Source organism: Silene latifolia, chromosome 4, assembly GCF_048544455.1.
Source record: "Silene latifolia isolate original U9 population chromosome 4, ASM4854445v1, whole genome shotgun sequence".
Classification (NCBI taxonomy): Eukaryota; Viridiplantae; Streptophyta; class Magnoliopsida; order Caryophyllales; family Caryophyllaceae; genus Silene; species Silene latifolia.
The window spans coordinates 78,418,603-78,490,691 of record NC_133529.1 but is presented as its reverse complement, the minus strand read 5'-3'; the positions used below and the strand labels follow the sequence as shown (position 1 = coordinate 78,490,691).

General features: G+C 37.6%; 3 protein-coding genes and 1 long non-coding RNA gene across 4 annotated transcripts; 2 read left to right on the top strand and 2 right to left on the bottom strand.

Moving 5' to 3' along the window:
* Positions 1-35,993: 35,993 nt before the first annotated feature.
* LOC141652311 (uncharacterized) lies at positions 35,994-36,883 on the top strand. The gene is made up of 3 exons (XR_012547126.1): positions 35,994-36,034; positions 36,128-36,196; positions 36,802-36,883. It is a non-coding gene; the product is annotated as an uncharacterized LOC141652311 (long non-coding RNA).
* Positions 36,884-39,184: 2,301 nt separating this feature from the next.
* LOC141652309 (abscisic acid receptor PYL4-like) lies at positions 39,185-40,211 on the top strand. Its single transcript, XM_074459818.1, has one exon. The coding sequence runs from the start codon at positions 39,342-39,344 to the stop codon at positions 40,011-40,013; it is 672 nt and encodes a 223-aa protein (XP_074315919.1). The 5' UTR covers positions 39,185-39,341; the 3' UTR covers positions 40,014-40,211.
* Positions 40,212-69,851: 29,640 nt separating this feature from the next.
* On the bottom strand, positions 69,852-70,699 carry LOC141651679 (uncharacterized). Its single transcript, XM_074459379.1, has 2 exons — positions 70,571-70,699; positions 69,852-70,298 (listed from the first exon to the last, which is right to left on the bottom strand). The coding sequence occupies exons 1-2, from the start codon at positions 70,697-70,699 to the stop codon at positions 69,852-69,854; spliced, it is 576 nt and encodes a 191-aa protein (XP_074315480.1).
* A 9-nt stretch (positions 70,700-70,708) lies between these two features.
* On the bottom strand, positions 70,709-71,467 carry LOC141651678 (uncharacterized). The gene has a single exon (XM_074459378.1). It carries the CDS (start codon positions 71,465-71,467, stop codon positions 70,709-70,711), a length of 759 nt encoding a protein of 252 aa, XP_074315479.1.
* Positions 71,468-72,089: the final 622 nt, after the last annotated feature.

Genomic DNA, 72,089 nt, shown 5'->3' with positions numbered 1-72,089 from the left:
TTGAAAATCAAAGGCCGAGATAGCTCCATTTTTTATGAGCTGTTTAACGCGTTTCTCATTAATGTGTCCCATACGGCAGTGCCATAGATACGTTTGATCTTTGTCACCAACCTTTAACTTTTTATTCATTACGTGTAATATTTCGGTGGTCTGATCTAAAACATAAATTCCGTTCATGGAGACTGCCTTGCCATAAATCATATCGTGTAATGAGAAAATGCAAGTATTATTCTCTATTACAAATGAAAATCCAAGTTTGTCTAGTGCAGAAACTGAAATAATGTTTTTGGAAAGACTGGGTACATAATAGCAGTTATATAAAAATAACTCAAATCCGCTAGGAAGCTGGATCACGTATGTTCCCCTCGAGACGGCAGCCACTCGTGCTCCATTCCCGACACGCAGTCCACCTCACCCTTTACGAGGGGTTCGATGTTTCGGAGCCCCCGCACATGATTACACAGATGAGAACCACAACCAGGATCAAGTACCCAAGTTCCGTAACTTGCGTGGTTAATCTCAATCATATGAATAAAAGTAGAAGAGAATGAAGACATACCAACGGGTTTAACGCGACCGCCTTTAAGTCCTCATGATAAACAGGACATGTACGCCTCCAATGCCCAGTCTTGTGGCAATGATGGCATTCCATGTTTTCATTCTTGCTCTTTGTCGCGCCCGATGAGGTGCTCGACTCACCAGGCCCACTCTTACCCGAACCCGACTTCTTAAACTTCGGTTTGCCTCTTTGCTAGGCCCCGGCCGAACTTTGCCCTTACCCTTGCCCTTGTTTGACACAATGAGAACATCCTGTTTCATGCTCCCACTGGACTTCATGTCCTTCTCGGTCTGTACGAGAAGGGAGTGCAGTTCATGGGGGCTTTTCTTCAAATCATTCATATAGTAATTCGCTCTAAAGAGCGCAAAACCATCGTGGAGTGAATGAAGCATGCGGTCAATCACGATGTTCTCGCTGATTTTACAATCAAGCGTCTCCGTCTCTCGACATTCTCAATCATGCTTTGAGAATGTGTGGGCTAACCGGTTGGCCCATTTCGAGTCTCGCATCAAAGAAGCGAGTGGTATGCTCATAGGTCACGATTCTCGGTGCTTTCGAGAATTCCTTAGTGAGCGTGGTGAAAATCTTGTTTGCACCTTGGGCTATGAAGCGTTTCTGCAAATTGGGTTCCATTGCAAAAATGAGTACGTTCTTTATCGCACCCGCTTCCATGGCGAATTCGCTATACTTGGCGAGGTCGTTAATTCCAGCCGTGGGACCTGGGTGTGGCGGCATGGGCTCAGTCAGATATTTGAGCTTTCCGTCAGCAGTGGCAGCATTCCGTAATGCTGCCTCCCAGTCCGAGAAGTTTGATCCATCATTCTTCGATCGAGTAGACGATTCATCCGATTCATGAAGATCCGGCCGGACTCACGGTCCAATGTGACACTTGGCATTGGGTCATCGAGGATGCCACCATAATGTTATAAGCAGTTTAAAAAAAAACGTGATCTACGCTGAAAAAGAAAGGAAAACAAAAACGAAATAAGCAACTCATCGAGGTGATTTAAGTATATTTAAAATTTATTTTAACGTGTAGACTCATTGCACTTGCATAATTGATCTCCCTCAAGAATAATACAAGTGATCCCAAGACTCAATTTCTGTAAATTGATAAGCCAACTGTTTAGCTAATTCTTCCGTAAGAACTCTTGGTCGATAGATTTCCGTAAATCCTATCTATAGTCCACCATGATCACAGGATCGTACGAGTGACCATAGTGTTGAGAAAAATAGGTCAATCAGTTCCAACTTACCCGACGTAGAAGGGGTCATATTATGCCTACCGACGAAGAAGGGACTCATTGGAGTTTGACCTATAAAGACTATTCTCAATTTTTGGTTTATACGAGGAAGATCCCATCAACTAAGTTTAAATTCATTTTAAGTGAACGAATAACTAGCAACTGCGTGAATGAATTAATTTAGATGATGGCTTAAATCGTGTGACATATGATTGTCATAGAGAACTAACGCGTGACCTCTATATGAGTCAGTTTTCATGCAATTATTAGGTGGTTTGGTTTTAGGCGGAATATGATGCAATCTATCGTTACGATAAAATAAATAAATGAATGCAATACGTAAATAAAAATTCCTCGTGTGGCCTATCCTAGTAAAAAGAACATAATACAACTTTGGAATCCACCGTTGGACCCGAGAAGCTTGTCTTGATGTTCCATCTTTGTCCATGCAGCGGGAGTGAGCATCCGGTTCTCCGTCTTTGGTCTTCTCAAAAAATTACAATTTAAAATTTACAAATATAAACCTATTTACATTCTAACTAAAAACTGTAATTACAAGTGAAAAATCCAAAACGGAGATACGAGATCTCAAAATACAACCAAGACCGTGTTCCATCATTACGGTAACACGTTCTACTAAGGCCACACTAAGTTACAACCGTCTGTAAAATAAATAAATACGTAATAAAAGCATTCAAAAACATTCAAAATTAACGATAAATAAAATGCATCAACTAAAACAAATTTATTCGTGACATAATTCCGTAATTATGTTAAATTTAATCCAAACCACCTTTTAACAATTAAAATTATGTGACAAAACCGCTTCATCAACTTAATTTTAATTCATGATAATCCATTATTTTAAATCGTTTTAAAATAACTAAATGGTACGTGAGTGAACCGTGTCACTATCAAGCGAGTGTACAACATCCGTATGATGTACAATTTATGGCCAAAAGAGAATTTAAAACAAAAGAAGGTTAAAATTCAAAGCTGCCAAAACAAAATCCCTCGATCCAGGGACAAAAGTGCTCGATCGAGGAACAAAAGGGCTCGATCGACTGAACTGCTAGTCGATCGAGAGATATGCCAAACAGAAAGAACTCGATCGACAAAACTGGTGGTCGATCGAGGACTTTTATCAAGAAGACGCTCGATCGAGTACGAGGACTCCTCGATCGAACAAAGTGGGTTTTAAACAGAGGTCGATCGAGTACTGGAAGTGCTCGATCGAGCAAAAACAACAAAAAGGGCTCTCGATCGAGTAGTAACATGTTCGATCAAGGGCAAAACATGCTGAAAACATAAAACCCTCGTGAAAACAGTTTGACATAGCAAAACAATTTCAATTTTTTGATCTAAAACGCGGAAAATCAAATCAACAATTGTCAAAAATTAACATATTGTTATAATCTCCGTATAAAATAACAATATGCAAAAGAACAAATCGAAAAATCAAGCAAAAACAACCGTGTAAAACATGTGACGGCACGGTTTTCAAGATAAAAACAACAACAAGTGCAACCGTGTAAACTGGACACGGTTCCCAAGACAAAAATTGCAAAGCAGTCGTGTGCAAAACAAAAAAAAAATTCTGCCGAGAGGCTGCCGCACGGATTTTATGACAAAAACAAAATCGTTTCAAATCGATTTATGAAAAATCACAATGTAAATTTATGTGGCCTCGCTCTGATACCATTTGTAGGGAAATATCCGTAAAATTCCCTTAATTTTAAGGATTATAACGTAAATATAACATGCGATTTTATAGTCATAAACGAAATACAATAGAAAACGATAAAGATTAAGAATCAACCTCGGGTCCTTTGATGTGCGGCGTAAAGAACAGAAATCAACAGAGATTTCCTCCTAATCGTTGCACCCAAGACCGTCTGAGACTATGCCCTTGTGCTAGAAATGCTCTCTAATTGACTTGCAATATCGAGAGAGCTATTGTGAGGTTATTCGATGTGAGATCTAGAAATTTCAGAGAAGAATGCTCTGAAACCCTAATGTTTTTGTCAAAATGATTGATTAGGTTAGAAAGGAGGAGAGGCTCTCCTTTTTGTTCCTCCATTCGGCCAACCGTGAGCCCTCATGGGGAAGTGGGCTTCCACTTCCTCTTAATTTTAACTCGTGGTCCGGCTCGAAAATTGCTAAATGTATATGACGCGGTTTTTTATTATAAATCGTCATCGGTTATCGGCTATTAAAATATCAACTAATAATACGGGTTAGTTGAAATATTAATTCATGTCCGACAAAAACGATATTGTATAATTAATTCAATATACATCAATTAAATATGATCGTTTATATTTAATTTACGAATTAACTGCTTAATTCGCCTTAGCCCATTTTATTTAATCCGTATTAAATAAAATATCTCAACATCGCGTTTTGACTAATTACTAGTCAATAACTCGACTAATCTGTTAGTCAAATTTGGCATCAACATGACTTGTATTTTCATACTTGTCACATCTCTCAAACGTATCCTATAGGTGTGACTTTTAGGGACCAGTTGATCACCGCCATCTGTATGACAATAACGTCAAACTTATCTAGCAAGCCAACCATTATTGATAAACGTGGATCAACTGATAATAATACCAAAAGTATGCCCTTTGATCCTTTTAGAGATTTGTAAGTCCTTGCACTAACTGTAAAGGACACCAGCCCCAACATTAGCATCTTAATTCGTTTAAGCTAACATTATATACATTAATTAAATATAACAGTTTATATTCAATTTACGAATTAACAATTAATTCGTCTCAGCTGATATTATTTAATTGTATTAAATAATCGACTCATCATCACATTAACTAACCTTTTAGTCAAATACATGGACTAACCTTTTAGTCATATAAGGCATCAATGTGATTATATTTTCATATAATCACATCTCTCAAACACATCCTTTAGGTATGACTTTTAGGGACCAGTTGATCACTGCCATCATTATGATAATAACGTCAAACTTCTAGCAAGCCAACCGTTATTAGTAAATGTTAATCAACTGATAAAATACTAAGTATACCCTATGAACCTATAAGAGATTTATACACATTATCACACTAACTGTGGAGGACACTAGCTCCAACAATCTCCCACTTGTCCTCACAAGTGTATGTGTGATAACCGATTCTCATATCCTTATTTTCTCCCACTCAATGTAAAACAATTTGCAAAATCCGTATTCACAAAGGTCGTATTTTACAAGTGATCAATATCAAGAGTGGTTTTCCCGACTAGAGAGTAACTTAACTGATAAACGAATCATCATTCGAGCATGGCCATGCATTTCAGTTACATCACCTCGAGTGGCCCTGAGAAATGACTAAACCTGATAAAGGATGTATATTTTCTTCCACTCGAATCCTGCAGATACAAGCACAGTATGAAATGACCCAGTAAAAATCTGCTTAGCCTCCTGTTACGGTCGACCATGTGAAAGAAACCAAAGTCACCCAAAAACTGCCTTAATCTCAAGAGACAGTCGATAGTCAAAAGAATCGACTCTAGGAACACAATGGACGTCCAATCCACGACATGGCACCGAATGTTTTTAAACATTTAGAACTCCATTACGTTGTCACAATGTCCTACGAGGTATCGTTATAACTCGCATCTGTGATCGATCAGCCAACCGTTTGACTTATGGCTCGTTGAACCCACCATCAATCAACTTCACAATATAATAGCCAGAGTTATCAGCTCATGTAGGCGATTACGGACCAAAACAAATATAATGTAATTCAGTTCACTTTGTGGCGTTCAATGTTGTCGTATAATCCACATGAAAAACAAAATATGAAATAATACGATGAAGTTATAAATAGCATATGAAAAAGAAAATGTATCGAATCCATAGTCAACTACTATAACTCAGAAACACGTTTAATTCCCATGGAAATAACGTGCCCTTCATGCTTATCATATTTCAATGGTTTAGTGAGAGGATCCGCGATGTTGTCATCCGAAGCAATCTTGTCAATCACTATCTCCTCTTGCTCCACGTAATCACGGATCAGGTGAGCCTTCCGATGTACATGTCTAGACTTGTTGCTAGGCTTAGGCTCCTTGGCCTGGAAGATGGCACCTCTATTGTCACAATAGACGGTGATTGGGTCATTCGAACTAGGAACTATGGTTAGTCCTTGTAAGAATTGACGCATCCATATAGCTTCTTTGCTTTCCGAGCGGCATAGTACTCGGATTGAGTAGTAGAATCTGCTACAACTTCCTGTTTGGAACTTTTCCAGACCGCAAAGACCATTAAGAGTAAAGACGAATCCAGAATGAGATTTCGAATCATCTCGATCCGTTTGGAAGCTAGCATCTCTATGTAACCGATTGCACATAGCTTAGTATCTCCTCCATAAGTCAATGCCCAATCCTTAGTTCTCCGTAGATACTTAAGGATGTTTTTAACAGCCATCCAGTGTGTTTCACCTGGATTGTTTTGGTACCGACTCGTCATACTCAATGCATATGCCACGTCTGGACGTGTGCATATCATGGCATACATGATTGATCCTATGGCTGATGCATAAGGAACGGGACTCATGCGTTCAACCCCTTCCGGTGTCTTGGGTGACTGAGACTTGCTCAAATGCATCCCAGAAGTCATTGGAAGGTTCCCCTTCTTGGAGTTGGTCATGCTGAACCTTTCAAGAATCTTATCTAAATAAGACTCCTGGCTCAGTGATAACATCCGTCGTGATCTATCTTGATAGATACGGATTCCCAATATGCATTGTGCCTCACCCAGATCTTTCATCTGGAAATGGTTCTTCAACCATCCTTTTACCGAAGATAAGAGAGGAATGTCATTCCCAATCAAGAGTATGTCATCGACATACAATATCAAGAAAGCAATCTTGCTCCCACTCGACTTGACATATAAGCATGGTTCCTCGACCGATCGAGTGAAACCATACTCTTTTATCACCTGGTCGAAACGATGATTCCAACTCCGAGAAGCTTGCTTAAGTCCATAAATGGAACGTTTAAGCTTGCACACTTTCTTAGGATTTTCAGGATCTATGAAACCTTCGGGTTGTACCATGTACAATTCCTCCTCCAAATAACCGTTTAAGAAAGCGGTTTTCACATCCATCTGCCAAATTTCATAGTCATGAAAAGCGGCAATCGCTAAGATTATCCGAATGGAACGCAGCATAACTACGGGTGCAAAAATTTCATCATAATGCAATCCGTACACTTGGGTGAAACCTTTTGCCACTAGTCGTGCCTTATAGGTATCTGGTTGCCCTTCTACAGAATGCTTTATTTTGTAAAGCCATTTGCACTGAAGAGGTCGTACCTTGTTAGGTAAATCAACAAGATCCCATACGTCATTCTCATACATGGAGTCCATCTCGGATTGCATGGCTTCAAGCCATAGCTTAGAGTCGGAACAGGTCATGACACCTTTATAGGTAGCGGGTTCATTACTCTCTAGGAGCAAAACGTCATTTTCCTCGACCATACCAATGTATCTGTCTGGAGGATTAGAGACTCTACCCGACCTCCTAGGTTCCTGAGGAATATTAACCGTATCATTAGTTGAAGGAACATCTTCCTCCATCTGTTCTTCGGTTGTTGGTTCTTGAATCTCCGACAGCTCGAAGGTTCTATTACTTGACTTGTTCTCGAGTAACTCTTCCTCTAAGAACTTTGCACTAGCCGCAACAAAAACTCGATGTTCGGTAGGCGAATAGAAGTAATGACCAAACATTCCTTTTGGATAACCAATAAAGTATGTCTTGACCGATCGCGGGCCGAGCTTATCCTCGTGTCTCCACTTGACATAAGCCTATCAGCCCCAAACCCGAATAAAGGACAAGTTAGGGACTGTTCCCTTCCATATTTCATACGGAGTCTTGTCGACAGCTTTAGACGGACTTCGGTTAAGTATAAGAGCAGCTAGAGGTGGACATTAAGTCAATGGGCCGGGCTTGTGCGGGCCAAGGGTGGGCTGGGTCTGGGGTAGAGCAACCACGGCACGGCACTAACCTAGGACCGGCCGTGACGGGCCGGGTGGGCTTTTTTGGTCGTGCCCGGAACGGCACTATAGGGGGCGATCGGCTGGGTAGGGCCGTTAAAAAAAAAATTTTTTTTTTTTTTTTAAAAACCGGCCGAAAACTGGTCAAAAAAACCCAACACTAGCACGGCCCATAGGGGCCGACCGGGTTGCTAATTTCTCGCCCGTGTGATGTCTTTGGGCCGGGTTTGTCTTTGGTCAAGCCCGCTATGTTGTCCACTCTAAGAGGTGACAAAGAGCAAAACCCCATAATGAATCAGGTACAACCGTGTGACTCATCATGGATCGAACCATATCAAGTAGTGTTCGATTTCTCCGTTCGGACACACCATTTAATTGAGGTGTTCCGGTGGAGTTAATCGTAAAACTATTCCACGATCTTTAAGGTGTTGATCAAACTCATTTGAAAGATATTCGCCACCACGATCCGAACGCGAGTGCTTTAACCTTTCTTCCCAGTTGGTTCTCAACCTTATTCTCGTATTCCTTGAATTTTTCAAAAGACTCACTTTTATGCTTCATTAAGTAGACATATCCGTATCTACTCAAATCATCCGTGAAAGTGATAAAATATCTATAGCCGTCTCTTGCGGTGATTGACATAGGTCCACATACATCAGTATGTATGAGTCCTAATAGGTCATTAGCGCGTATTCCAACACCTTTGAAGGAAATTCGAGTCATTCTCGCGATAAGACATGATTCACACGTGCCAAATGATGAGAAATCAAATGTGGATATAGTCCCATTCTCAATGAGTTTCTTTACACGTTTTTCATTTATGTGTCCCATTCGACAATGCCATAGATAAGTTTGATCTTTGTCACCAACCTTTAATTTCTTATTATTCACATGTAATATATCCGTGGTTTGATCTAAGATATAAATTCCATTCATGGAAACTGCTTTGCCATAAACCATTTCATTAAAAGAGAAAATAAAACTATTGTCCTTTATTGAAAATGAAAAACCGTCTTTATCAAGTACGGAAACATAAATAATATTCTTAGATAAACTGGGTACATAGTAACAGTTATATAAATATAACTCAAAACCACTCGGGAGCTGGATTACGTATGTTCCCATTGAGACTGCAGCAACTCTTGCTCCATTCCCGACTCGTAGGTCCACATCACCCTTTGCGAGGGGTGTGATGTTTTTTAGGCCCTGCAAATGATTACACAGATGAGAACCACAACCAGTATCAAGTACCCAAGTTCCGAAACTTGCATGGTTAATCTCAATCATATGAATATAAGATGACATACCAATAGGAGTGACGCGGCCTGCTTTTATGTCCTCACGGTACACGGGACAGTTCCTCCTCCAATGCCCAGTCTTGTGACAATGGTGGCACTCAACGTTACCGCCCTTGCTCTTTGCCTTGCCTTGTGAGCCACTAGTCTCACCAGGCCCACTCTTACCGTTTCCGACTTCTTAAACTTTGGCTTTCCTACGCTTAGATCGCCGTGAGCTTTGCCCTTACCCTTATTCTTGTTGGAAATCATGAGAACATCTTGCTTCATGCTCCCACTCAATTTCATATCCTTCTCGGTCTGTACGAGAAGTGAGTGTAGCTCATGAGGACTTTTCTTCATGTCATTCATGTAGTAATTTGCCCTGAAAAGGGAAAAACCATCATGAAGTGAATGAAGCATACGGTCTATGACTATGCTCTCACTGATTTTGCAATCAAGTGCCTCCGCTTTCTCGACATTCTCAATCATGTCAAGAATGTGTGGGCTAACCGGTTGGCCCTTCCGGAGTTTCGCCTCAAAGAAGCGACAAGTATGCTCATAAGTAACGATTCTCGGTGCTTTTGAGAACTCATTAGTGAGCGTGGTGAAAATCTTGTTTGCACCTTGGGCAATGAAGCGTCTTTGCAAATTGGTTTCCATTGCAAAAATGAGTACGTTCTTTATCGCACCCGCTTCCATGACGAAGTCACTATAAGCAAGTGACTCGTTAGCTCTTGCATTGGGGCCTGGGTTTGGCGGTATTGGCTCGGTCAAGTACTTGAGCTTACCGTCGCAAATGACAAGATTCCGTAATGATGCCTCCTGGTCTGCAAAGTTGGACCCGTCATTCTTCGATCGTGTGGGTGATTCATGTGGTCCATGAAAGTTTTGAGCCAGGACTCGCGTGCAAGTGTGGCACTTGGCATAGGGATATCATTATTTCCAGCCATTTGTTGTAAGCAGTATTATCAATAATATAAAACGAATTCTACACTGCGAAAAGAAGAAGAAAAACATAATAATCATACTCATCGTTATGATTTAAGTCTAATGCAAAACTGTTATAATGCGAAGACTCAAGCATTTATACAATTGACCTCCCTCAAGAATTATATAAATGATCCCAAGACTCAATTATTTGTAAATTGATAAGCCAACCTCTTGGCTAATTCTACTTTTAGAATTCTTGGTTGACAAATTTCTGTAAATTCTATCTATAGTCCATCATAATCTCGAGAAACTCTTCGGATTATAATGTTGACGTAAAATAAGTCAACACAAACTACTTACCCAACGTAGAAGGGGTCATATGGAGAGTAAGGTCCTATATACCTACCGACGAAGAAGGGATTCACAGTTGTTTGGCCTATAAAGACTAGTCTCAATTTTAGTTTTAGAGGAAGATCCCATCAACTTTATTTTAATACATTTTAAGTGAACTAATATCTAGCATGCGAGAATGAATAAACTAAGATGATGGCTTAAAATAGTGTGACATCTTTATGTCCATGATAACTAACGTCCAAACTATATGAGTCAATTTTCATGCATATAAGTAGGTGGTTTGGTTTAGGCGGAATATGATGCACTAATTATCATGCGAAGAAAAGCAACAAGAATGGAAAAACGTAAAACAAAAAAACAAAGTCCTAGTGTGGCCTATCTACCAAAAAGAACATAAATACAACTTTGGAATCCTTCCTAGGACCCGAGAAGCTTGTCTTGATGTTCCATCTTGGTCCATGTAGCGGGAGTGAGCAATCCAATCTCCATCTTTAGTCTTCTCAAAATTACAATTAATAAATTACAAAATAAACCTATTTACATTCTAATTTCAAAAACATAATACTAAAGAAAACCAAAGGAGATTCGAGATCTCAAAATTACATCAAGATTATGTTTCCATCATTACGAAAACATAATCAACTAAGGCCACACTAGGTAATTCTAAATTACAACCGATTGCAAAAATACGTAAATAAACCATTCAACAATTCATACAACTAAATAAAATGCATCAACAATAAATTAATCATTGAAGACATAATTCCTTAATTATGCAGAGTAATTTATCCAAACCACCTATTTTAAAATGATCAAAATTATGTGACAATTCCTCAATTACTCACAATAATTCCAATCTTAATACACATTATCTTGTAATATGAATTAATCTAACATCATTTTAAACCACTTTAAAATAAATAGGTATCTAAAATTTGTGAACTTTTTCACAACAAACAATCATACATTATAGATATGATGTATAATAATTATTGGCCAAAACACAAAAAAAAAAAACGGAATTTTTTTTTTTAAAGCTCTCGGCATTCTGCCCTAAAAAAAACGAAAAACAGTTTTTTTTTTTTTTCTTTTTCGAAAACAACCTCTTTAATGTGAACAAATTTGTTTAATGTTGCTACTATAACAAGATTGGCATAATCATCAACGTTTAATTTAAACATAGATCCAAACTAGATTATTCAATTTAACCTCTTAAAATGAATATCTAAATTATGATTAAATCGATTATCTGAATATTTGATTCATCACAATTGATTTGAACATTATTAAATTAATGAATCATGATTCTTAAACAACAATTTAACACCATGTATGCCAAAACTATATAGAAAAACAAATGAACATCATCAATCAAAACAATTTCCATTTACATTTCAATTTAATTCTTATTAAATCAAAACATCTACAAATTTATCATATTATCTTAATATATTAAAACAACAATATCAATAAATCAAAATGGAAACAAGGCATCAAAAAACAAAAAAAAAACATCTCGGCCAAAAAAAAAATTTGATACGGCCGAATTTTTTCTTAAATTTTTTTTTTTGTTTTAATCCATTTATGAAAATCATATAAAAATAATTTCGTGGCCCATGCTCTGATACCACTTGTAGGAAATATCGGTATATTTCATCAAGAAAATTCGGATTATAACGAAATTATGAAATATGAAAATACGAGTCATAAACGAAATGCATAAACAAAAAAATAGAGATAAGAATTAACCTTCGGTCCTAGCAATTTGGCCTAAGAACAAATATCGAGATCGATATTCTCCTAATCGTTGCACCCAAGATGCTTCGAGAAATGACTTTTTCTTGCTAGAAAGAGAACCCTAATGCCTAATTATTTTTAGGGTTTTGTGATGAGAGTATGGAGTCAAAAATCAAGAGAGAAAAATGATCCTCCCTCTCTCCTATTATAACCGTCCAAAAGGAGAAAAAAAAGGGAAGATATTTTTCTTATTTTTCTCTCCCTTTATTTCGTGTAACAACCAAAAAAAATAAGGAGAAAATCTTCTTATTTTAGGTTGTTATCATATTGTATAAAATGTGTATCATTATCAATTGTCATTTATGTCGTCACATACTAATAAGTCCACACACAACAGTTTGTAGTCGATTTATTAATACCGGTCTGTCATCATTTATTATGACAATTTCGTATAATATATACATTAACTATAAATATCGCATATTTATAATTTGCTAATTAAATATAACCATTTATGTTTAATTACGAATTAACATCTTAATTCGTTTAAGCTAACATTATATACATTAATTAAATATAACAGTTTATATTCAATTTACGAATTAACAATTAATTCGTTCTCGGTGATATTATTTAATTGTATTAAATAATTGACTCATCATCACATTAACTAACCTTTTAGTCAAATACATGGACTAACCTTTTAGTCATATAAGGCATCAATGTGATTATATTTTCATATAATCACATCTCTCAAACACATCCTTTAGGTGTGACTTTTAGGGACCAGTTGATCACCGCCATCATTATGATAATAACGTCAAACTTCTAGCAAGCCAACCGTTATTAGTAAACGTTAATCAACTGATAAAATACTAAGTATACCCTGTGAACCTATAAGAGATTTATACACGTTATCACACTAACTGTGGAGGACACTAGCTCCAACAAACTAATGTAAGGAACACAAAAATAGCTCAGTCAAATTGCCATTCTTACCACTACAACTTCTTCCAACATATTTAATCACATATATATTATTTCACCTATAGTAATTTTAATATCAAACTCCTAGCAAAAAGACGATTTCAATTTGCTAATGTAACCACAAGAAAAATATATTCAATTTCGTCATACCTCGGCCTGAGTAGCAATCTCACCGTGGACAACATATTCACATTTCAACACCTGGAGATACAATCATAGCTAAAGTAAAAAAAAAACATGTCCGCTATATATAACAGCTGATTTCATCGCAGAAAAAGCCTCCAAAGTTCTCATATTTTTTGTTGCAAACCAAATACAAGCACACACTAAGCTAATTTGCAAACTATCAAATGGCCAACATCAAACCAATACAACACCCTAGTCCATAAAAGGTCCACAGCAAATATTCCCGCCTTTTCACTAAAACGTATTTTAACGAAAGTTCTCAAATAATTGAGACGGAATCTAAAAAAAAAAAAAGAATCACAAAACTATATACAAACTCTGCGAGCTAAAAAGCTACAACATTGCTCGGAGAGTTGGAGTTTAAAGTCCAATGTCTAAGGCAGATGCTCCAAAAACATTGACTGCCTAATTCTGATACAACATTGCTGGGATGGGAAGGGCACTATTCATAGCTACAGTAACATCAAGTTTGTTCTTTTAAAAGGGTTAGGTTAATTTCCGGCTCATTTCATAGTGAAACGATGCTACACTTCGCATAATCCAAACAATGCATAAGTTTCCGAATGATAGAAGCATTAGTTACACACTAAATATCCTATGTGACCGCTAATTTTATTATGATACACCTCACAGTTTTAGAAAAGCCTTAGGCGTCTATTTTATCATAATACGAGCAACACAACAGTTTAGCAATTGACTTTGTTCGAGGAATTTCTTATTCTTAGAAAGAAGCGTTGGAGTAACAAAAGAAAATATGTTACTCAAAGGCTAGACCTTGTACAATTGTACGGGCTACAACCGATTTAAACCTCGAAGTTGAGTTCATCCCGCAAAATCAAACGAAACAAAGGTCACCTATAATGCTTACAAAAACCAATTACTTGTCTTGAATGTAAGAATGTAAAAAAGGCAAACAATTGAATTAATCGCACAAAAATTGGGATCCTTCTTATTCAGCACGATCCTGTTTCCAATTCTTATTCACCCTGCAACTCCGAGTCTATGTCTTATGTAAGTTTCAAAATATTTCCAGCAAGGCAGCAACTGCCACAACCCTTAAACACAAACAATGCAGCTACTAAATATGAAAAATGACTACAAATTCTCCTTTCAAGCCTTTTTTATGTACCCATAAAATCCCAGTCCGCAAAATGCAGAAATTAAACAAATGAAGCACACTCAACAAAATCAAACCCATTAAAAACACCAGGGTTTAGTAAAAGTACAAAAAGGATAGCAACTGCATGTCATAACACAACTAAAACAATTAGATAGAGTGACTATTGCAAATGACAAAATTTAGAACACCTAAACAGAGGTTTTCAACGTAAAATTGGTAGTTGAGAATAGTAGTCTATGGGTTGCATAGAATTTTGGCAAATAGTGCCAAAGGCGATTTTAAGCCACTGAGTTCAAAGATTTATTGGCCTAATCACCATCAGACTAAACTAAAAAGAGGCGACCATGTTTCACTCAGAGATCAAGTAAAAAGGAGATGAAAATGATACAAACTTAAGTGCAATACCTGAGAAATTGGTTTCAATAACTCCGGGTAGCCTGCCCCGCCAAACCTTTCCAGGCCTTCGACCAGCTACACAATGCCATCTTCTCAAATTCAGTCCCCAACTTAAATCGTTCAAATCACTACATCCATACCCATGTAACTAAATTAAAACTACTACTAATAAAAGTTATATTAAATTACTAACGTTCTAAAATGCTGACCTCAAACAAACAAATGGAAGAAGGCATTTCCATTGTTTGTACCTGTCACCTGTCAAACGGTAATACTCTAAATCACTCCAAATAATAACTACTAATTAAAATGGTTATCCTATATCACATTCTAAACCTCTACTACGCCACTATTCACAACCGCCCTCTACCACGGGCAGCCACGGTCGCAACCAACAAGCATAGAACACCCGTCACTTCCCTTTATCCTCTTAAACTAAAAAGAAAATTCGAGGATGAGCTATTGTACGAAGGCAATATAAAAGTGTGGGCAATCACATAAATCTTCATAAGCTTATGTGAACAACTCACTCTATATCATAGTCTTACTTCTTACTCCATCAGGTTCTGAAGCTCCTTTTAAATATTAGAAATTCTTTAATTACAAATGTAAAATATTTAAAAAGGCTTTTACCATGTTTCAATTATAGTAGTAGGTTTGACATTCTCGAACCCTTTTTTTCTTAAGGATCTTTAAACCAGAAAAATCAAAACCATGAATGAACATTATACCTCATAATTACTTGATGCACTTCGAGTGACTTGTGCGTCGATTGCCTTCACCAAGCCTTCCGCCACATTGGTGCCAAATACATACTCCAACTAAAGGCCTTTAAGTAATAAAACAAAAACATTAGTTATGTAGAAAGCATCAAGAAGTCATGAATCAGCTCTAATAAAGTATCAAAGATGGGCTGAATAATAGGGCCAATAACAGATTAGCAGAAAGGGCAAATAACAGATTAGCAGAAAGGGCCCCTTTACAAGAGTGGTTAAAGTATGATCATGGCTAAACAAGTGCAAAACCATCGATCTACATCCAACAAACCACGAATTTCAAAATCTAATATGACGAGATATGCCTCCACACTTGGCTAATGAAAGACGCTCCAAATTTTGGGAAATCCCTAAGCTTGTTATTATTTACAAGATTCAAAACAGAATGATATCTTTTATTTCGGAAAATATGTGTCAATCAAGAAAACCAAATATCACATATAGAAATCTAATTTGTCAAATAAAAACCTAGCATAATTTCAATAAAAAATGACGCTAAATTGAAAGACTGGTCCATTAAAAATAAATTAAAAGGAGACTCAAAGACTGAGAAGCATACCCTTCTTAGATTCATGAGAATATTTAAGTTGTCTCTTGAACTCACGTAGTGCACTATTATCATATTGCGTATCCAGAAATCCTATGACCAGGGAGTAATGCCTGGTGAACAGGTCGTGCAAAAAATCAGGAAATGCGGGAGATTCAGTTGTTTAAGCAGATAGGTCACCAACACTTGATCAAACCTAACTCAACTAATGAAAATAAACACGAAATAAATATCTTACGTCACAACAAGAGTCAATGATGTGAGTGTACAAAGACCACAAACTTACAACGAAAACCAAATTGGAATTCGTAAGAAGCAAAGGTAAAATATCAGTAAGAAGCAAAGCAAGTTGACTTGCTATTAATGCAATTAATTTGACTAAACTCAATTGTAAGAAGTAACATCTTAATCCTATTAATTACACTCCAACTAAGTACCACTAATTTAGATGGTCTTTGGACACCACACCCCAACAGATGAACTACCAAGATTGGGATTGCTTCTACCGAACTCTACCTACGCAATAGTAAAAGGAAAAAACCTGTCTTGCTTGGACACCGGTAACAACTCAGGTAGGTACGACCTGAGAATAGTGCGCAACTGCCACCAACAAAACGCTGCTAACCAACATCAACACGATTCATAGCATAACATCAATAGCGCCTGTTGTAATTGCACCTCTAACCGCTATAGTCCAGTAATATGGGCAGACCTTGTTAAGAAAAGTGAAATAACGCAGGATAAAGCCTCAATTTGTTTTCTTTTGTTTTGATTGGAGAGTACTGTTTAGCTCCAATTCATACGATTCATAGCATAACATTGGTACCTTGTTCACAACATCCAATGCGACCGTTGCTGGATTTTCCACTTATATAGTCTGCCACACAAACAAACACATAGAAAAAATCAACTAACAAAGTAACGGCAAATGAGTATTCTAACAGTAGTAGAATGTAATTCCATGTAGAAGGCCAAAACCCAACTTATCACAACACCTCGTCCAGACAGGATGGTTGTTAGCACCAGGTACGACGTGGGGTGGTCCATCTACAGGTTTTAACGAGGCACGTATATCCAAACCAGCTAGCACCTCAACACTTGAAAGCTGCCATGATATGCCACAAGCGCAACTTTCCCAAACCTGAATGTAAGAGGCAAAGAGTCATGTTAAATCAATGACCATCAAGACAAAAAAATATGGAATAAACGCGTCAAAGCCTGAACTTCTTACTGTTGTAAAGTCTACCATGCCAGACATAGGAAATGCAGTCTGAATACACAAGGAACAACAGCCGTTACGTCACGCGAGTCAACCCCTACCAAACGTCACAATACTCCAATTGTCAACCAAGCAACATAAACCATAACCCACCCATTAAATTATGAATATTTTCAATTTAAATCTAAGTAAACTATAGAAACATAAATGACATTGTATAAAGGCATGTTTATACTCTAATCCCAAAGCAATGGCGATTCCGCCCAAAAAATCAAGACTCTAATAAGCACCAATCTAATTAGATGAATACTCACCGGAAATCTGGGCTGACAAAACCGCTACAGATGTCACTGCATAAAGCAGCCACAAGTCTCTGACCTAAGAAAAAGGACAGTTTTTAGTTTTAAAAAAAACGAGTAAAATCGAGATGTACATTTGCATAGCTAACGGATCTGCACTCGCTTTCTAATTCGCGATCAGAACGTTTATATAAAGTAACAGCACGTTAGTTCTCTCACAAACGGGATCCGTGCATTCTGTATGGAACCTGAAATCAAAATCCTAACAAAAAAATAATTACAAAAATATAGAAATGCAGGTGCAATCGAAATCGAAATAAAGACCCTAATTTTAAGAAAGCGGAAGATCTTTTTTACCGGAATTGCACAATCAGAAAAAAGATTTAAATACAAGTAATTGAGAACTTTACCAAGTTCACAACATATGATTTGCGAGCGATCCGTGAATTTAAAGTGAAGATAAGAGGGCTTTAGAGTTGGAGATTAGAAGAGACAATAAGATAAGCAGTGAGAAAATGAAGGTGGCTGTGAGTAAGCAGCAAAGGGAAGCAATACGACTAAGATTAGGAGTGCAAAGAGAAGTTTAAGGTAAAAACAAGGGCTTTACATTAATATTTGGTAGATAGATCACGCTGACTTTGGCTGTTACATATATCCCAAATGGGTAGTTCAAAAATTAGCCAAGGTTCATCTCCTATCCATACAAGCAAACATTCCAGAATCAGTCAATTAGCAGATAACAGCAAATGAGGTGGAATAAGCAATTTTAAAATAATTTGAAATTGACCCTTTAAACTTGCAAGCTCTATATCATAAGAGGTGCTTCCGTCACTGTATCCCCAGCCAGTATACTTCACTAACCTGAACAATCAAGGTAAGCTATCAATCAAAAGCGACAATAAAGAACATGACATAAAATTAGTAAACCAGGCAAAATTAACAACGATGACTTTGTATTTTTTGTTAATTAATTGGAGAGGATACCAATTCTTAGTCGATCTGACCCGCCTAAGCAGCAAGTTTTACACTATCCCAGCCCATATATAAGCTTGTTAGCCAAACTCCCAAGCGAAAGCATGTCTGCGGAGCCACAAACGAAAACAATGAAATCGGCAAGTTAGGGATTTGAATAAACCACAAAAACAAAATTCATGGAGTACCTAAAACAATTAATCACAAAATAAAAAATAACTGTAATACCCTATCACTAACGAAAAATCATCGAAGCTTTAATTCGCAGTAAAAATAACGAGATTAAACTGCATCTGAAATCGAAATCGAAAAATTAACGGAATTCATACAGTACCTGCAACAAGTAACTACTAAACAAGCAATCGCTATAATACCCTAACACTAACGAAAAACCATCGACGCTTTAACTTGTAAACAAAATAACGGTGGAATTAAATTGCAACTGAAATCGAAATCGAAATCCTAATTTTAGAAAAAAAAAAAGGGATTTTTCCAGGAAAGGGAGGAAGAGTACCAGTAATGCAGGAGTACATAAATCGAAACCCTAACCTAGAAGATCCGCCGTGGTGAAGAGAAGTCGTGGTGAAGAGAAGATCAGTAGTGAGATTTTTCCTTCAAAGGAATCTGCTACTCAATATCAACTTTTATAATCAGAGTACAATAGGCAACTCACGTATCAGAGTAAGAAATTAGCTGTAAAAGGAATCTGAGGAAGCTTAGAGACACGTAGTAGACAATAAAACCGAAATAGAAGAGTAAGAAATGAACAGAAGCGGTACAGGTTTTGCAAATGACCAAAGACGATTGGCAGGTCGGCAATCCTAGCTGAGTGACAAATACAAAACGGGTAATCCGGAACCACGCTGGTACTGCAATAGTAACCAGATGTAAACGTACACCGAGGAAATTGAGGCAATGGTAATAGGAGAGCAAACAAAAGGACCACATACAATAAAATTCGAACAAACTAAAGGATCACATCCAGTACTAAAACAGTAGGACCAAGCAACAACAGGCAAATAAAGCAGTGTAGATAAGACCAAAAAAGACTAATACCTGTGCTTTGGAGGCGTCAATGGAATTGCCAATCTTAAAGCACAACCTAACATGAATGGCCGTTCTGTCCAAGTGAGTCATATCTGCAACGTCGAGTAGCTAAAGCATCAATTTAATTTGGTGACGCTAGCAGCAGAATAGGAATAAAACGCCGATGCTGATGATTGCAGTCTCTTATTCCCGCCCAAGGGGCTTTGAGAGCCACTAACCCTATCCAACATGACCATATATCCACGGGTAAGACCTGACATAGTGACACTAAACCCAAAAGTAGTCAGATGTTTTATTTTTTAAATCTCCGTAATTCACTAATACCGGTGGATTAGAAATGGGACAACTTGATTTACAAGCCTCATCGTGGTACTTGAAACCGTATGTCCCCCCAACGGACCCATAGTTGACATGAAATTCATACAATGTATACAATTACCTAAATAAGAAGGATATCCCACCATTGACAGGAGAGCCGTCAGAACTCCACATACACACCACACAAAACAAGGACCAGCTTATTCAAGGAAACCCGACAATTGTACCGCAGACAGCCAAATAGAATACCGGCTCCGCTGCAAACAAAGAACAACGAAGATCAAATCTCTAACAGACCTTTCAACAGCTATCATAGGCTTCTCACACCAAAGATGACATGCCTACTCACTCAAAGTAGAAATCTGCTCTTCCTGTCATTTCCTTAATAACCTGCAACAATTTTTACCGAAAAAAAATCCCATGAAACCATCTTACAAGCGTTACAACAAAATATTACTCATAAAATAAAGGGGAAAATGGAAACGAAACAACTGACCATGAAGAAAGAGGTGCGGGATGGAACAAGGCGCTTGAGTTTGTGTTTTCTCTTCTCAAGCTCAGCTGGTGGGTTCAATCGATCAATGTCATTTTGCAATACCTAATTACCGAATAAATACACACCAAAAAGGGGTAAAAATCATGAATAGTATGGTTAATATATGAGGAACCCAAAAAAACACAGAAAATTGAACTGATATAAAGATTGATGAAGATGGTCATTGAGAATTCACCATTGAGTGGGAGAACCCCGAGAAATAACAAAATAATAAACAACAAGGACGAGCTGAAAGCTGCAATGTAAGAACAAAATATAAGATCCATACTCACATTGGTATACACAGCAAAAATCACTCATAAAATTGGCTGCCATTCTAAAAAAACAAGATAAGCGAAGTCTTCCTAAAAGAAAGACACTGACATCAAACCTAATATATGAGCAAAACCCCAGAAAACGATGATCAAATTGAAAGTGCTAAACCAAAAAAAAACCCAGAAAACAAAGGCCACAATAATGAACAACGAGAAGCAGAAAGACGATGTAACCTTAAAAGCGTTGTCATCGTCATCATCAGGGGTTGTCCCGCCGTCGTCTACTCAGCATCACCACCATCATCATCATTGTTGTGTGATATTGAAGGGGAAAGAAGGAAAAGTTGTTATCAAACGATCAAACGTGCGTTGATTGAACGGAACACTGGGATGGAGTTATGGAGTAAAAGGAGGGAGGAGGGCATTTTAGAGGGAGATGGAAATAGGCGGATGACCTAAATCTGTGGATAAGAGTATATAGCAGAGAGATGGAAGGTGGAGATTAAGGGTGGAAATCCAACGGCAGAGGGGGGTTTTGGGTGTTACTATTCATCGCTACAGTACCGGGAACTTCATTCTTTTTAAGGGTTTAGGGTTTAGGATTTAGGATTTAGGATTAGGATTGACTTGTGCAAAATGGTTTATTTTGCGAGACACACAAAAGTTTGCTCCACATAAAGGATAAGCCGAGATATTTGCTAATTTTATGAACTACAAATGAATTCCTATCTATCCTCAGCTACTACCCGAACAAAGCGTCTTATTTGTGACGGATACACTATTCGTCACACGCCCCTCTCACAATAAGGCAAGTGGGAGGGTAAGTGGGGATGAAATAGAGCACCCCATAGATGGTAACACTTGCATATTATGAGAGGGACACTATCCGTCTTCAGCTTATAACGGATAGTGCCTGTCTTCGATGAAAATTTGTGCTACCCGAAATCCTCCCATGTTTCTCATAGTCCACTATCGACTTTATCTAATGTTATGACTCTATGACCTTAATATAGTCAAACAATAATACTCTCCCACAAAAAAAACACTCACATACATACACCGTCAAATATTGCACAAAATTTCATTATAGACGGCACATATCCGTCTATAACTAAAGACGGACCAAATACAATACCACATTCCTAATAGGACAACCAACAAATGGGGTGGTGGGGGCCAAAAATATCACCACTTTCAAGCTATTTGACCCGTCTTTAGCTATAGACGGATATATCAGTCTATAAGAAGACTAGCTGCAAATATTGTGGGCTTTTGAATGATCCAAAATTTGCTTTAATAAACTATACGGAGTACTTGTGGTGATGAATAAATAGATGTGTCATAATTGACCATTTGCATGTTTTAATTGTATCAACGCTATTCTTATGCACATATGACATACAAATTCCTTTATATGTAGTATTCCCTCAAAAAAAGGAAGATAAAATGCAAGTCCAGCTACTAATCGCATGGTCCCCTATTTCACGGCATTTGGACTAAATTAAACAACTGCTTTCATTTTATCTTGTTTTGGTGAGCTTTGCAAGTTGAGCTATGGGGTGCTCTTCAGTTCATAAACTATACAACTGGATGTACAATGCTATTGTATATTCAGGGTTATTTTAGTCTTTCTCTAATACAATTATTAAATCCTAAAATAACAAATCTAAAACAAATCAAACGTAATCCCTCTTCTCCATAACTGCTTCCCTATTCTAACTACTGATCTCTATCTTCTTATTTTATACAGATTAATCATCTTCTCCCTCTAAATTATTCAATCAACTATTACAACTCTCATTCTTCAATCAAAATCATTAAAAAATTAATCAATTTTTACTATCAATGGTGGACAGAACTTTATTGGCTGATGACCGATGGCTCGAATTCTTTATATATCCATCCTTTTCCATTATGCCTTACTTAATCATCCTCTCCTTCTAAATTATTTAATAAGCTATTATAATTTTCTTTCTTCAATCGAAATCAATTTTTACTATCAATGATTGATGACTGATGGCTCGAATTCTTCAAATTTAAGCTCGAGTTCTATTGTCAATAACGCATCTAGTATGTGTAATAGCTCGACTTCTTAGATGACTTGCAAAAGCCTTGGGAAATTCAATTGGCAAGTCACGCATCAGGTGGAGCTTCAATGGCTAATGACTGATGGCTTGAATTTTTTTTATATAAGCTCGAGTTCTATGTTCAATAACACATGTATTATGGGTAATAGCTCGACTTCTTAGATGACTTGCAAAAGTCTTGGGAAATATAATTGACAAGTCATGTTTAATATCATACTGTTCATCAACGTGTCAAATATATACCAAATTACATGGACAGTTGCTTAGAAAATACCAAAAAATTATCTTTATTACCACCAAATGGTAGTATTTAACTCGTCTTAAACTTAAGACGGATAATTGTAACAACCCCGTTTCCCTGATGTCTTTCACTAGGCTAACCCGAGCTAACGGGAGGGCTATCATCTCGGTTTCCCGAAGCAAGATGAATCTAAATCGACGATACAAGTTTAAGTAATAATTACATAATGAATATAATTATACAAAGGTTGGTCCATTAAAATTTATACATAGGTTTAGGAGTGATACGATTCTAATTTAACACATGTATTTAACTCGTTGACCCTCATATCATCATGTCGCAATCGATCCCGTACACAATCCCCAAGTCGACGTCACCTCCATAGTTTACTTGTCACACCACTACTCACCATATGATCGGAAATATCATATGATCATGGTAGATAGTTTTAAAGATGGTTTGACAAAAGAAAAGCACACCAAGTCAACATATGTATGAATAGTGTTATGTAAAGCATAGTGAATCCTCCAACAACCAAACACCATATAATCACCAAACACCGACTCATTCAATAATCGCACACCAACAATCACAAAGCAAGTGGACACAACATGCCTGCTACAAATCACACGGCAACAAATGGTACTCAACTCACACGGCGAACGTCCTCGACCACTAACACTCCCCGGACCGTAAATGTATACATCCCTCTTGTGGCGGACCCATAAGAGGAGACTTAAGTGAAAATACTATAATCACCATCTCAATAACAATAACCACAAACAATACTCATGAATCTCAAGAGAAAGTATTCCAATTCCACCATAAGACACAATTAACACATAAACACCCGAAAACACATAGTTGAGTAGAGAAAGTCTCTACCTTTTTGTCGTCCAAGCATAGCCAATTCACACAATCGATGAGTCGCATATCATCCATCACCTATATGTGTAATTGTATATTTGATCGTCAATTCAACTAGTTTCGATCATTGACTTTTATAACTCATCACGAATCGATAGAAATCTTCTTGAGAGAGTTAGAGGACTTGCCCATAAAGATTAGAACCGACACATGGGATAATCCCTTGCTAGTAGAAGTTAACTTTTGCCAAGTCTCCAATTGGCACTCATGGAGGTGAAGATTATAGAGAGAGATTGGGTAGATAAATGTTTGGGGAGGCTCTTAGGGTTTTTATGGTGTTTAATTTGGTTTGAAAAAGGGAAGAATGAAATGATCCCTCGTCCCAAAGCTGACCTAAATACATCGGTTATTGTGCCTTATACCCTCTACTCGACCGAGTTACTTACTTACTTGGTCGAGTGGGCACACTCAGCCGAGCCTCGCGTTTACTCGGTCGAGTTTCCCTACTCGTAATAAAGCGGGTATTACAATAATACCCGTCTATATATACAGTTTGTGTGCCATTTGACTTGTAACTGCATAAACGGTATTTATATACTCCTTTCATCTCGGTCAATTGATGTCCTTTGATTTTGGCACAAAAACCAAAGAAAGAGTAAGGGTCAATTATTAAATGACAAGTGGACCGAATTGAGTGTGTAGGATCATATGTCATCAAATGCATTTCTAAAATAGAAAGAACAAAAATGGACTGAGACACTCAAAATGGAATAGGACAACAAACAGACAGGACGGAGGGAGTATATATATTATTGATTAAACATTATTTACAGCTTTATACTAATTAATTTTAGAATTAAACCTTCTACAAATTTAATGTAATTTACTCTCTTATTCATAAATAGGATTACCCAAATCTTCCTCAGGCTTAATTTCGAACTTCGGCACCCTTCACGTCGCCAAAGATCTCTCTCTCATTTCGTCGAAATCTACTACCCACAAACTCCCACTACTACATCGATCCGTCCCATAAAATCCTTCCCTCAACACTTTAATTATGGGACAGAAGTAGTGTAACACCCTCTTCTTACCCGGTCAAAGTAATTAGGAAATGTTACCGTCTCGGTTTTCCAAGGCAGTGAAATCGAAATTACAATTAAGAAACTTCATTAAATAAATGACACGTTTAGTGATTACAACATAAACTAATGAATAAATGAAATACAACTCATCTATGACTATGTCATCCATGCTACACTACTCGACTCTGAGTCCAAGGCGCGGCCCAAATCCCGATCACGTCAACAAGCAAAACCTGTACTTAACCTGCTCCCCATATGATCGGAAATATCATATGTATCGACATAGGTCACCCCGAAAATAGGTGACAATTACACAGACACACAAACGTCAGTTTCAATAAATAAATAAAGTGTGACACGACTCGAGTGTGTGAATGGGCAACATTACTATGATATAATGACATACTATCAAACAACCACCACCACGGTACCGGGACACGCCTAGACAAACGAAAACCACACTGGTACTGGGACACGCCCAGACATACCAACAACCACAAGCAGGTACCGGGACATGCCCAGACGTACGGGGTCCGAAAGCAACCGGATCCCCTGCCAGACGTCATGTCTCAAACACATGAGTCCCTCCGTAACTCAAGCCATTAATGTGCACATCCCTCTTGGAGTGGGAAGCTCCAAAGGCGACTCAAGCGGAAGACGGTCTCCCAACCGCGTTCCGTCTCCATAGAACAAGTAATCCACCAAGTCTTCCGACATACAAGACAATATAGTAAATGCAAGATACCGTATAACATGCCAATTACCGACTCATTCAATGCAATTAACCAATATCATGTTATAATGCAATGACCATTAAAATACGACTCACATGACCATTTAAAATATATTGAAACTGAGTAGGATTAATCTATCTTTTAGCGAGCTCCATAAGCAATCCAATAATAAATACCGCTCCATAAAACCGTCATCTAAATACGATAATTAAATATATTTAATCATTAACTAATCTAATTAAATTATAATACATAATTAATTAAATAATAAAACTCGTCTTAAGGCTACCCAAACCCCAACCAAACACTCGGTTAACTCTACCGCCTTACACCACCAAGCACCACCTCACCATAGTAATCACAACCACCAAAATCACACCCTGCCCAGCCACCATCAACACCACCAGACCGCCGCCCTAACCGCCACACAAACAACAACACACTCACTCGCCCAACCCCTACTAACCACCGTTACCACACAGCTACCTCCGGCCACCACCCTAACCTCCCCTCATCCCATGATATCAGCCGCCAGCCCACTCGACGACAACACCACCACAAACGACACCAACACTCAATAACAATACAAATACCACTCATCCGTATACCCCTTTTCAACCCCGATTTCCGACCACCACTGTAATACCCGGATATTGTGGGACCCAGAAAGGAACCTTGGGACGCGTGAGTAGACCTTATACTATACTAGAGGTGACTTGGGAGTGAGGTATAAATATAAAGTGGACTGAGTATAACCTATACTAGACTTAGTGGAGTTGTTATAATGTCCGCTTATAAAAGGGTCATCTTAAAACTGTCATAAATTGAGATATAAAGATGCTATTGATGTGATTCTAATTGGAGGTGATATCTTGTTATCTTACGATTTCAGCGGTAGGTTACACGCCCAGAATGACCAAAAAACGAGTGAGATATGACTGCTTTACGAAAGCTGATGATTGCTGAGAACTGTGTCGCACTCGACCGAGTGAAGTTCGCTCGACCGAGTGGACCGGCACTCGACTGAGTGAGCGACACTCGAACGAGTTAGTGACACTCGACCGAGTGGACTCGCCACTCGATCGAGTGCCACTGTTTTTAGAACACGGGATTTATTCCATTCTTCCCTAACCCTAAAATCATTTCCACCTTCCTCCTTATCTCTCCAAACGCTCTCCCTTCTCTCTAAAAGCCTCACAAACACCATATTAGAGGATTCAAGCTTGGTTTAGTGGATTGCTCACCTTCATCCTTCCTTCCTTTTAATTTGTAAGTTAAGATCTACCCTTTTCTAGTCTTATGAACCCTAACTTTTGGGGGGTTTCAATTGGGTTGATTAATTAGCAATTAGTATGTGTTTATGGATAATTAGAGGGTAATAATAAGGGGTTTTATATTGTGTAATAGATTAGGATGTATTATGATAGTTGGTATGTGATTATTGTAGGATGAGACGGTTTTATAAGATGGATTCTTGTTGTCCTGGATTAGCTTATGGAGTATGCTAAAAGGTAGGTTAATCCTATTCGGTTTCAATAATGTGGTGTTGTTTATGTTGTAATTAGTCTCACATAAATTAGGGCATTTGCATTATAACATGTTTAGTGGTTAATTGTATCATTAAGAGGATGATTATGGTATGTTGGGTTATAATTCATGTATTGGTTGTATTTATGTGTGTGGAAGATATGTTGTTGTTGTTGTTGATTGTTTTGGAGATGTAAGACGGTTGGGAGACCGTCTTACGCTTGAGTCGCCTCTTGGATCTTCTCACTCCAAGAGGGATGTGCACATTAATGGCTTGAGTTTGGAGGGAGCGTGTGGTTGAGACACGACGTCTGGCAGGGGATCAGGTTGGCTTCCGGACCCGATACGTCTGGGCGTATCCCGATACCTGTTTGTGGTTGTTGGTATGTCTGAGCATGTCCCGGTACCAGTGTGGTTGTCGGTATGTCTGGGCATGTCCCGGTACCGTGGTGGTAGTTGTTGGAGAGTGGTTCATTCATGTTTTAGTCATGTTGCATACTCACACACTTTGAGTTGCGTCACACTGTATTTATTTATTGAAACTGACGTTTGTCTGTCTGTGTAATTGTCACCTATTTCCGGGGTGGCCTGTGTCGATCCATATGATATTTCCGATCATATGGGGAGCAGGTTAAGTACAAGTCTGCTTGTTGACATGATCGGGATTCGGTCCGCGCTACGGAATTTGGAGTCGAGTACATAGTCACTAGGTAGATGACATAGTCATAGACGAGTTGTATTTCATTTATTCAATAGTTATGTTTGTAATAACTAAACTTGTTATTTATTTAAAAAAGTTTCTTAATTGTAATTCCGATTTCACTGCCTCAGGAAACCGAGATGGTAACGCTCCAATTTTCTTGGCCGAATAGTTGGGGTGTTACAAAGTGGTATCAGAGCGTCGATTTTGGAACCTAAACCAATGAACCAAAATGAATCTAGGAGTGTCTAATAAAATGAACCTGACTTGAGTGCATAGGAGGTCAGTTTTGGGTGAGAAGGATCCCTCATTTTAAAACTAGATCCTATTGTTTCGGTTGGTTACTATGTGGGTGGTTTTGAGTCGGGAAACGTAAATTGAAATGTTGCATGATAACATGTGTGTTAGAATTTTGCTAAATTTATTGCATGATATCTTTGTTCATTTGGTGTATAGTGATGTGTAGAAGTTGAGTGAAATAATTGATGAGCACAACATGTTTTAGAAATGGTTGTTATTTGTCGGTGTGTGAAAGTTATGTGAAATGTGGTGTGAATACATGCATTATATACAAATTGATAGGATTCTTGCATGATGTAGTTATTCATTTAGTACATTTTAATGTGTGAAAATTGGATGAAAAGAAGTAAGGTGTATGACATGTTTTGAAAATGGTTAATACAAGTTAGTGTGTGAGGGGCACTAGCCCCTTCCTTTGGCATGTTAATACCGTATATATATTTGAATTTTACTAGTGCCATAGTAGGGTGTGATTAGTAATAGTTGATAGTAAAATAGTGGCTAATATAAGAAAAATATTCCTTAGTCGGAAATTGCAAACCAAAGAGAGACACCCAGCCGAGTGCGAGCTAGTACTCGACCGAGTACCAGTCACTCGACCGAATGGACCAATTTCCAGAAACTTGAAAGTTTCTAGAAGTGAGTCACTCGACTGAGTGGAGTAGACACTCGACCGAGTGGACTGGCACTCGACCGAGTGGACTCAGCACTCGACCGAGTACCATTTTCTGGGATGTGAAATTCGCGAGATTTGTATTATTACCTTGTTTCTTGCATTTCTTCATCATTTCTCATAGCAAAAATACCAAAATCTCTCTAAATCTTTTTCTAAAACTCTATTGTGGATGATTATTACTTGGACTTAAGTTTTCTACTCCATTGTATCCTATTAATTCTTGCTAATTAAACAATTTAAATGGTTTTCTCATCACTCTTAGTTTGTTCCAATTTGATTTTGTTTAAATCCATGCAAATTCCTTCAAATTTTGTCAATTGATGAGACATTTTACTTAATTCATGATATTAATAACGTTTTTACATCACTCATGATGTTAAATATGAAATTTTCATGTTCAATTTTACCTCCAATTTTTTTTATGACCTCGAAAATATATATTCTTGAGTCGAAAACTTAATTTTTGTATTGATTGCTTGGTTAATTGTTTAATAAGGACTAAAGTTGGTTGTTATTGCTAACTTTTGTTGTACATTTGAAATTTTGTCATGAAAATTTTATTCCAAAATTTTCGAAGCCTTGATGTTCGTGTTTGAGTTTCAATTTATTCTTCGTGTTCAAAAATGTAGTTTAATTGACCAATAAGGTCATTATCCTTGCTAGTGACGGTATGTATCATATTGAATCAAAATTTTACCTTGAAATGTTGCTCAAATTCTTCGCATTTAGTGCTTGTTGATGTTGCACTGTGTTGTATTAAGCTAGCTATTTTTCCTTACAAAACGTTTCAAGTTTTGGCATTTATATTAGTTATACCGTTAAATCCGATTTTTATACTCCATTTACTTTTGTCTAATTATGTCATAGAGATTCAAACGTTTTTTAATGATGTTAGGCATGGTCTCAAAATTTGAAAATCTTGTCTTAAGCTTTTCTTGATATTAATTGAGTAACAAGACTTCAACTTCTATTAGTAATGTTATGTATGGACTTAAGTCGAGAATCTCACCTAAAAATTTTGCCTAACATTTTTTATATATATCAAGGTGTATAAGATTAAGTTTTAAAATTTGTATTTGAAACTTAGTTTCATTGTTTCGTAGTTTTGCAATGGTTGTTAATAATTTTTCCTGCTTATATATGGATCAATGCTCTGTTTACCTTTTGGGTCGTATATTTTTGATGAGTAAAGACGTGTGGATAATTTGTTGAATGATAATTTTGACGAGGGTGATTGGGCAAATGCTAATAAATTGTGATGAGTGGTGTTGTATTTGAGAGTTACGAGTGTGAAACATGTGTTTTATTGGGATTAATGTAAGATTCGTTTGGGTTGAATTTGAACCGTGTAAGCAGGTAAGTGTATGAATCATATTTGGGAATTAGGAATAGAAGAAAGTGACTTTAGCTTGCGTAAGGTGTCTTGAATTGAGTAAACGATTGTATGAGCAAATTTGTGGATAATGAGTAACGTGTAATCTAGGTTCAATATTTGTTGAGTGTTGAACTTAAGGATAGTGAATGAGGTGGAACAATGAGAAAGTAATTAAGGTACCTAAGGGTGAAGTAAGATGACAACTTGGGTTGTTCATGGTTGTAGGAATATGTAAATTGAATTTAAGGATTGATTGAAACATGGCAATTAAAATTTAGGAAATAAGAATATAAGAGAGTACTAGACAGAACTTGAGGTGATCAATGGGATTGGACGGTGAGAAATGTCTAGTTAAAAGTCGTAGTAAGAAATGAATGGTGAAACTATTAGAAAGTTATTCTACACGTGTGATATGGAAATTGATGGTTATATTATTATTATACCGACGTCGGCTTTTCGGGGAGTATTTTTTTTTTAAATAAAATACGAGGTTGTCCATTCAGAGTTGGTTTTCGGGGAATGTTATTTTGCGAGATAGAGTTGTAGATGTAGCACTACCAAATTGGAATCCACGGCTATGAACCTTAGAGTACGATATGTGATGCATGTGGACCAATTGTGTGGTTAGAGTATTTTGATTACTTGCGTTATACGGTATGATCGTTTAATTTGAGCAGGTGTGTATAAGTGTGAGAATGAGTATGTGAGACTTTGACCCTATGAGTGGTAGTATAGACGCGTTTGTAAAGTTGCCTCTCAATCGTCAAGTAAAGCGTCCTTGGTATACATCGTGATAATGTTGTGGCGTCCATTTGAAGGGTAATGTTGTTATTATTCCTTGAGAATAATGAGTGGTTAGGCCGTATCCATGAAATATTGTGGCATGTCGGTAGTATGCGGATAGTTCATCTTAATGGTGTAATAATGATGGCTATAAGGCCAAGAACTTGTGTTTAAATTTGCTTCTTCGATAGTGTATTAGTCACTATCGGAGTCTATTAGCATTTGTGTAATGAAAAAGGGGAGTTTGAAACCGAGTTGAGAATAAAAACATTCTGCCCCAGGTGATACTCAACCGAGTGCACCATGCACTCGACCGAGTGGTAGCCTACTCGGCCGAGTGGCCTCCTACACTCGACCGAGTGGCCTGCCTTGACCCTTGTTTTGTTGATATTCGACCAAATATTGAGCATGTACCCTCATTTCGCGGTTTATATTTGTTGACTTGTGTTGGATGACAATGATTGACCTTACATGTATGATATGTGTGAATTGTTTACGTTTGACCATATGGTGTAGAATTTTGCAAGTAATGGAAATCGTTGATTTGACACGAGTGGATTGATGATAGAAATGATATGATAGCCTTGTTTGATGTATATTAATCGACGTGATTTTATTTGGTTGTGTAAAAGTAAGAGGAAATATGCAAATTTGGTGTCACATAGTGGTCATTTGCATGATTGTGATTATGGTCTTCTGTATAAGCGGAAGTGTTGATGATGGATAGGAACGAATATGGAAACACATGTGTGATCATGTGGTGGATTTGACGCGGTACATGCGTGGCATGGTGTGTGGAAATGGAAGTGTTGATCATGGTTGAGTCACATAACGAGAAATTTTACATGGATTAATTGTTTCATGGAGTCCGCATATTCCTGATTGATGTGCATACATGTTAGTGTATGAGATTTGACGTGATATAGATACATAGTAATAATCGAGTTAAACCCCATGATAGATATGTATACATAACCAACATGAATGGAACTTAGTCATGGGATTATAGATTAGAACCATAGATTTGACCTGACACTTGACCTTTGGGAGGCTTGTAGATGGGGGATTATATCAATGGAATTATAAAGATGTGAGATTTGATTACGGATTTGCAATAAGTAAGAGAGAGTGTTGAACCTGGAACATAGTCAATTGTGGAATTTAGTAAGGATGGTATGAGAGCACGCTATGAGGTTTGATAGTTGAACTTCGGGACGAAGTTCTGTTGTAGGGGGAGTGGATGTAATAACTCGAAAATTAAGGAAAGAGAAAGTACGGAATGAGAGGAAGCAATGCGAGTTGAGCAAAGAACCTTGGGATAAGCACGATAGAAATGTGTGGTTAATAAGAGTGATAATGACAATAAGAATATCGACGGAATTTATGATAAAGTAAAATGGCGAGAGAGTACATGAGAACTGGTAATGAGAATTGAGAGAAGATTGAGGAATAATTGTGAAAAGAGAGAGTGAGGCGAACTTCGGGTACGAAGTTCATTTTAAGGGGGGAAGATTGTAATACCCGGATATTGTGGGACCCGGAAAGGAACCTTGGGACGCGTGAGGAGACCTTATACTAGACTAGAGGTGACTTGAGAGCGAGGTATAACTATAAAATGGACCGAGTATAACCTATACTAGACTTAGTGGAGTTGTTATAATGTCCGCTTATAGAAGGGTCGTTTTAAAACTATCATAACTTGAGATTTAGAGATGCTATTGATGTGATTCTAATCGGAGGTGATATCTTTTTCTCTTACGTTTCCAACGGTAGGTCACACGCCCTAAATGACCAAGAAACGAGTGAGATATGACTATTTTACGAAAACTGGTCATTGATGAGAACTGTGTCGCACTCGACCGAGTGAAGTTCACTCGACCGAGTGGACCGGCACTCGACCGAGTGAGCGACACTCGAACGAGTGAGTGACACTTGACCGAGTGGACTCGCCACTCGATCGAGTGCCGCTGTTTTCAGAACACGGGATTTATCCCTTTCTCCCCTAACCCTAAAATCATTTCCACCTTCCTCCTTATCTCTCCAAACTCTCTCCCTTCTCTCTAAAACCCTCACAAACACCATATTAGAGGATTAAAGCTTGGTTTAGTGGATTCCTCACCTTCCTCCTTCCTTCCTTTTGATTTGTAAGTTAAGATCTACCCTTTTCTAGTCTTATGAACCCTAAATTTTGAGGGTTTTCAATTTGGTTGATTAATTAGAAATTAGTATGTGTTTATGGGTAATTAAAGGGTAATAATAAGGGGTTTTATATTGTATAATAGATTAGGATGTATTATGATAGTTGTTATGTGATTATTGTAGGATGAGACGATTTTATTAGATGGATTCTTGTTGTCCTGGATTAGCTTATGGAGTATGCTAAAAGGTAGGTTAATCCTACTCGGTTTCAATAATGTGGTGTTGTTTATGTTGTAATTAGTCTCACATAAATTAGGGCATTTGCATTATAACATGTTTAGTGGTTAATTGCATCATTAAGAGGATGATTGTGGTATGTTGGGTTATAATTCATGTATTGGTTGTATTTGTGTGTGTGGAGGATATGTTGTTGTTGTTGATTGTTTTGGAGACGTAAGACGGTTGAGAGACCGTCTTACGCTTGAGTCGCCTCTTGGAGCTTCCCACTCCAAGAGGGATGTGCACATTAATGGCTTGAGTTTGGAGGGACGCGTGTGGTTGAGACAGGACGCCTGGCAGGGGATCCGGTTGGCTTCTGGACCCGGTATGTCTGGGCGTGTCCCGGTACCAGTGTGGTTGTCGGTATGTCTGGGCGTGTCCCGGTACCGTGGTGGTTGTTGGATAGCGGTTCATTCATGTTTTAGTCATGTTGCATACTCACACAGTTTGAGTTGAGTCACACTGTATTTATTTATTGAAACTGACGTTTGTCTGTCTGTGTAATTGTCACCTATTTTTGGGGTGGCCTGTGTCATTTCATATGATATTTCCGATCATATGGGGAGCAGGTTAAGTACAGGTCTGCTTGTTGACATGATCGGGATTCGGTCCGTGCTACGGACTTTGGAGTCGAGTACATAGTCACTAGGTAGATGACATAGTCATAGACGAGTTGTATTTCATTTATTCAATAGTTATGTTTGTAATAACTAAACTTGTTATTTATTTAATAAAGTTTCTTAATTGTAATTCCGATTTCACTGCCTCGGGAAACCGAGATGGTAACGCTCCAATTATCTTGGCCATATAGTTGGGGTGTTACAATCACAGCCGCCCTAACCACCACCCCTCAACTCACTCCTTAACCCTCGACCCAAACCACTCACTACTACAAAATTCATCAAGGACATCAGTGGATGGACATCAGATTTTTGAAAAAACAGATGTAATAAGTTTGCACATCGGATTTTTATAAAAGTCTGATGTAATTATATTATATGGACATCGGTTGTTATTTTCAACCCATGTCCATTATAATGGACATCGGATTAAATTACAACCCATGTCCATATAATCCTCAATTTGGGCACAAAATGAAAACAATTAAATTGTTATTAATGTTACAAGTGACCCTTTATAGTCTCAGTACAGTATCTTATTCTCATCTCTCTCACTTAAAGTTTCATCGATCTCCTTCACCTGGCCTCTCAACCACCGACGCTCAACTTGCGCACACCGCTCGCCGCTCGCCGCTCGATTCAAGATTGCCATTCGACCTTCGACCTGCGTAGCCACCGCAGGTTCGCTTTACATGTGATTTTTTGTTTTCCAGATTTAGATTTCGATTCATATTGGTATTTAATATCTAGGGTTTCTCATCAAATGGTTGTTCAAAGGAGATTTTGTTGATAGTACGATTGGTGGTCTTATTTATGATAAAAAAAATTTGAAGATGGGTGATATTGATAACTATCGATCCGAATTAGGGTTCATATGATATTGGGGTTTTTTTTGCTTAACTTCTTAATTGTACATCTTAGTGGTGTAATTGTAGTAGTAATATGTTACAGAGTACTCTTATTATGTTTTTTTTTTGATATTGTGATTGAGGGGAAATTGGTTGTAGGAATCTTAAGGGTGTATTATAGAATGGTTTAACAAATTGGATTAGCTTCAGATAATTGTATTCTTGTATAGAGTTTTTGTTTCTTATAAACTATATGTGTTTTCTGGAGTTATTATTTAGATTATTGGAGTAACTTAACAACTTATAGGTATTTCCTTGAGTATCTAAAATCTGTGAATTGATTTGTTGCATTGGTGCCATGTTCATCAGTGATAAAGACTATGATGGCATACCATCTGATGTATGGTCTTGTGAGTTCAATTTTTTGCGCTTATGGCCAGCTACTTGCATTTTGATGATCTAAATCTCATGGCTTTGTGCAAGAAAGTGAGCATCTTCGAAATTCAGTCGAGTAACATATCTAAAACTCTCTTATACTTCATATGAGACTAGCAATTTTTTTTTCCCAAAACAGGCTTTGACACTCCTTATTTATCCCAAATGTGCTTCCCAATTTGCAAGCAAATGGCCATTTTGATTTTTCAAATTACAACAATGTATTCTTTTGTAGGTACAATTGATGTTTATTTTACTTTAGTTAAGATACATTTTTGACTCGTACTTTTGGTAAAGAATAACTTGAGCGATTTTATCTTCGGAATGTACCAAATATATGATTGTTGAAACCTGTATTAATGAGCTCTCTCTACCTTACTTCTGGATCCCAAGGTTTCAAATTGAGCTCTTGAAATGAAGCTAATGATAATCCGTGTATTTTCAAATTGGACAAGAGTATTGTAATACATATTAGTCTATAATGGGTGACTATCTTAATCATGACCAGAATTTAGAAAGGACTTGATTCTGATGAGAGCATTATAAGGTAGATGTATTTTTATTATCACGTTTTCTTTCAAGTGAGGCTTTAGACGTTTTATTTCATAAGAGTTAATTTTTTTCGCTTTTGTTATTGTAGGATGATGAATTATTGATGCTGGATCTTGAAAAATTCAAGCCAATTTATAGGCTTAAGTTTAATTATGAGGTAAGTAGCTCTTGGTTGACCTCTCAGTTTCAGGAGAAGTTTAAATTTCAACTTCTACTTGTTTTCTTACGTGAGAAAAAAAGGTTGTCCATCTTATAACTATAGTCCATACGCAATTTTATCAATGCGTTTACAGCTTTATTGATTATATCCACATTAGAATTTTGACTCAAATCTCTGATTTGGGTTTAATTTGTGAAATGCTACCAAGTGAATGTTTAAATCTTCTGTAAATTTCGGCATCTAATTAGTTGGAGAATTAGTTGGAGATGTGGGTATAGAATTGATTCTCGATTTTATGCCATTTGCTTTGCTTAATGGCCTTGAACAAGCCTACATAGGTTAGTCCTTAATGGCCTTGAACAAGCCTACATATTTTTTTCATTTCAATTCATATTCAGATTTAATTCGATTGATGGCTTGGAGTATGAGATAGTAATTTGAAAAAGGGTATAGTTGATGATGGCTTCAGTTATATATTTATATCGCTTAAGTGCTCAGTTTCTTTGATGACATTCCTAGGTCAAATTTTAAAATTTGATTCAGTAACATTATTATCAGTTATATATTTATATCGTTTAACTGGATTTTTTTTTCTGCTTCAGTTCCAAATTCTGATCAAGGGGCTTTTAGTGAAAAGTCTTGGGTTGGTGTTTCAGGGTCCAAGCCTGATAAAGTGCAATTGGTGAGTGAGCTGCTTTTATCTCAATACTAAGTTTTTTTTTTTTGGTGAGATGAATGTTCCACTGATTAAATGGGGCATCGTAACATGAATTCATTCTTTTGCTACATGTTTTTGTCAAAGTTCCACAGAGCATTAAAATTTGACAACAGTCCCTTCATTACAGGTTTTTCAAGACACCACACCATATTCACAAGAAGAATTAGATGAGGTTCGAGACTTGTGGGCGAACTATTTTCTCAATATCTAGCCGTAGATAGCTAGCTAGCGTAGTAATGTATTAGGTAGTTGCATTTTGAAAAACTGATTACATGATCTGCAAGACCATATGTTATGTTGGCTGGGATTTGTTATGCCCTTTGTTGTTGTTCGTTAGTTGTTGAATTCGGATGACGGAGACGGTTGCGTTGTATGTTGATTGGGAACGGTTTTTATTAATTGAAATCGATCATTTTGGTTGAATGGCAGTTGGCATGTTTTGTATTAATGTTTTGGCATTCAAATTGGTGTAATGCAATATGAATTGGCCTTTGCTCTTTTCAAATTTAAAAAAAAAATATAAAGGACAAAGGATTTATAAAAGTTTGATGTAATTCTAGCTTCAAAGGACATGGGCTTTCTATAAAAATCTGATGTACATTACACATATGGACATCGGATTAATGTTAAAATCTGATGTTCATTACTCATATGGACATCGGATATATTTAAAAATCCGATGTGCATATATTAATGGACATCGGTTTAAAGTCCCATGTCCATTACACCCCATATGGACGGGACTGAACTCTACATCGGCCTATAATCCGATGTCCATGTGTCTAGAAGTCTGATGTCCTTCATGATTTCTGTAGTAGTGACTCCACACCCGGTCCACCTCGACCCACAATAAGGTGAAACCCGCAGCCCTAACCCGAGTCACCAAAACCCCCAAAATCCCTTTAATAAACTCGGTCAAACCGCCCCTATGGTGGTCAACGGTGGGTCCAGGGTTGGTCAAGGTGGTCACACGGTGGTTCAAGGTCAAGGCGGGTCTATGGTATAAATTAATTAAGATGAAAGACGGTATTACCTTACGATCTCGAGGCCGAGGGACGAAACTCGCTTCAAATCTCTTCTTTCTCTCTTCTCCCTTTTCTTTTATGTGGATTTTATGAGATTTTGTGAGGATAAGGGGGAGTGGATAAGGTAGGGTGGAGTATATAAGGTGGGTGGAAGTTTGTAGCAACCGTCACAATTACTACCGTCGTCTCGAGTTAATTTTTATCGTATATTATTATTACCATTATTATTATTATTATTATCATTATTATTATAATATTATTCCGTCTCATACATAATTCGTATAAAATACAACATAATATAATATATATATATATATATATATATAATTATAAAATACGGGGTATTACAAGTAGTGGTCGTGGGGTTTGTGGGTAAGGGATTTCGACGAGCAAATTTTGGGTTCGAAGAGGGGCTAGATAACGCTGGTAGGGCTCGCCGACAACGACAACGAAGTTTGGCCTTGTTTGCGAAAATTCTAGCGGCGGTGCCGATGTAATATGTGACTGTTTGGGATTAGAGGAATTTGGGGTAAACCTATTCCCTTTCCTTTCTTAATTACCCTTTACCAAACAGCAAACGCTCCCTAATTACATATAAGAGGTGTTTTTGGTGAACGACATATTGGGAGAATTTTAGCATATTCAAGACTTTTTGCATGTTTGACAAATTAATATGCTAATTTTGGTGTTGGTAAATAACATATTGAAACTACATATTTAGGGTCTGTATGCTATTTTACAACATGATGCTTAACCTAGCATATTGGTTGATATATTGTAAAATAGAAAATTTACGGTATTTTAGAAAGAAAATAACAATTCATTAATCTTAATCTCCTAAGTAACCAAACATTTTCACTAATTCTCATAACATAAATATTTAATCAAACCATTTAATAAAATTTATCATTTATAATCTATATTTAGCAGAAAATAATCAGCTTACCTTTATAAAATTTATAATCTATATTTAGCTGATTACCAGACAAGGTCATAATACTGTGACCCCTAAGCTTTACCTTTACAAAATCCAACGACCTCTTTCTTCTCACCCCGTATCATCACTATCTCTATTTGACACTCCACTTAACCTATTTTATGTTTAAAATGAATAAACCCGCCTAACCATCTTAAACAAGAATTTATCGTTAGCAAAGCTTAACTAGTAAAAGTTCACCCATAACTCCATAAGCTTTAACCATACAAAACCCAACCGACCTGTATCTTCTCCACAACCCCACTTGACAATTGACATGCACCCCCACTTGTTTTTCTATATCGCGCTGTTTCTATATATACCCCTAACTTCCGACCTTACTTTTTAGTTTTTCCCTATCTCTCATTTATCTTTTCATCATCCCTTTCTCAAATCATCACTATCTTTCCAAACAAAACAAAAATGCCAAAATCATCAGTCTTACTCCAACGAATAAACCCCCACCACCAAACCACCATACACCACCGCACCCCTAAACAATGCACACCACCGGCACCACCCCACCCAACTCCAACCCTGATCGACGACGACGACGAAACCTTTGACATCCCAGACGACATTGTACGATACCACACCCAACCTATCAACCCAAACCAATCCTCTTCCATAATAATCAAACACATCAACGCTCCCATCGACACCGTCTGGTCCATTCTTCGTCGTTTCGACGCTCCTCACCTTTACAAACACTTCCTCCGCAGCTGCCACCTCATTTACGGCGACGGCCACGTCGGTACTCTCCGTCGTGTCCAAGTTGTCTCCGGCCTCCCTGCCGCTTCCTCCGATGAACGCCTTGATATCCTCGACGACCGTCGCCGAATCATCTCCTTCTCCGTTGTTGGCGGGGACCACCGACTTTCCAATTACAGATCGGTCACCTCACTCCACTTAGCCGAAGAGGGCAGGACGGTGGTTTTGGAGTCGTACGTTGTCGATACACCGCCGGGGAATACTAAGGAGGAGACTTGTGTGTTTGTTGATACGATTGTTAGGTGTAATCTTCAGTCTTTAGCTCAGATTGCTGAGAATTCTGTTAAAAGAGACAAAAATTTAGAGATTTGTGGTAAAAACTAAAATTACATGAATGGATCAGTTTTAGGGTTTTTAATAGGTAGAGACAGTACGGATTTTGTCAGTCTTTTACGTTGTTGCATGAGTTTGTGGTATATTGATGATTTGATTGGATGATAATCATCAAATGTCAAGTTTAATTGTCTGAATAGTTTCTTATGTAATCATCAAATGGTGTTACATGATTTTTTGTTCACTGAATCCAATTTCATTAATAAATCCGTTTAATTGTCTGAATAGTTTCTTATGTAATGATTTAATTTAATTTATAACTAGTTATTCTGTTCAAAGGTTTCATACTATGAGACACTCTATTTATGTAAGAAGATAATCCACCTATTAACAATAAATGAACAACGTTTTTATAAACAGTAGGTCTCCCTTGCGACGGGTCGGATATTGCGACGGGTATTATGTGAGTGGAAATGGGTAGAGGGGACAAGGTGGGCACCCACCCCATGTGCTCTCTCTCTCACCCCCATGGGTTTTGTGTGAGACAAAATGGTACCCGTCGCAAGTTTGCGACGGGTATCTCCGTCATAAGGGAGAATTTGTGTTTTATAAAAGTGGACCATTTCACTGGGTGAGACCGTCTTATTGTATAATTTGTGTTAATTTATAGTTGTTTCCGAATTATATTGAGAATAGTAAGACTTTGTTATTATTGTTATTCACTTGTGCATATATCTTTAATTAATTGTTTTCAATTCTCTTTTATGTGGATAGCGGATTGCTTCGTTCAATTAAAAAATACACAAATTTTTATTCAAGAGGAAGGTATTGGTTTTAAATCTTAAAATGGGTCAAATACATACTCCTTCCTATTCTAGATAAACATCTCTATTAATGGGGGCACTAGAATTAAGGAGATTGATTAAAATAAGGTAAATTATTGTAGTGAGGTCAGGTAATTGAAAAGAAGGAATGTATTGTGGGGTATTATTGTGGGGGGAGTGATTAAAATAAGTATTGTTATTGGGTAAATTGATTAAAATAAGTATTGTTGTGGGGTGAGGTGGAGTATTGTTGTGGGGTGAAATGGGGTATTGTTGTGGGGTGATGTGATTAAAATAAGTATAAAATTTTACTAAATAAAGAAATACTCCCTCCAATTCACAATAAAACTCCCTATTTCATTTTTCGGTTATTCACAATAACTTCTCTATTTCCTTTTTTGGTAAGTGTTTGTGTGGTCCAAATTTAATTGTATGGTGGGGTAATGTATTTGTGTGGTCCAAATTTAATTATATGGTGGGGTAGTGTGTTTCCTTAATTTGTGTGCCAAAATGAAATGAGAGTTTATTGTGAATTGGAGGGAGTAGGAAAGATATTGTGAATAGATGAAAAAGGAAAGAGAGAATGTTATGTAAATGAGGAAGTAGTAAATTACATAGGAAGTTGCTTTGAAAATGCAATTTTTTGTCTGCCAGCCTAGGGATGGCAGCAGAATCCAGATCCTGCCCAGATCCTGAGATCTAGATCCTACGGAGCGGATATGGATCGCGATATTTAAGATCCAGTGGATAAGGATATGGATATGAATCGTATGGTCGAGATTCAGAACCTACCCTTAGATCCATTTTTATTTCATTTTCTTAAAAAATAAGTTCAGCTAAACAAATAGTAAAATTATATGCTTTGTTCTTTTAATTTTTTTCATAAATCAAACCATGATTTTTTCTGATTAACATTTTTTGGTTAAAAAAGATACTTTTTTAGTGTTATTGTAATTTCATAAGACTTTATTTTTATGTTTTTAGAACTTTAGCTTTATTATTAGTATCTAATAAAGTAAAATAGTATGTTACGTCGTAGTAAAATACAAGAAATAATATTTTCATATTTTAAGAGGGACTTTTCTTTTATTATCAAAAGGATATGGATATATCCTGATCCAATCCAGATCCTGCGGATCCGGATATGGATATGGGAATTTCAAATCCTGTAAATATGGATCGGATCTGGATCTTTTAAGATCCTATCCAGATCCTACCCATTGTCATCCCTAACTGCCACCATGTGCCATATATGGTAGAACTTTAAGATTTTAAAACGGATAGTCCGTCGTAACCAGACTTATTGTTCGAAATAAACTATTCCATATATTACAATTCATTTCATTTTTTGACGTCAATATTATCTAATCAAGCGAAAGCGCATAGTAAAGCGACGAGAGCAATGGAAATTTCAAAACTTTAGTCAAAAATTAGAGTCAATTCAGTGCCTAAAAATATTGGATATATAACTTGCTAATAAAATCAAAGCTTAATTTTGCGACTACGTACAGAAGGAGGTACAATTAATGATCAACGGGTACAATAAAGAAGGCGTGTTTTGATGAATTGTGTACGTTTTTGACTGTAAATATGAATGCTTACTTGACTCGTGTGTTTTTCTGCAGGAAATGTGCTTGTCAATTTACTCGTACTTTAAACTAACACAATACTCCCGTGTTTGCGTAAAATAAATTGGTTTCCAAGTTGCTGCTTAAGGAAATTTTGAGATCAAGGTAGAAAGCCTAAAATATACTCCCTCCATACCAAAACCAATAGTAATATGGTAAAAAATGGGGTTTTTAAGAAAATAGGGTAAAAACAGGGGTAAAGAGGGAAAAAAATAGGTGGGATATGTAATTATAGGTTTAATTGTGGGTTGATAGCTGGAGTATGTAATGCCATTTTGTTTAAATATCAAAAGGGTATAAGGATAACTTGGTAATGTTGTGGGCCGAATAAAGAATGTTACCATTGGTGTGGTACGGCCGTATTAGGTAAGTGTTACCATTGATCTGATATAGAATGACTATATCGAATTATCGAGTGCATCAGTGCAGGTGATGCGTGTAAATATCAACTTGTGCAACGCTTTTTGAATGAATTCACAGCTCAATTTGCTCGTCTCCTAACAACTTGCTCTTCTTTTGCATGTGTGAATTGTGATGTGCCTCTATTTTATTTTTATTATCTTGCAAAATATAATTATTACCTTTACTATTGTAGATCCCGTGTAAATGCGCGGTAAATATAGGTTTTTTAATTTTTAGTGTATTAGTTATAAATTTTAGATTTATATCTCGCGAATTTTTATAAAAAATAACTAATATTAAAATTAATCAAAAGAATTGAATAATTCCATGAATTGTGTTTTTTATGAAAATATTTTAACTACATCAAATTTTTTTTTTAAAAAAACCTTTTTCGTCACGAATTTAATAATAGGAGATACAGTTTTTATGTATAGATTATTTTAAATGGAAAATTAGTTTAATAAATGAAAATCTAATTTGTTTCCATATATAATTTTGAGCACCGAGCACTTTGGAGGGAAAACTGTAGAGAAGTTGTATCCTCTTAGTATATAGGAGGATTTATACTTTTAAAATTTGCACCTCATTAGTATTTATCAGTTCACTCCATTGTATTTTGATATGAAACAAAAGAATTGAAATGGAAAACTAATAAAAAGTTTTATTTAAGTTGTGAATTTTTTTAGTGAATGTTTTTTTTGTCACGAAGCTAATAGTAAGCATGTGTCAAGTTATTCTCTACAGTAATAAATATTGCATTAATGAAAAATTTAGCAACTTATACTTTATAATTTAATATGAATTTTATTTTATTTTAATGAAAAAATCATAATTATGAATTTATTTTAAAAAATAGAGTTTATTTATAAGAATATATTTATTGAAAAGATAATAATGTAATGAAAGAAAATTTATTTATTACCTTATTTAGCTAGATGCTTTTTGGAGGAAAAACTAAAAGAATTTTTATTTTCTTAGTAGTAGGGGGGATTGTGTTCTACGTTTAATTTATCAAATACCTTTCCAACCGTCCTTTAGATAAAATGTAAAGTATATATTTATTCATCTCACTGTCTCAATTTAGAGTTAGTCTTGTGTAATTCGACTTTACACTAATGTATATAGTTGTAAAACGAATCCAAATACATATCTATGACTATGAGTGGATAAATATGTGTTGGAACTGCCGCCTCCACCACTCCGTCACATTAGTATGATATTGTCCGCTTTGGGCCAAGCCCTCACGGTTTTATTCTTGGGCTTCTTCCCAAAAGGCCTCATACTAATAGAGTGGTGGGTCTCTTATAAACTAGATAGAACTTCTCTTCTTTTCCAATGTGGGACTTGGGTTGTTACCCTAACAATCCTCCCCTCAAACCAAGGACCACGTCATTGTCCTCCCCTCCAACGATACTATCTGTCCATCTTGCACCGCCGTTATCACCCAACGGGACCCGCCGCCTGATCACCACATTATCGGGAAGACTTTCGACACAAGGCACCCACAGATCTCCAATCGCGAGGTCACACCGAGGGCGCTCATCCACATTGCGCAAAGGCAGTCCACTTGCCTCGGGCTCCATCACACACTGGACCCAGCCGAACCATCGGCTCTGATACCACTTGTTGGGGAAGCGTCCTGTAAACCCGGTGCGAGAAGAATCTCACCCAACAACGATACTACGAAGGAACACACACAACGAACGTAAGTAAGAACAAATAAAAATGACAAAATAATTTATCACGTGGAAACCCTTCTCAACTAAGGGAAAAACCACGGCTCTCTCGACAAATTAATTCACTTAATAAGATATTACAAAGTTCGTAAGTACAATCACTCACACTAGTATTGTCACTTTCTCTCAAACTTTGCCTCACTCTTATTATTTGTGATGGATGTTGAACACTCTCTTTTCTCTCCTTTAGAACAAGAAGTATTCTCACCAAATATATAATTTGCCTCTCTATTTTTGTGTGTATAAAAACTATTAGCAACAATATCTATTTATACTAAAAGTTCTTAAAACTTCTAGCAAACCATTAATTGTTTAATTAAAAACAATTCTATAACTCTTTGTGCATTGCATGTTTCTTCTTCCAAAACGTAAATAATTTACGTATTTCCATTTGAAACATCAACACTTATTTCACCATTTAATTTTAGAAGTTTTGGGGAGATTAATCCAACAATTGGTATAAGAGACCCACCACTCTATTAGTATGAGGCCTTTTGGGAAGAAGCCCAAGAATAAAACCGTGAGGGCTTGGCCCAAAGCGGACAATATCATACTAATGTGACGGAGTGGTGGAGGCGGCAGTTCCAACAGTGGTATCAGAGCCGAAGGTTCTGTATACTGGGAGGTGTGGGAGATTCCGATTTAGGGAGGAACTTATTTATCGTAAGTAAGATGGCGGAGAAATTTCATGTTCCATTATTTGATGGGAAGATGAATTTTATGGTGTGGAAAAGCACAGTTGAAGACTTGCTAGTCCAATCGAGTCTTGATGAGGCTTTGGAATTGACTAAGCCATTAGAGATAAGTGAGGCTAATTGGGAGTCAAAGAAAAAGAAAGCTGTGAGTATGATAAGGTTGGCGGTAGCACCGGAGATTAAGTATAATCTTTTGAGCGAGAAGGAGCCGAGGGCCTTGTTAGAAAAGTTACAAGGCATGTATGCGTCAAAGTCGCTCACCAACCGATTATGTTTGCGATGGGAGTTGTATCAACTCAAGATGGAGGAGGGTGATACAAATTTACAAGACCACATAAATAAATTCAACCAGCTCGTGTGTCAACTCTTAAATGCGGATGAGAAGATAACGGATCAAGAGCAAGCTCTCTTATTATTGGCTTCATTGCCGAAAAGTTTTAGACCCATTGTGATGACGATGCTCGTGGGTAAAGAGAAAATTTCTTTGGATGAAGCTATAACGGTGGTGAGAGAAAATGAGAGGATGATGGCGAAAATAGATGGAGATGCATCATCAAGTGATGGGGCACTAGTGGCAGATGGTTGTGAAAGAGGGAGAAGATCACAAAGACATGTAAATGGCCAAAGAAGTAAATCGAAGTCGCGCGCGAGGGACATGGATAGTGTGGAGTGCTATTATTGTCATGAGATGGGCCATATTCAACGAAATTGTCCAATGATGAAGGAAGACTTGAAAAGTGTAAAGTCTTTAAGAGAAAAGTTGGGCAAGGCAAAGGTTGATGATGTAGGTGATTCTTCAAATGTCGTGTGTGGTAATAGTAGTGATGAAGATATATTCTTGACTACTCAAGATGAGGTGGAATGTCAAGATAAATGGGTGATGGATTCGGGTGCATCCGTGCATGTGTGTAAAGACCAAGGAGCATTTGATACTTTGCAAACAAATGGAGCCTTTGGGCATGTCAAAGTGGGCAACGACCTCAAATTAAAGGTTGAGGGTGTAGGGAGTGTGAGGATGAAACTCCATGATGGCACCATAAGAACTTTTAAAAATGTGAGGTATGTCCCTAAAGCTTGTTCCAACATTATTTCTTTGGGTGTGTTGACGACTCAAGGGAACCGATATGTTGGTTGTGGTAAATGGTGCAAAGTGTATCGTGGGAGAAGCTTGGTAGTGCAAGGGAGGAAGACGAAAAACAATATTTGCTATGTTGAGGGACATAGCGTGAAAAGGAAGGCCGGCATAAAGAAGAAAGTCCGCTTTTCTGAAATAGTTGAAATTTTTGGAGCTTTGGGTCGAGGGAGGAAATTGTTGGATTAATCTCCCCAAAACTTCTAAAATTAAATGGTGAAATAAGTGTTGATGTTTCAAATGGAAATACGTAAATTATTTACGTTTTGGAAGAAGAAACATGCAATGCACAAAGAGTTATAGAATTGTTTTTAATTAAACAATTAATGGTTTGCTAGAAGTTTTAAGAACTTTTAGTATAAATAGATATTGTTGCTAATAGTTTTTATACACACAAAAATAGAGAGGCAAATTATATATTTGGTGAGAATACTTCTTGTTCTAAAGGAGAGAAAAGAGAGTGTTCAACATCCATCACAAATAATAAGAGTGAGGCAAAGTTTGAGAGAAAGTGACAATACTAGTGTGAGTGATTGTACTTACGAACTTTGTAATATCTTATTAAGTGAATTAATTTGTCGAGAGAGCCGTGGTTTTTCCCTTAGTTGAGAAGGGTTTCCACGTGATAAATTGTTGTGTCATTTTTATTTGTTCTTACTTACGTTCGTTGTGTGTGTTCCTTCGTAGTATCGTTGTTGGGTGAGATTCTTCTCGCACCGGGTTTACAGGACGCTTCCCCAACAATATGCTTACTAAAAGATCATGTTTTACGATAAATTTGTGTAAAGTCACCTTATACAAGCATTATTTGTGCTCAATTTAATTTTGCCTTTTTAAAATTTTCTAATAATAAAAAAAAAGGTAAGAAAACGGATAAAATTTGGAAAATGTATTAAATAACACATAGCAATAGCGAGTCTAAAACCTAATTTCTAGATAACTAAATGCTACGGAGTAGAAAAGAGTAGGGAATAGAGTAAAAGAAAAAAAATGGATGAATGAGTAATATTTGTGTGACCTATGAGTCGCAGTAAGTGAATTATACATCTAATGTATTACATCAGATGATATAGTTTTTGAACATTAAGAAAAAGTTTTTGAGTTTTTATTTAAAAATCTTGAGTTTTATTATAAAATTTTTGAGTTCATTTACCTAAATATTAATCTCAAAAAGTTACATTATAACTCAGAAAAATTACATATAAGCTTAGAAAAATTTGATTTTTGACATCATAAAACTAAAAAGTAATTTATAAACTATATAAAACTCAAAAAAAATACACAAAAACTCAAAACTCATTAGGTGTGAGGTAGTACATCTGATGTACAATCCTTTTTCTCCTATAAGTCGTATGACAGCGTTTGGAAGATTGCAAAGAAGAATAAAAACAGTCATAATAATCTTCTGCGACTTGGTGGGTTTATTTTAATGTATAATTAATGGATGAATAAAACGACATCCAAGCAACAACTTGTAAGAGCAAGTTCAATGGTATAGCTCAGGGATTTGCTTGCAATTTCTCAAAATTGCAAGCTAGTTGCTACACCATTGGAGAAGGATATGTTGAATGGCTTGCCTTAAGCTTGTTGCTTCATTAAGCTACTTGCTTAGATTAGCCCATAATTACCAAGCAACCAATAGAAAATTAGTTCCAATAATTTTTTATTTTTTTTAATGTTTATGAAAAAAATAATTTGGCATGTGTCTCCCATCAAGCTAGTATAAAAGCTAACTACACCATTGGAATAGTTTACTAGCTTAGAATGGTTGTAGCTTAGGAAATAATGTGGATTTGTCAAGCTAGTTGATTGTTGCTTACCATTGTCCTTGCTCTTCCAATGGTTCTCTACAAGGACTTGCTTGCAATTTTTGCAAAATAATAAGCATGTACCTTATCATTGGAGATGGAAAAGTGAGATGTAGTTTGCAAGCATGGTAGCTCTACCAAGCTACATGCTTGCTTTAAGAAAAAAATAAAAGGTAAATTTTCATTGGATAAAAGCAAGTATGTGAGACCCATACAACCTACATATATTGTAGTTTGTCATTAAAGCGATACGTTGCCGGAAAGCCGGGTAGCTTTAAAAATCGATATGACAAACCAAGCTATAATGCATTATAGCTGACCGTTGAAGATGCTCGCAGTTATAATTTTATTGTAGTTGTATAGTGGTAGATGAATTTGAATTACATAAATATGCAAGTTGCTGCATGCTTGATGCTTCGTTTTCGTCCACTTTTGTAGTAGTCGGTTAACGAAAAAGAGCGTTTGATAAAACAGTTAGTCTTGTTGAAGACGGGTCGGAGCAAGTGACGGGTAATGTCACTCACAAAACAGATAGGGGGACAAGGTGGGGGCACCCCATGTGCTTCTCTCTCTCCTCTATTTGGGTCATTTGTGAGAGAAAATGGTATCCGTCACTCCAAAGTGACGGATACGTGCCGTCTTTAATGAGATTTTGTATTGATAAAATTGGAGAAACAAAGAAATGCAAGTTGCAGCGTAGTCTACGTAGAAAATGCAAGTTGGAGGAGAGAGACGTGTGGAGGCATATGCAACTTGTATGGGGCTGAGGTTTTGGTTTTCTCTTAATGCCCAAGACTTGTGGGATAGGTTTGAAATGTCACTTGTTTGATTTGGTGGGAAAATATGTTATACTAGGTAGTATCTCGCGCTTCGAGCGGCCTGTTTTAAAATTTTATTATTTTAATTGAAGAAAAATAATATCATTCATATAATATCTTTAATATTTTTACTTAGAAATAAAAATAATTTAATTTTTCTCAATTTTTTTTTTAGGTTTAACTTCAATGTTTTAAAATAAAATATATACAATTTTAATTATTAAAACTAATAAGTGATAATTAATTATGCATGATAAATGTTTTATAAATAAATTTGTTACTTATCTAATATCATACTCCCTCCTAGTCGCTTATTTCTTCTCTCTTTCATTTTCGAAGCTAGTCGGATTTTCTTCCCCCTTTCCATTTTTAGTAAGTTTTTTAGTTGTGAAATTACCATATTGTCCTTGTCTATTTTTTTTCATTTTACAAAAATTGCCATTTATTAGTGGACCTAATTAGACTTGAATAACGCAACGATGAACATTGAGTTCTCACATTATATTATTTAACGACACATTATGTCCCGAACCAGATAATATTTGTTCAAAATGATGTGAATATAATTTTATGTAATTTATATTTTTTTTATGTATAACGTGTGATATTTATGTATCAAACATATAGCGTCCAAACTTAACTTATTCAATTCTTTTGATTGTGTGCTGCAAGTGCTATGTGTCAAACACATCTATAAGAAATTTACACCTTTTGTTTTTTTAAACAACTATCAATTATATTATTTTTATACAATGATGTTTAATAAATTACCTGTAAATAAAATAGGTTGAACTTTCTCAATTTTTTTTTTGAGGTTTAACTTCAAAGTATTTAACTAAAAGTAATATTTAGTTAGTCATAATCAATATTTTATACTTGACGCATACATATTTAATTGAAGATATTAAAGAAAAATGTAACGTGTTTTCTACTTTTTCATGGCGTTTATAATACTATATTACTTAATAATCATTACTTTTGTTTTGATTATTTAAATGTACTTGCGATCAATGTGTTACTGTGTACATACATACTCCTTATCACACTATTTAAACCTATCAAAATCTCACATGTATTCAATTTCTCGCAATATAATTTTTTTCATTCTCACACTATAAAAACTTATCTCTTAGCAGTTTTCTTTAAGTTCTATTTTTAATAAATACAATGACTCTTCCAAATATATTTTTATTACCGGATTTAATGGTCTAAGTTTTATAACTTTCTCAAAATATTTTTTTACGTAAATGTAAAATATCAAAATATTTCAATAAATATAATCAAAATTATACTCACTTGAAAGCATTTTTCGCAATGAACGTAATTATTTACATTTTAGAATTTTTATCAAAATAATTTTTTACTAAATTTAGAGTCAAATTACCGTAATTTTTTTATGTAACTTTATAATAAATTTATTAAACTATAATTAATATTTTGCTGAGATTTATACAACATTTATTATGCTCATATTAAATGATTAGTTGTAATTAATGCTTGTCATTAAGGCTGTATAGGACACGTGGCGCATCCAGAGCGTTTCAACCCAGTTTTATATATATATATATATAAGATAAGACTACGGCCATGTTCTTTTGGACTAAATTTCAGTTCTAATAAGTTCAGTTCAGTTCAGTTCAGTTCAGCTCAGTTCAGTTCAGTTCAGTTCAGTTCAGCTCCATTCAGTTCAGTTCAGTTCATTTCATTTCATATTAGTTTATTTCAACATTACTATTATTATTCTTATTGATATAATTATTATTATTTTTACATTATTATTATTATTATTATTATTATTATTATTATTATTATTATTATATTACTATTATATTTATTAATAATTAATTCGTATTGTTTATATTACGGAGTATTATATTTATGTTTAATATATTTATTATTATTATTATTATATTTATTATATTTATTATTTTATTAATATATTCATTATTATTTATATTATTCTTAACATATTTATTATTATTATTATTATTATTATTATTATATTTAATATTATTATATTAATAAGTTATTATTTTATATTTATTATTTTATTAATATACTCATTATTATTAATATTATTAATCACATATTTATTATTATTATTATATTTATTATTATTATATTTAATATTATTATGTTAATAAGTTATTATATTAGACCTATTATTATTATATTATTTTTTATTTTTTAGTTATTATTATTAATATATTATATTATTATTAATAATGTTATCATTTATAATACTAATATATTATTATTATTATTATTACTATTTTATTTTTTATATATCTTATTAGATTATTATTATTATTATATTATATTAATATATTATTATTATTAATGATTAATATTATAATAATATTTATTATTATTATTTTTATTGGTATTATTTTTATTATAATATTTATTATTAGTATTATTATTATTAATATAATCTTTTTATTATTATTTCAGTTCAGTTCAGTTCAGTTCAGATCAGTTCAGTTCAGTTCAGTTCAGTTCAGTTCAGCTCTATTAAGTTCAGTTCAGTTCGGTTCAGCTCCATTAAGTTCAGTTCAGTTCAGTTTAGACAATTTCAGTCCAAAAGAACAGAGCCTACGTCTATAGTTAACGCTAATAAAGGATAGGTTTTGAATAAAGACAAAAAAAATTTAAAAAGAAAAAGTAAACAAAAAGGAAAATAAGGAACACATTGGAGGAAAAGTAGTTCCAAGCATTCCACTTTAGAACACTTGGAACTAGACCTGTCAAAATCCGACCCGACCCGACCCGACCCGACCCGTTTTCTTAGGGTTACAAACCCGGTTTTTCGACCGCGGCCCGTTTGACCGCAACCCGAAATGACCCGTTATTTTAGGGTCGTGACCCGACCCGAACGGGTCGACCCGTCGGGTCAAGAGAAAATCATGATTTTTGTTAAAAATATTATTATTTATATATTATATTTGAAAATATAGTTAAAAAATTATTTTTTTATTACTTAAAATTAAAAATTCAACTAAAAAGTCAATTTTATATAACTTTTATAATATTAATAATAAAATAATTATTAAAAAAAACTTTATTTTAATAATTATATCAATATAATTATTGTATATGATGAATATGACTAAAATAATAATTTTAAATATATTTTAGTTTTTTAAAAAATAATTTTTAAATTAAAAAAATCGTTTAAAAAAGGCGTTAAAAATTATTTCTTGACCCGTATTCTGACCCTAACCCGACTCGTGACCCGTATGACCCGATCCGTATCTGACCCGACCCGTATTTGACCCGACCCGCATTCTGACCTGACCCGTATGACCCGACCCGGGACCCGACCAGCCCGACCCGGCGACCCGTTTGACAGGTCTACTTGGAACGGAGTTAGGAATACACTAGTTAGGGGCGTCTTAAAACAATCGGAGGCCCGGTGCGAAATAAAAAAAATGAGGTCCTAAAAATTACAATCGAAACTTCAGTAAAATGATTTTATCGTAAATTTTCTATTCGTTTAACAAATAAAAGTACATAAGTATACTTTAATAATATCATTCATTCATTCAAAACACTTGTAAGTTCTAACCATCCATGTCTCTTGTCCTTGTTCCTTATACTCCTCCAATTTCAATCAAATTTTCATATAAAATTATGATAATGCTTCTTGCTCAACTAAATCTAATTACTCATAATTATTCTGATTAGTCATGATTAATCTACAAACTAGGCAATGTACAGGTAATTAAAATAGAAGAGTAGATAAGTAACCATAAATGATTCCAATAATGCACAAATTAACTAAACAAAGAACTAGGTCTACCGCTTTACGCATGAAAGATGCCTCATTACTTTAGATTTAGGTGTGAAATTAGAAAACATTGCCTAATTACTTTAGATTTAGGCATTAAATGAAGAATTCGACCCAAAATTATCATGAATTAACCAAAATATTCATGAATTAGAAACGAATTAAACTAAAACTCATAAAATTAGAGAGGTATTCCTACCTTATGGTCCTTATTTTTAGATTATTTATCCTTGGGAAACTTTTGGATTTGAAATTGATTGAATTTGGGAAGAAGTGATTGTAAATTCGTTTGGGTGATTGTATTGAAGGAAAAATTGACAGATTAAAAGTGACTGTGATTTTTTGAGAAGATTGAAACATATATCAAAGATGAATTAAAGTAACGATTATTTGGGAATTTGGGTTTAGTAATCTTTAACGCATATTGGGAAAGGAAAAGAAGATTAAGCGTGCTGACTGATTTATTGTCAGTTATTGTAGTTTTGACTTTTTTTTTCTCAACACAGTGAAGATTAAGAACTTGGGCCCAAAATTTGGAGGCCCGGTTCGTCCGCCCTGGGCCTTAGACGCCCCTAACACTAGTAGATTGCAATTCACACAACCAAGCATGCAAACTCCATTTGCCTAGCAAATAGATAGATGACACGTATAAATGCTAAGAGAGATTTGCCATATTTACCCAAGTTTGAGTTTCTTTTTGCAAAAACGAATGTAGATTCTATTTTACATATTAAAAAACAAAAGTAAAAAATAATACATTAATATTAATAATATTTCATGCCCTAAGAGATCACATCAGATATACTTTATAACTTTTTTCAATTATATTTTTTTTTCTCAATTATTACCTTCTAAAATAAAAAATTAAATGTTATAAAAATTAATAAGCTTCTTAAACAATTTGGATAAAAATTATACTTATTATATTTATTTATTTATGTTGTTGTAAGGATATAATATAAATATGTGATGTTAAGTAGGTTGAGAGAGGGTTGTAAGAACAACGGATAAAACGACAAAATCAGGATGATCGCGATACATACCAAAATTATTGTGACACAACCGAGTTTAACGATGATCGTCCAATACAAGAGAGTGTAACGAACGTCGTTCCTTTCGAATATTTTCCTCAAGCATCAAGTCTAACCAGTTATTTGCAGAATCGGGTGCAGCTACGTAATAGAGAAATTCATGTTCAACTAAGAAATGATCTTATTAAGCACATTTGGCAAAAATTCAAGTAGTTGTATTTTTTCATTACTGTTTAATGTTGTTTATTTCTTTTTAAATTAAACACGTTTTTAATATTAAAGTATCATGTTGCACACGTTGTTTATTTTCAAGATATTTGGTTTTTTAAATTACTATGTAATGGTTGTTTTAATATATCTTACTCGTATTTAATAAAATCGTATTTTTTTTGTATTTTTTATCTAAAAAACTTAATTTAAATTAACCGTAAATACATTTGTAACTATTATGAAAATAAAAACATGATGTAAGTATATAATAAAAATATATGATGTTAAAAAGAGGAACTAAGTCTAACTAGGGCTTGATAAAATAACAAAATCGGGAACTAGGTCTAGTAAGTAGGTTAAGAAGTATAGTGTAATACTCCTTATTTAATAATTATATAATAATAATATTTTATTATATTTAGCGAGTTATGTTGAGACGGAATAATATAATAATATAATAATAATAAGATACATGTATTTATACACATATCCTCACCTTATAATCCCACCATTATCCACTCAAACCTTATCCCAACATAATCCACCAAAAATCCACAAAAGATAAGGGAGAAGAGAGAAAGAGAGGAAAAGGAGATTCCGTCACCTCGACTCAAGATCGTAAGGTAAACTGTCTTATACTAGCCTTTATATTATTTTATTCATATCATTGACCCGCCCCGACCTTGACCCACCTCTGACCCGCCTTTGACCACCCGTTTACCACCGTTGACCACCCATTTAGGGGTTTGACCGTGGGTTTTAAAAGGGGTTTTAGGGGGGTTGTGTCATGCGGGTTAGAGCTGAGATTTCGAACGGGTTACGGGCCGGTTTGGGTCTGGGCTTGAGCAGATCTGGGTTGAGGGGTGAGTTGAGGGGTGGTCTTGGGTGGTCGTGAGGGTGGCTGGAGGTGGCGGTTTAAGAGGGAAAAAGGGAGGCGTCGGGTTGTTATTGTTGTTGTTGTATGCGGTTGTTGTCACGATTGTTGCTGTTGTGGTTGTCGTGTGGTCGTGGCTAGGTGGCCATTGGTGTCGGCAGGAGGGGGAGCCGGTGGTGGCTGGTGGCAAGGTGTCGGTGGTGGTTGGTGCGGTGTGTGTGTGGTTGTTGCGGGTGGGGGGTGTGTTGGTGTCGAGTATGGTGGTTGGTGGGGCCGTGGGTGGCTGCTGCTGGCTGTGGCCACCACGGCTAATGGTGGTGGTCCAAGGCGGCAACGAAGGTAGTGTAGTGAGGGCTTGGGTTGAGTCGGGTTTTTGGGTAATTAATTAAGTCGGGTTTATTTAATTTAATTTAGTCGTATACGTATTAATTCGTATAATTATACGTATTGGTATAATTAGATTCGTATAATTATACGTATTATTGACGTGCCGCCATTGATTTCTGTGCCGATGGCCAGAAAATCAATCCAGCAGAGACAACGTGAGATGACATTGAGAGGGAGGAGTATCCCTGCCACGACTAATGTGGAGAGTTTGGAGGAAACTGGTGAGAAAAGTTCGGATTCAGTAAACCCTAACAATGTTAGAACTGGTCCTAATGTTGAAGATGAAGGAAAGACAAGGAATATTCATGATGTTGTAGGTATCCCAAAATTGGTAGTGGAGGCGGATAATGAGTCAGAAGAAGAGGACATTAGTGCAAGTGAGAATGAGGAGGAGAATGAGAACACAGAACAGGGCAATGATAGTCAGGAGGACGATTCTGAAACAGTCTGTGGAGTTGTTGCAAATTGAACAGGATGATGTTGAAGAGGAGATTGAATATTGGAAGCAGGCCGTAATATGCTTTATCTTAGGGGCCAATCCACCGTGGGAGGTAGTTGAGGGTTTCATAAGACGAATATGGACAAAGTTTAACATTGACAAAATCTCAGTCATGCCTAATGGTGTGTTCCTGGTTCGGTTTAAGACGATGGAAATGAAGGAAAAGGTCCTTGCTTCTGGATATTATCTCTTTGATAATAAGCCAATGATTGTTAAATCATGGGAAAGGGACTTGGAGATGAAAAAGGAGGACGTGAAATGTGTGCCTACGTGGATTAGACTGCACAATTTGCCTCTGAAGTTTTGGGGAAAAGGTTTACCAACAATCACAGGCATTGTGGGTAAATATGTCAAGAGTGATACATCAACTGAGGAGAGAACCAGATTAGGATTTTCAAGAGTGATGGTGGAGTTGGTAGTGGATCAAGAGTTGCCCTCCAAATTTGCTTTTAAAGATGAAAGAGGGGTAGTGATGCACGTTGAAGTTGAAGATGAATGGAAGCCGGTTAAATGTAAGAAGTATCAAGGGATGGGGCATGAACAGGAGCAATATAGGAGAGGCGAAGTTATGATGGAAAAGGCTGTTGTCAAGCAGGTTTGGAGGCCAGTTGTGCACCCTGATAAGACTAAGAACACAATTCCAGTAGAGCAAATGGTCCAAATCAAATCTGTGCCTTCACCATCAAGGGTGTTACTGTAAGATTCATTAATCTCTTATTAGACACTTATAATAACTATATGTCTATTAGTTAAGTGATAAACTAAAAGGATCTTATGCATGCAAAACAAAAGGATACAAAGTAAGAAGAAATCGATTAATCTTACAATGAGAGCCGAATGGATTATACTAATCGGTCTCCTACCAATTAGACTTCTTAAGTAAATCCAAGTGCTCCAACAAAACCCTTAGATTCAATAGTAGAATCTACTCCTCAAGGATTGTACCAAGGAAATCACTCTTAATACAAGTACTAATTTAGTTACTAGAAATTAGTATTTGTGTCCTTAAATTAATATTATAAGATTACTACTTCTAGTAATAGAGGAATAATATTAGAGATTTGTGAGATTTATTTTCTAGTGTGTTCCACAACAAAAACTAGAGAGATAAGTTATTAACAAGGTAATAATCTTATATGAATGTAAAATCAAGAATAAGAAGAGAAAACTTCTCATCTTTTCTTAGGGTGGCCGGGTAGGTTGGGGGGGAAAGTGCCCAATGCATGCACACATTTGTTCTTCTCAAGAGTTTAGGTATGCAAACCTATCATTAGTAGGTTATGATTATGTTTCCATTTAATTAAATAAACAAAACACAATTAACCCCTATAATCCCATTTACACGGCACACCCATTTAAAATGGGTCCATTTTAAGTTTGTCAAATGTTAATTTGTGTAGTGTGACATATTGGATATGTTACTAGACATGTAATTTAAATAATACATTTTTAACTTATTAAAAATCATTATATAAACAAAATAAATCACATACAAAAATTAACTAGTAATTCACAATTACAATTACTTAAAATGGGTCATAGAATTATAAATCACAACTACTTGTATTTATAATAAACCATTCATTCTTATTTTAATTGTTTCATAAACAATAAATAAACCTTAAGTAATAAAACAATTTAATTACTTAGTACGAATCTTATTTAATCAAATTACAATAAGATACATAATTTTACTCACAAAATAATTTGTCAATTTGAAGGAATTAATTAACTTGTACCAATCATACAATAAATTAATTAATCAATTAAGAATGTTTCCCTAGAGGTATGCCCTTTAGGGATCAACTGATCACCACCGTCACACGACAGTAATGTCAAACTCTAGTCAGCCAATCATTACCGATTAATGTGGATCAGTTGACAATAAAATATTACTTTCCCTTAGCATTCTTAATATGAGATTTAAACATGTGATCGCATTATTGTCGAGGACACATACTCCAACAGTTACATATGCCAGTCAAGAGACTAGTCCTACTGAGTAGGGGTGGTAGGTCACAGGAAGCAGCAAAAGATGGATATAGCAGGGAGTCATTTGGAGCACATTCTTATAAGGAGATCCTCAAGTCCCCTGGGAAGGCAGGTGCTGTTGAATATGGTATTGATAACCCCTCTAAATTAGCTTATGGATAGTTTAGGATTTTGGAATGTGAGGGCCATGAATAGAGTAAGAAAACAAAAAGCTATTAATTTTTTCTTACAGAATAAAGGTGTTGGGTTATTTGGTTTATTAGAAACAAAAATAAAATGTAAAGCTTTTCATCAGGTTGTTAACAACTTCAATAATTGGTGTATATCTACTAATAATGGATATCATAATGGGGGGAGAATATGGATTCTATGGCAGCCTAAGTCTTTTAGGGTTCATTTTCTAGAACACAATGCTCAATTTATTCACATGAAGGTTGAATCATTGACGAGTATGGATATCTTCTTTCTGACTATGGTGCATGCTTTCAATGGGGTCACTGATAGAGCTCCCCTATGGGGGCATCTGAGAAGAATTGCAGGGAATATTGCAGGACCATGGGCTATAGCAGAAGGTTTTAACCGTGTCTTGTCTGCAACTGAAAGAATTGGGGGAAATGTCCCATCTTCTGAAATGGAACCTTTTAGGGATTGTGTGGCAGATTGTGGAGTACTGGACATTACTGCAACTGGCTCCTTGTTCACTTGGAACAACAAAAAGAAGCCTGAGGAGAGGATATATAGCAGGTTGGATAGAGTTCTGGTCAACAAAGACTGGTGTGATCATCTACCTGATTTGTATGCTCACTTCCTTCCTGAGGGGATGTATAACCATACCCCTTGCATAGTGAGCAGCACCAAACAGATGCAGGGGAAACGATGCTTCAAGTATTTTAACATGTGGGGTGGATCTAAAGATTTTGTTCCCATTGTGAGAAGTATATGGCAAGTTAGTGTGGTTGGGACCCCCATGTTCAAGCTAGTGAAAAAGTTGAAATTTCTGAAACCTGCCCTGAGGTAATTGAATAGGGAGAAGTACAGTGATATTGAAAACACTACTAATATCTGTGGACATGGGCCACCTGCGCCGCGCGCACCCATGCGTTGTGTGTGTTTAAGGCGGCGGCACTTCTCCCACGGAACCTTGGATAGCCAAAGCACGTCATAGGCCGTTACCGATTTGTGAGGCATTGAAACCGGTGAAAGGTTGAATAAGCCTGCATTTGTGGAGTCGCCACCAATTTTTACGGGAAATTGGAACCGTTCGAATACCTCGTGTCATGTCAAGACACAAAGTAGTGACATGAACACTAAGAACTCGTTACCCTTAGCATTCTATGTCTAGAATGACTCTCGTGGATCACAGAGATCTGGAGTAAGGGATGAGGGTACGTATTAGGAAGTCCTTTTACTGAACACCTAATCCCGCCCGCCTCGATAGCGACCTCTACTAATGATTAGGGAAGTTATTCATATTTGATATGTTTTCGATTATATGCATGCAATGCAACATCCACAGATTAATCCTAGCATGTGAATTAAACTATGTCGGTGAACAAATAATTTAGGCAATATTTAATGTCGAATTGGGATTTAGAATTGATTGCATGTGAAAGACAAGTAAAATAAATCATACATAAACAATAAATACGATAATTAAAAATTACAATTGATTACAAATGATTAATTGATTTACGTCAAAAGTACACTTAAGACGGAATTTTGAAGAAAGAAAGGAAAACAAAAGGTTAGAAATTAATAAAATAGATCAGATTAAGGGTGATTATTAGTCAATTTAACACGTAATTAAAGGCTACGTCAAAGCGAGAAAAGAAGTTCAGGGACAGAAATCATCTCAGAACAGGCGCAGCATCTGTTGCGTCCCTTGGAAGAGGCGCAACTATTTCTGCGCCTGTTCTTGAGTTGAGCTCTGTCTGTGAAGTCAGAACCGCGGTCTGTTAATGTTAGTTGGTGTGTTTACGATTAATTAGCGATATTAGACTCAAGTGAAAGTGATTTAGCATGTTAATTACATCTGTAACCATCATAAAAACGATAAAAACAGATTAAAATGAATGAACACGAGTTAGAACAAATCGGATTTATTTACGATGTCGGAAACACAAAAGGAACGAACTTGAAAATCGAAAAGAATTTGAATGGAACTGAAATCAAATAAAGAAAACTATGTACTAAGAAACGAATCCCAGAAACTTGATATGGACAAATCGAGTTTCTAAAATCCGGTTTTGATTTAATGACGAAAACCCGCAAATATCGAATTACAAGGGATTTAAGTCGAAATAAAATGTTATAATCGAAAAGGAATTATTAAAACGTGGTTTTTGTACGAAGGATGAAAGAAAATAGGAAAAATAAGACAAAAAGAATGAAACAATGGAAACCCGAGGAAGAAGAAGAAGAGCAGGAGCAGCGGCAGCCTCTGGAAGAGGCGCAGCAGATACTGCGACCCTTCGAAGAGGCGCAGCTGCTGCTGCGTTTCTTCTCGACGTCTGGTATCCGCTGTTACGTAAAAACAGTTTTATAAAAGGGTTTTTTAAGTCGGTTTTAAATATACTTTTGACGTAAACCTTACATTAATTGGTACAAAAATAAAATACAATAAATAAGATGGGATTTACACCCTCAGACTTACATGTTTGACGGAACGAGATTAACTAAGTTAACGTTAGTGATTGCTCGACTCGAATGTATGTAGAAAGTGCCCTCGTTGGAGGATTTTAGATTAATTGATTGATGTGTAGTGGTCAAATTGGCGAAAAAAAAAAGTCATGCGACGTGACTGGTACTCCGAATGATCTGAGCTTACGTGGTCGATTGATCAAGCACGTAGGCGTCAAAAGCTAAGAGCAAGGTCTAGAATGCAAAGGGAGAAGAGAAGGGCGGACACTAGCGTGAAAAATATGGAGACCGAAGGTCTCTATTTATACAAAAAAATGTGATGAGTTTTGGAATGACACAAACTTTGGAAAGAAATCACGGAAATATTCCGTAAACAGCCAAAAAGGACTGGAGAAGAGGCGCAACAGCTGCTGTGGTCCTTCCATGAGGCGTAGCACCTGCTGCGTCATTTCCCCAGAGGTTTCCTCCTCCGGAAGAAAGATTTCCGCGTTTCTGTTATGGAATTGCGATAGATCTCTACTTCCTTATTCCGTAAAATATGATATATGGGAGATATTTTACCAAAAGATATAAAATTTGATTAGGAATAAATATCTAGAACATTCTAGAACATTCCGACTAGGCATTTTAAACGGTTTCTTAAAAAATGAAGCGGTTTTTGACCCGGACTCCAAATAAACTCTAATTACTGTCAAAACGACCGTATCGGTGCGTAGATGACGACCAAGGGGTAGACATAAGTGTTTGAGCTATCACCTGATGATAAACTTACGGACTGTTATAAATCATTTCGTGTACCAAACATGCAGCCCAATCATCACTGGGTGGTTGGCGGAAGGTGTAGAAATGAGGTATCTACAGAGTCCCCACTTTGACTGAGGCTTGGACAAGGCGAAAGTCAAAGTATAGCCATCAGGTCAATCGAAGATTACAACCTGACGACTATGGCGACGCAAGGCGGCTCAAAGGGACTGAACCAATGACCTGTTGTCGGGAACATTTTAGAGTCTGTCGACTATCGGGGAGGGTCGTTTAAAGTCCATTAGACTACGTAAGGAAGCTCGCCAGCCATAAGAAGAGACCATACCTGAGAATCTACCTAGGTGAAATGGGACTAAAGGCGCTTCGGCGAAACTTTTGGGTCTGAAGATAACTCGGGTGTCTGAAGGCATAAGGATTACCTGAAAGGCCTCAAGGATTATCTGAAAGATAAAAGATTATCTGAAAGGATCTGAAGGATTTGAAGGGTCAGCAGGACGTCGGGAGAACTGCTGCAGAATCTGCTTGCGTCGGTCTTCAAGCAAACTCTGCTTCTGAGAAATTCGTGGACTGTGAACGAAAACGAAATCTCGCCTGGGGAAACAATGTCTTGATTGTCAACAACACTACAAAATATCGCTGGAGAAGTATACATCGACGACTAGGAATATCTTGATCGTCAAGAGCAACACTGCAAAATATTGCCGGGGAAAATATGGATGACTCGGTCTGGATTGAATCATTCTCGGGAGATCTGCTTGTATCTGCTTTCAAACAAACTCCACCTCTTGAGAAATACATTGGCTATCATGAACTCTCGCTGGGAATATAAATGTATTGACAAATGTGTGTCTTAAACACCGTCGAGGAAAATGAAGAGGCTTGACTGATAGTGGCGTGTCCTAAGCACCGCTGGAAATCCGCTCGATTGTTGCAAGCGAAATTCGGATAATAATTGAGGAGCTCGTGAACTGTGTTCAAAAGATCCTTGCTGGGAAATAAAATGCCGTGACGGTTTTGCAATCCTTTTAGAAAAATGCGGGTCTGGACGAAAAAAAAACGTCCAAAAGAACCAAGTATATGATATAAGATGTCAGAGAAGAGGCGCACAAAACTTGGGCCCACAAATAACAAACTTATAACGAACTTTCAAAATTTGAGTTGAAATGTCAATGGGGAACAGGCGCAGCAGTAGCTGCGGCTTTTGGAAGGGGCGCAGCTAGTGCTGCGTCTTTTCTTGGGCTTGTCCCTGTCTGGGTAAAAACCCGATAAACCGTGTGTTATTTCATAATTACAAAACACAAATTCTTTTCAAATTCTCTCAAATTTCAACCAAAACTCGTCAAAACTTGATCCATTCGTTCCATAAATCATGACTAATCGAGGTATGTATCTTATTCTTGCTTTAAATTGCATTTGTTGCTTGAATTTGAGCCGAAAAATTAGGGTTCTTCCCCCTTTTATGTCAAAAATTTGGGGCTTTTGCCTCAAATGAATTTGCTTGATAAAATTGACATTTGAAATGGGTAACTAGTAATGTTAGGAACATAACCATGTATTCTTTTTGAATTTTCGTCAAGTATTGAGCATTGGGGCGAAAAATGAAACGATTTCTCAGCTATTTCGAAAATCGGTTCGAAAATGACCTTAGGATTGCCCATTTTTGATGCAACTTGGTGTTTTGGAACCCTTGTTTAATGGTTAAACTTGCTATCATATCGAATTTTTGATTTGTGACAACTCTTTCAGGACACTTTTTAGGGCATAATTGCTATTGTAGCGAAATGCTGCCGAAATTTTGACTCAAACCCGCAACTAGGCTTGAACTTAGACTTGACTTGCCCCAAACTTCCACGCGTGTCGTCGGGTTTTGAAAGAAATGGCCAAAGATGGCGAGAAAACCAGTTTTAGTGGTTGAAAATGCCTGAAACGGCTCCAAAGAGGCTTGTCATGGCTTGACATGGCCTGGTTTATTTTGATTTTGCAGGTAACGTGCCTTCTACTTCGGGGAGGGACCCCATGGACGTGGACTTCGATCTTTCTCGTGCTCTCGTAGGGGGAGAGAGGCAGGAGGAGATCGAGGAGGAGGTTAAGGAGGTCCCTAGGAGGGCCAACGTGGGGCGAGGTGGTCGCCAGCTGGTGGGTGCACCTGAGTGGGCCGAGAAATGGGATGGTAGGGATCTCATTTGGGCAGCAGAGAGCCACCTGTCTTACAGGACGACGAGGAGTCTGGTAAGTTTTGAACTTGTCATTTCCTATTACCTTTCCCTATTTATTTGCCGTTTCATTTCTCACTTGTTTTATGCTAAAGATAACTTTGCTTTGAATTGATACATGAGGTCCTTTTTCGGTTACACGACGATGATGGATGCCTTCGGGAGGCTGTCGGAGGAGGAGAAGGCCATCATCGAGTTGGGAGCTTTTAGGGCTTTGGTGGGAGCTTGGAGGGCAATTAGGGAAAGGAAGATTCAGGCTAACCTTAGCCTGATTCGAGCTTTCCTTGATCGGTACTGGGACACGAACTTGACTTTCCATATGCCTTTTGGAGAGGTAAAGGTAAGTTTGGAGGACTACGACATGATCTCGGGTCTGCCGTGTGGAGAGGAGCCTTTGGTGTGGCCGTCGACGACCATGATAATAGACTCAGCCGAGGCGAGGAGGCTGATCGGCTGGAACCTGGCGGCAGGTGCTGCCAGTGTTCCCGGGTTGGTGCCGAGTTCTTACGTCAGGGACTACTTTGCAGGTAGGGTCCCGGCGATGGTGATGATGGACGGGAGGAAGGTGCTTCCCCCTCCTTGTACTGCTGAGCAGAGGGCTCGCCTGTGGTTGTGGTGGTTCTTGTCTTCGATTTACCTCGGAGACAAGGGGGAGAGGCTGTCGACGAAGCTTCTTCCCTTTCTTGCTGACTTGAGTAGCCTAGGTCGTTGGGACTGGGTTACTCCTGGCTTTCCGGTCCTCACTCGTTACATGAGGACTATGGTACGTCCGGAGCTGATGGAGAAGGGGACTTCTCCTGCCACTGTCGGTCTTGGACTCTTGTTGGAGGTATGAACCTTTCCTTTGCATTATGAAAGATCATTATTTCTTTATTTCTTTTTTTGCCATGTAGAAAAATAAATCGTTATTGTTCTGCAGGCGTTGGTGTACTCCTACTTTCCTAGCTTCGCGCCCAAGAGAACGGAGCCTGAGCCGATGGCGTACCCTGTCGTGAGGGACTGGGTGGCGTGCCGTAGGAAGAGCCAACGCTCTTCTTACGACGTTTGTCGGAGGGGCGTGAATGCCCTGACGTTGGACAGCGTAAGTGCCTTCGATCCATATTTGATTACCTGTCTTTTATTTAGAAGTGATCATAGGAATGACCCCTTTCCCGTTTAGAGCCAATCATAGGAATGACCCCTCGTTTTCTTTTTTTAGTGGGTGCCTAGACCTTGGGAGAGCTAACCTGAGGCTCGAGCTTTCGTGGTTGAGGTCCTTCGTCCTAGGAGCTCGAGTCGGTTGTTGCTGAGGACGCCCATGGGACCTGTGTGGTACTTGGGCGAGCGTTTGACTCGGCAGTGCTCTCGTGACACCTTTACGGTTCCCATTGATCCTCCACGGACGATTTTTAGGGAGCCTTCTGAGGCTGAGAGGGAGGCTGACTTGGCCGACGCGGGTGGTGACGCCCTCCTTCTTCCTGGCGAGGAGTACTCTGAGTTCGTTCGTCAGAGGCTGGCGTACTGGCCGATCGTGGTAAGTATTTTACCTTTTTTTTGTTTTTGAATTGATTTGATGAATGATCATCAAATAAAGAACTAGTTGAACCTTATAGGAGATCGAGGTGGCGGGCGTCGATCCCCTAGGTTACCCCGAGGTGTTGGAGTACACTGACGCGGCGGGCATGACGACGATCTCGGAGATCGGCGACTTCGGCGAGGAGGTGACCGACGCTGGTCTAGACAAGTGGCAGCACGTCGTGAGGAGGGTAAGCCCCTAGCTTCGGCTATCCTTATTATTTTATTGCATAGGAATGCTTTTGTTCCTTTTTGAACTTTCTTTGTTATTCAAACGCAGGTGGCACCGTCTTATAGGAGTCTTGTCGAGAGTGGGTAATTCGGTGGGCTTAGAGGAACATGTGGTTCATACCAGTTCCTATTGACTCCTTATGGGTATCTGACTCATATTTGCAATGGAGAAAGGCTGGTACTCCTGAAGAACGTGAGAAGCTGAGGAAGCAGGAGCCTGTGGATTATAAGATCCGCGAAGTAGCAAAGGAGAACCAAAAGTACTTGACTGAAGAGGAAGAAAAGGCCGGATTCCTAGTTACTCGTCCGTCGAAGAAGCCGAAAGCTGCTCCTGCCGTAGAGATGGTGATGGATCGAAATGGCAAGACTAGACCACGAGAACGACCGCTGGTGATTAGGTCGGAGACAACGCAAGAGCGCCCGACTCGTGGTCGAGATAAGAAATATGACAAGGGTGACAAAGGCAAAGGGAAAATGGAAGAGTAGCCTTAGTCATTTATTATAGTATTATTATTATTATTATTATTATTATTTAAGTTGTAATAAATGGCGGGGTTTTTAGAATTCTAGCCTAGCATTTTTTTTTCAGCATTTTTTTTATATGTATTTGGCATATTATTAATATTTATGGAACAATGAATAAAAGATTAATTAGTTAAGAGACCGTTGTGATTTTATTTTATTATTTTTTGTCGAATTTCAAATGCAATTGCAATTGTCCTTCTATTTACATTTGAATAATGATGGGTTGTATCCTGTGAAGGATTGCCTACGTATTCATTAGAAAAAATGAAATCAAACCCTGTGCGTAATTCGAGTAAATGTAAAAGAATAATTATTCGAAGCAAGAGCTTGTAATGAACTTTAGAAAAATAAGCATGTGCTTTTTACTTACTCCTAAGGGAAGTACAATTCAATTTATTTGATGATATTGTTTTGGTAAATTTCTACCAATTTAGGGTTAAATTGGTATTAGCGTTGAATCAATATTACGATTTGGTCGATGATTGTATTTCGTATGTATGCTGGATTGTACACAAACGTAAGTGAACAACACAAGCAATTTTGGTTACGCGGAAAACCCGATATGGGAAACAACCGCGGGGGGAGACGGAATCCCACCAATATTTGCACTATAATTCGATGGAGAATACAAGATGGACGATTTTACTATGCTGTGGAGGCTAGGGTTCTTCTCCGTATTTCTGGATGATCTTTTGCCTTGTATTGATGCCCCTTATATAGTGGAGCTCCACCGTCTAGGGTTCTTTGCTTCTTCACCAAGTATTCCTAATTTGGCACAAGGTTGGACTTTCCTTACTCAGAATATGGTAAGCGGTAGGATTTCCTTATTTTATCCTCGAATAGGCGAGTTACCAAGTCCGGGTCCATATCTTCAATGCACGCCACTCTTGCTCTGGCTCCTGATTAATCTGCCTCCTGACTTGCTCCCCTGGCTCAGCCCATATCCAGAATTTGGGCCTAACAGTTTGCCCCCAATTTTTCGCGAAAGTCAAACCCTAGTTACTTGAGCGGGAAATTGCAGTGTATCGTTGAATGACTTCTCGCATACTCTTTTTCAATGCACATTTTAAACTCCCAACTACTTCCACCTATTTAATTGTACCCGTCCCTCCTTCTTTCTCTCTTCAATCATTTCATCCCCTGAAAACCCTCAAAACCTCGATTTCTCAAATCCATCTTTTTACCTTCTTCTCGCCGTCAGCGCCGCCTTCTCCTTTTGTCTTCCAGGTACTTTTAATACTCTCTTTTCTTCATTTCTTCTATGGCAAAAACTCATCTCGCCGCCTCTTCGTCCGCCACCATCGACCTCGTTGAGGATGACTTCTTCCCTTCCCAGGGTATTCTAAAAAAACCGCACTCCTGTGACTCCCACTTGACCCAAAACGACATCCCCAAAATCAAATCTCTCTTGGGTCTGAGTGATGATGCAGTGATTCACATCCCTCGCCCTGGTCAGAAAGCTGATGCCTTTCGTGAGGGGTGGATCTGCTTGTACACGTATCCCTTTGTCCTTGGTCTCAGGTTTCCTTTTTCCTCTAATGATCCAAGAGTTCATTCGTTTGAACTCTCTGCCTATGGTCCAAATCACTCCATATGCATGGAGGATCCTTCTATCCACCGTCGCTCTCAACAATAGCCTGAGTGCTAAGATCGGGCTATCAGATCTGGCCTACAGGTTTGAGTGTCGGTCACTTGGGAATGGCCAATACACCTTTAGGGCCATGGAGAAGACTGGAAACTTCCTTCAGTCTGTGGCCAAAGGCAAAGATGATGGTTGGTATGAGGACTTCTTTTACATCAAGCTTGAGAACCTTCCTTTACACGCTGACTATCTCTTTGAGCACTGGATCCTGGCCAAGAGTAAGTATACTTTCATGTCTCCTTCTCTGATTCCTTCTGCTACTCACCTTTCTTACTCCATGGTTTGCTGTAGAACTCAAGAACCCTGAGAAATCTAAGGACGAGGACGTTTCCGTTGCCAAGCTCTTCTCCATCCCTGAAGAACAAAGGTTGTTTCCTGTTCTGCTCTCTGGACTAGACAATTTCATTGCTGAAGAAACCATGTCTTCTGGTAAGCGCTTCTTTCTGACTCTTTCTTGTTTCCGCAACTATTTACTTTGAATACCCATATCTGCGTTTTGGCGTGTTCGTAGGGAGCACCCGCCCTACTGCCTCCGATATCCTGATGCGTCAGGTAAGGAAAAGGACAGCTGAGTCCACACCTTCACCTGCTTCGTCTAAAAGGAGATCTACTCCCATACCTGTTCCAGAGCCTATTGAGGTCACTCCCATATCACGTGCTCTTGGTTCCCCTACCCGTGCTGATGATCAGTTAATTCGCCTTCCTGCTGTCTTTGGGGATGCTGAACGTGTCAGCTACTGGCCCTCGTTGGAGCGGCTCTTGACACCAACCGGCACCCGGATGTTTGATGAGATGGATCCTCAGGAGATGACTGATCTGGCTGCTGAACATTGCTTCCTTGTAAGTCTGCTTTCCGTTGTCACGATCTATTGTTCATAATATCCAATTTTCTTTCTGATTGACGGCTTCCTCATGTGCCTCAGGCTCTGCAATCGTCTCTTTACCTTGGTAAGGTACTCCAAAGAGCCAAGGTTGAATGTCTGGCATCTGTGGGGAAGAACAAGGAGCTCATGGCCACCTGTGCTAAACTGAGGGAGCAACTCCATGCAGCCAAGAGGGAGAAGGAGGTAGCCAAGGACCAGCTTGCTAGGACGCAGGAGGCTAATCGTGTTCTGACCACTGGGCTGACCAAGGCTGAGGCTCGTACTGAGGAGATGGCTGAACTGGCCAGGAACGCTGGAGCCTACACCGCCTTTGAAGGGAGGATTGACTGCATCCGGGCTTACACTGAAGGGAGGCACACCTCCTGGAATTTGGAGGAGGAGTAGGTAGAATTTGCCCGTGCTTTCCCCAATGGTATGGATTTGAGTGCTCTATTCCCTGCTGATAATGAGGTCGCCAATCCTGAACCTGAGTTCCTTGCCATGGACATCTCTGGAACTATCTCTGGGGCCAATGTTGTAGAGGAGATCCTGGCGGAGGAGACTGGTGGTGATGCTGCTATGGCTTCTGGAGCTGTTCAGGTACTTGCATCAGAGGAGAGGACAGAACATGGGGAGCAAGACAATGGTCAGAGTGCTGCTGTTGAGAGGATTGACCTCTCTTAAAAACTTTTAATCATATTTTCTGGGGACTTGGCCCTGTGTGGTGCAAGTTATGTAATTATACTTTCGAACCCTTTTTTTTGTTTACTTGTGCCTGCTGGTATGTAGGCTTGAAACTATTGTGGCACCTGCTATAGGTAGCAGGTGTCCTTATTTTGAATTACATTTGGGCCTAGCTCTTAGGCCCCTTTTGCTATGTCTTTATGTTGTGCTTTTGATTTTTGGGGGTTTGGTTCCCACATTGATTATCCAGGAGGCTGACCTGGTTCCAGGTACACAACCTCTGCCCCTGATAGCAGATGTTTGATAACATATTTTACCCATGACGCAAAATATCTTATCAATAGGATAACTAGTTAAAGCGTACCTCTCAGTGTCCTTTTCCAGTTAACAAGGAATGTTGCGTTCCTTGTGGTTCCAGCGTTTGTAGTTTTGTGCATGCACCTATGTATATGGTCCTACGTTGTAGCTACGGATTTATCTGGGATTAAAGGTGAGGTACAGGTGGTCTTGGTATCGCCATGCCCTGCTACCTCTATCCTACCGTATGCCCTCCATGTGGCTAACTTAGTAAACGTCTCGTCGCCCACATGGCAGGGGTTAGACCCTTAAAGTTTACCTTATCTGACAAGCAACCAAAATTAGTATACAAAGCCCTTCTTCCTAGAAGCGTAGAATTCCAAGGTAGTACAAATTACCTGGTGCTATCTCATGGTGTTCCAAGGCAACAGCTGGATCCAGGAAGCCACAGCCTGGACTACTTGGTTTAAAAACGACTCAATTTGCTTTGTAAAACTAAAATTTATGAAAAGTAAAAAACAAACCAATACCTAAAGCATATACTACCCCAACCCCTTTTTTTCTTTTGAAAATTTTACTTTTTTTTTCTTTTTTTATTTTTGCTTCATGGACTGTTGAAAGGTCCTCAGTACACTAAGGTTTCAGCACTTTGTCAGACAAAGTACTGTTTCAGATGACGAATGTTCCAGGGTCTGTGCAAGATCTGACCTTGCATGGTCATCAACCTGTAGGCCCCATTCTTAACAATGCTTTCGACCTGATACGGTCCTTCCCATTTGTAAGCAAACTTGTCTGCCTTGTGATTTTTGGTATTCTCAAATACCCTTTGCAGTACCAGGCCCCCTACCGCAAGGGTCCTTACATTGACATTCTTGTTATAAGTTCTGGCTACAGATTGCTTATATGATGCCATGCGTATGTAAGCACTTTCCCTTAGCTCGTCAACTGTGTCCAGGCTCCTAGTCATTTCGATTTGATTCTGCTCTGCTGTTTGACAACCATACCTATGTATTGGTACCAGATCTTCTGATGGAATCACTGCCTCTGCCCGAATACCAGGCTGAATGGCGTATGTCCCGTTGCCACCTTTGGTGTCGTCCTGTCCGACCAAAGTACCAGCGGCAATTCATCTGCCCACTTACCCCCTAGCTTTTCCAGCCGCTTCCTGAGGTTCTCCACAATGATCTTATTGCTGGATTCTTCTTGGCCGTTGGTTTGTGGGTAATGGGGAGCCGACTTTCTTAGTGTTATGTTCCAACGTGAACAAAACCCTTCAGTGTTATTAGATATGAACTGGGATCCTTTGTCGCATATGATTTCAGATGGTATCCCAAATCTGCTAATGATGTTACGCTTTATAAAAGAGATCACCTGAGCCTCCTTTACTTCTGTCATAGCTTCAGCTTCAATCCATTTTGAAAAATTGTCAGTCATAACGAGCATGTATACTCTGTTGCCTGGAGCCCTGGGTAACTTTCCTACTATGTCCATCCCCCACATCATAAATGGCTATGGAGAGATGATTGGATGCATTGCGTCTGCTGGCTGATGAATTGCTGGAGCCGCCTTCTGGCACGAATCACAGCGCTTGGCGTGATTTACAGCGTCTGCCCTCATAGTAGGCCAGAAATATCCCTGCCTTAAGATTTTATTAGATAGACTTCGCCCTCCAGCGTGATTCCCACATTCTCCGCTGTGCACATCTTGTAACACTGTGTCAGCTTCCTTCTTATTTAGACATCTGAGATAGGGCTCTGCCAAAGACCTTCTAAAAAGCACGTTATTTATTAGCACGAATATGGAGGCCCTCATTCTGAAACTTTGTGATCCTTTCTTATCTTCCGGGAGTTTCCCATCTCTCAACCACTCCACATAAGGTGTTCTCCAATCTGCAATCCCCTGCTGGTTTCCATCCGAGACTAGGACTCCTGCCCTATTTACGTGTTGCACGTGCGCTGCCACCCCTGGATGATTTTGCTCTAACTCCTTCTGTATAGCTGGAGTTAGCACATGAGTAATTGGTATATTGGAGAGTTCCGTGGGCTGGAAGGTGGCTCCCAACATTGCTAAAGCGTCTGCTTCTACGTTCTGATTCCTTGGCACCTGAGTAATCTTAAACGACCGAAATTTTAACTTCTGCTCTGTGGCTACCTTCAGGTAGGCTATCATTTTTGAATCTCGTGCCACGTACTCATTGTTCACATGTATCACTACAAGCAATGAGTCACTATACACCCTTAGGTTCTTCACCTTGAGCCCCTGTGCCATTTGCATTCTTAATATAAATGCCTCGTACTCAGCTTCATTATTAGTGTTTGGGCTAAAAATAGCGTGATAAGGAAGGCCCACTTAATAAAATAAAAGGCTATGGGAGGAGTGATAAGGAGGAAGGGAGCCCGTGATTAGGAAAAGGGGGAACGGGCTGAAAGAAGACCAGGGGCCCACCGGAGGAGACGTCCGGATTAAGGAAAGACGAGTCAGGGAGAAGTTAAGGAGAAGTTACGGAGAAGTTAGGGAGATCAGGGAGAATTGGGGAAGGCGGCCGAATATGGAAAGAGATCTTATGGAAATTGTATTCCCTTTCCATAATCAAGGTAGGACATATCTAGGGTTCTCACCCTATAAATAGCCAAGGAAGCAAATCAAGAAGCACATTCTGACATTCATTCAACGGCGCATCCACACACACATCAACACCACGGCATTAGCATATTCTAATACCCAAATATACATCCGTCAAGGATCTTGCAGGGCTGACGCCTAGCGCCAGCAAGATTGGCTTTACGTTTCAATTGTAATCATCCTCCTATCCAAGTATAGTGCGATATTTGGCAGTGTACCGTCCCTCCCGCGGTTGTTCCCACATTGGGTTTTCCGCGTCATCAAATCT

Bases quoted from the DNA above. Each gene is read 5' to 3' on its own strand.
- LOC141652309 (XM_074459818.1), top strand. From the start codon at position 39,342: ATGCCAAAATCATCAGTCTTACTCCAACGAATAAACCCCCACCACCAA.
- LOC141651679 (XM_074459379.1), bottom strand. From the start codon at position 70,699: ATGTGGGGGATGGACATAGTAGGAAAGTTACCCAGGGCTCCAGGCAAC. The intron at 70,299-70,570 runs GTGATCTCTTTT...TTGGTCGGACAG, and splicing joins CAGAAGTAAAGGAGGCTCAG to GACGACACCAAAGGTGGCAA.
- LOC141651678 (XM_074459378.1), bottom strand. From the start codon at position 71,467: ATGGCACAGGGGCTCAAGGTGAAGAACCTAAGGGTGTATAGTGACTCA.